The following is a 72,089-nucleotide window of genomic DNA, read 5'->3' as shown; positions in this document are numbered from 1 at the left end:
GATGTTGAGCATCTTTTCATGTGTCTCTTGGCCATCTGTATGTCTTCCTTGGTGAAATGTCTATTTAGGTCTTCTGCCCATTTTTTAACTGGATTGTTTGTTTTTTTGATATTGAGCTCCATGAGCTGTTTGTATATTTTGGAGATTAATCCTATGTCTGTTGTTTCATTTGCAAATATTTTCTCCCATTCTGAGGGTTGTCTTTTTGTCTTGTTTATGGTTTCCTTTGCTGTGCAAAAGCTTTTAAGTTTAATTAAGTCCCATTGGCTTACTTTTGTTTTCATTTCTGTTACTTTAGGAGGTGGGTCAAAAAAGATCTTGCTGTGGTTTATGTCAAGGAGTGTTTTTCCTATGTTTTCCTCTAAAAGTTTTATAGTGTCTGGTCTTACATTTGAGTCTTTAATACATTTGGAGTTTATTTTTGTGTATGGTATTAGGCAGTGTTCTAATTTCATTCTTTTACATGTAGCTCTCCAGTTTTCCCAGCACCACTTATTGAAGAGGCTGTCTTTTCTCCATTGTATATTCTTGCCTCCTTTATCAAAAATAAGTTGACCATATGTGCGTGGGTTTATCTCTGGGCTTTCTATCCTGTTCCATTGATCTATATTTCTGTTTTTGTGCCAGTACCATACTGTCTTGATTACTGGAGCTTTGTGGTATAGTTTGAAGTTGGGGAGCATGATTCCTCCAACTCCGTTTTTCTTTCTCAAGATTGCTTTGGCTATTCGGGGTCTTTTGTTTTTCCATACGAATTGTAAGATTTTTTGTTCTAATTCTGTGAAGAATACCATTGGTAGTTTGATAGGGATTGCATTGAATCTGTAGATTGCTTTGGGTAGTATAGTTATTTTCACAATATTGATTCTTCCAATCCAAGAACATGGCATATTTCTCCAACTGTTTATGTCATCTTTGATTTCTTTCATCAGTGTATTACAGTTTTCTGAGTACAAGTCTTTCGCCTCCTTAGGCAGGTTTATTCCTAGGTATTTTATTCTTTTTGTTGCAGTGGTAAATGGGAGTGTCTCCTTAATTTCTCTTTCTGATTTTTCGTTGCTGGTGTATAGGAATGCCAGAGATTTCTGTGCAGTAATTTTGTATCCTACAGCCTTACCAAATTCATTGATTAGCTCTAGTAGTTTTCTGGTGGCATCTTTAGGATTTTCTATGTATAGCATCATGTCATCTACAAACAGTGACAGTTTTACTTCCTCTTTTCCAATTTGTATTTCTTTTTCTTCTCTGATTGCTGTGGCTAGGACTTCCAAAACTATGTTGAATAATAGTGGCAAGAGTGGACATCCTTGTCTTTTTCCTGATCCTAGTGGAAACGCTTTCAATTTTTCACCATTGAGTATGATGCTTGCTGTGGCTTTGTCATATATGGCCTTTATTATGTTGAGGTAGGTTCCCTCTATGCCCATTTTCTGGAGAGTTTTTGTCATAAATGGATGTTGAATTTTGTCAAAACTTTTTCTGCATCTATTAAGATGATCATATGGTTTTTATTCCTTAATTTGTTAATGTGGTGTATCACATTGATTGATTTGTGTATATTGAAGAATCCTTGTATTCCTGGGATAAATCCCATTTGAACATGACATATGATTCTTTTAACGTGCTGTTGGATTCTGTTTGCTAGTATTTTGTTCAGGAGTTTTGCATCTATGTTCATCAGTGATATTGGTCTATAATTTTCTTTTTTTGTGATTTTTTTTTCTGGTTTTGGTATCAGGGTGATGGTGGCCTCATAGAATGAATTTGGGAGTGTTTCTCCCTCTGCAATTTTTTGGAAGAGTTTGAGAAGGATCATTGTTAGCTGTTCTCTAAATGTTTGATAGAATTCGCCTGTGAAGCCATCTGGTCCTGGACTTTTGTTTGTTGGAAGATTTTTAATTACAGTTTCAATTTCATTACTTGTGGTAAGTCTGTTTATATTTTCTAATTCTTTCTGGTTCAGTCTTGGAAAATTGTACATTTCCAAGAATTTGTCCATTTCCTCGTGGTTGTCCATTTTATTGGCATATAGTTGTTTGTAGTAGTATCTTATAATCCTTCATATTTCTGCAGTGTCAGTTGTGATTTCTCCTTTTTCATTTCTAATTTTATTGATTTGCATCCTCTCCCTTTTTTTCTTGATGAGTCTGGCTAAGGGTTTATCAATTTTGTTTATCTTCTCAAAGAACCAGCTTTTAGTTTTATTGATCTTTGCTATTGTTTTCTTCATTTCTATTTCATTTACTTCTGCTCTGATCTCTATTTCTTTCCTTCTACTGACTTTGGATTTTCTTTGTTCTTCTTTCTCTAGTTGTTTTAAGTTTAGGGTTAGGTTGTTTATTTGAGATTTTTCTTGTTTCTTGAGGTGAGACTGAATTGCTATAAACTTCCCTCTTAGAACTGCTTCTGCTGTGTTCCATAGGTTTTGGGTCATTGTGTTTCCGTTGTCATTTGTTTCTATGTATTTTTTTATTTCTTCTTTGATTTCTTCAGTGATCTCTTGGTTATTTAGTAGCACACTGTTTAGCCTCCATGTATTTGTGTTTTTTACAGTTTTTTTCCTGTAATTGATTTCCAATCTCATAGCATTGTGGTCAGAAAAGATGCTTGATACAATTTCAATTTTTCTGAGGCTTGATTTGTGATCCACGATGTGATCTATCCTGGAGAATATTCCATGTGCACTTGAGAAGAAAATGTACTCTGCCACTTTTGGGTGGAATGTTCTATAAATATCAATTAGATCTATCTGGTCTATTTTGTCATTTAAAGCTTGTGTTTCCTTACTTATTTTCTGTTTGGATGACCTGTCCATTGGTGTAAGTGGGGTGTTAAAGTCCCCTACTATTATTGTGTTACTGTCGATTTCTCCTTTCATGGTTGTTAACATTTGCCTTATGTATTGAGGTGCTCCTATCTTGGGTGCATAAACATTTATAATTGTTATACCTTCTTCTTGGATTGATCCTTTGATCCTTATGTAGTGTCCCTCCTTATCTATTGTAACAGTCTTTATTTTAAAGTCTATTTTATCTGATATGACTATTGCTACTCCAGCTTTCTTTTGATTTCCATTTGCATGGAATATCTTTTTCCATCCCTTCACTTTCAGTCTGTATGTGTCCCTAGGTCTGAAGTGAGTCTCTTGTAGACAGTATATATATGGGTCTTGCTTTTGTATCCATTCAGCCAGTCTGTGTCTTTTGGTTGGGGCATTTAATCCATTTACATTCAAGGTTAATATCGATATGTATGTTCCTATTACTATTTTCTTAATTGTTTTGGGTTTGTTTTTGTAGGTCTTTTTCTTCTCTTGTATTTCCCGCCTAGAGAAGTTTATTTAGCATTTGTTGTAGAGCTGGTTTGGTAGTGCTGAATTCTCTTAGCTCTTGCTTGTCCGAAAAGCTTTTGACTTCTCCATCGAATCTGAATGAGATCCTTGCTGGGTAGAGTAATCTTGGTTGTAGGTTTTTCTCTTTCATCACTTTAAGTATATCCTGCCACTCCCTTCTGGCCTGCAGAGTTACTGCTGAAGAATCAGCTGATAACCTTATGGGGATTCCTTTGTATGTTATTTTTTATTTTTCCCTTGCTGCTTTTAATATTTTTTCTTTGAATTTAATTTTTGTGAGTTTGATTAATATGTGTCTTAGCGTGTTTTTCCTAGGGTTTATCCTGTATGGGACTCTCTGTGCTTCCTGGACTTGGGTGACTATTTCCTTTCTGATGTTAGGGAAGTTTTCAACTATAATCTCTTCAAACTTTTTCTCAGACCCTTTCTTTTTCTCTTCTTCTTCTGGGACCCCTGTAATTCAAATGTTGGTGCGTTTAGTGTTGTCCCATAGGTCTCCAAGATTGTCTTCAATTCTTTTCATTCTTTTTTCTTTATTCTGCTCCTTGGCAATTATTTCCACCATTTTGTCTTCCAGCACACTTATTCGTTCCTCTGCCTCAGTTATTCTGTTATTGATTCTGTGTAGTGTATTTTTCATTTCATTTATTGTGTTGTTCATCTCTGTTGGTTTGTTCTTTAGTTCTTGTAGATCTTTGTTAAACATTTCTTGTATTTTCTCAATATGTGCTTCCATTCTATTTCCGAGATTCTGGATCACCTTTACTATCATTACTCTGAATTGTTTTTCAGGTAGATTGCCTATTTCCTCTGCATTTATTTGGTCTTGTAGGTTTTTACTGTGCTCCTTCATCTGTGACATTTTTTTGCCATCTCATTTTTTTTTTTTTTTTAATGAGTGGCACTGTGTTCCTGTTTTACTGGTTGTTTGGCCTGAGGCTTCCAACACTGGAGTTTGTAGGCTATTGGGTGGAGCTGGGTCTTGGTGCTGAGATGAAGACCTCTGTGAGACCTCACTCTGATGAATATTCTCTGGGGTCTAAGGTTCTCTGTTAGTCCAGTGGTTTGGACTCGGAACTCCCACTGCAGGAGCTTCAGCCAGACCCCTGGGTCATGAACCAAGATCCCACAAGCTGTGTGGGGTGGCAAAAAAAAAAAAAAAAAGAACAATAACAAAGTAAAAACTAAAATTAGACTAGGAAACTAACAGATATGTTAGTAAGAATATAAAAATAAAAATATAGATGAATCAACAACCAGAAGGTACATCAGTACCACAATAGTAAAAAAGAGAAGGAGGGAAAAGAAAAAAAAAAGGGGGGGGGGGAGAAGGTCTTGGCTGTGGAGGGTGGGGCCTAAGCAAGGGCGAGGTTTATGGGGTGGGCGGGGCCAATGCTCAGGACCCACAGGGCTGGAAAAGGCCCTGGGGGCTGTGGGCAGTGGGGCTTAGGCCCAAGAAGCAGAAGGGGCTCAGGGTGCCCCCCACCCTGGTCTCAGAGGGCGGGGGACTCACCTGGGAGCCCAGCAGGCTTCCTGGGCTCGAGTGCTCAGGGCAGATACCCTCCTCTCCTCTCCTGCTCTTCCGGTCTGGGAGGGCCCCTCCCACCTGCCTCTCCTGATCTCTCCCGCCTCAGGGACGCCGATCTTGTCTGGTCTCCACTCCTCCTACCCCCTCAGTCCCCCTACATCCTACTGGTTCACTTTGGGGTTTCTCCCGACTCCTTGGGGGTCAGAGTCTCCCCCCAGCGGCCGGCGGGCACTGTAGTTGTGGGGAGAAGCTAAGTCCGCACCTTCCCACACCGTCATCTTGACTCCACCCCTCTTTAACTTTTAAACAAATCAAATTTAAAGATAAAAAAACAAAAGGATGAAACTACATGACTCAGAAAGCGTATGATCTATTTATACCAGAGCTAAAATAAATCCATCAGTAATTGTGTATTAAATCCATGCTTGGCACACAGAGAGAAGAAAAAAAGAAAACGAATGTTTTGAAACTCAGATTGAACTAGTAAATTATTGAATGATTCATGGTAAGTTGACATCTCTAGCTGTTGCCTGGACACACACTCTGAATTAATAGTGACCATCCCCTCGTGACTCAGAAAACTTAAATGCAAACAGAATCAAACAAATTTAGTCAATTTGAGGTTACACCTTCTCCTAAAAGATTGGTTACTTGTTTATTTAAGACATTAATTCTCTGGCTATCCTTTCCCCTTCCAGGGAAATTAATCCCTGCAGCAAACCCTGCCACGGACCACTCACCAGTTGTTGACGCCCACAGTGCTCACCCTTTCCTCACTCTCCTTTCTGGAAATTCTGTCCATCTCAAATCTTCCTCTCTATGAAAATTTCTGAACCCCATGTCAGTCTGTGATTTCCTCAGATGTATGGGCTTCTGCCTACTCTTCTTGTCATCAAGCACCAGGAGATGCTTCACACCAGGTGCCCAGGGCATGTTTCTTGAGGGAATCTCTCTGTTATCTAGTACAGGGAGGCTGTGTTTCTCTGACTGCTCTCTGCATTTTTATGGGGACACGCACATATTTCTCATCTTCTCTCACGGATTATGAGGTCTTGCAGAGCAGCTCTATTTGTTCTTATATTCACATGTGCAGAAAGAAGCACAGTCGGGGGAGGAGACAGGTGTGAAGCAGGTGGGGTCGGGGAGCCTGGTTGGTCAGAAGTCTCTTCTAGAAGGTGATGCCCAACAATGAATAAAACCCATGATTTGTGGTGAGGAGCTGGGATTTCCAGAGGCATCCAATAGACTGTAACCTTGTGTAGACATTCAGTTCACCATTACATTTCCAGACTTGCAGAGAGCAGCTACCTTAATAAATATTTCTTATATGAACAAATAAATGAGACAAAAAGCAGCATGATTTGTACAGAAAACTACAAGCCTTTCTGTGGTGCAGGCTGGAAGTAGTAAAATGATGTGACTTATGGGTCGGGTTCCCATCAAGGAGGTGTTACCTGCCGGGAAACTGCCCTGCACCGAGAAAGGGCGCCGAGGACAGTGGCAGGGGCAGAGGTGGGGTTGTACTGATGACCTGGGACTTGTGCTAAGGCCAGAATCCAGCAGGTCTAGTCTGACAGGACCAAGAAGGATCATAAAGCTGTTGCAAGAGACCCAGCCTGAGAGTGGGTAGTTGGTTGGAGAGAAGGCAAGACATTTGAGAAAATCAGCACATTTTGATAATTGATTAGATATAGACAGAGAGGGGGAGTGAAGTAAACAAGAATCATTTTTTAAAAATTTATTTTATTGAAGTATACTTTGATTGACAATGTTGTGTTAATTTCTGCTGTACGGCAACGTGATTCAGTTATGCATATATATATATATATATATATATATATATATATATATATATATATATATATTCTTTTTCATAATGGTTTATTACAGGATATTGAATATAGTTCCCTGCGCTATACAGTAAGGACATTGTTGTTTATCCATTCTTTTAAATTTTTATTTTATATTGGAGTATACTTGATTAACAATGTTGTGTTAGTTTCAGGTGTACTGCAAAGTGATTCAGTTATACATATACATGTATCTATTCTTTTTCAAGTTCTCTTCTCATTTAGGTTATTACAGTATATTGAGCAGAGTTCCCTGTGCTATATATATAGTAGGACCTTGTTGTTTATCCAACCTACATATAGTAATTTGCATCTGCTAATCCCAAACTCCCAATCCATTCCTCCTCCACTCCATCCCCCTTGGCAACCACAAGTCTGTTCTCCACGCCTGTGGGTCTAAATGATGATCCTTTAAATGGTGGTTCCATTAAGTTAAATGGATAGAAAGAGCAGTACTTTGATGCGGGAGGTTGGTGAGAGGCAAGAAGGAGCCGGAGAAAGAGACCTACGTGGGCTGGACGCTGCAACACGTAGAGGCTCTCTCCACGTAGAGACCTACGTGGGCTGAGCGCTGAATAAATGATCGCTGACTCGAATTAAATTATAAAGAAGCCAGATGTCCTTTATCTTTTCTCCATCTGTGAGTCTGAAACAGGGAAGTGCTGGATGCTAAGGCCAATGTGTGCCATTAAAATAAACCCTTTAGAGCAGGTTTTGATCAAATGAGTGATAGGATGTTGTGGGTAACACCTTTAAAGTAAATGTCAAGATATGTGCTTAATGGTAGCCACCTGATGGATCAGAGATGAACGCTCTGCTTGATATAGGCTCCCTGATTGCTTCAGAGCTCCTTGGAAGGGCAGCAGGTAACCACTCAAAACCTGTCTGATGAGGGGAGCACATGATTTTTATTGTCCTTGTACAGGGCAGCTAGACCGTCGTTAAACTACAGACAGTCTCAATTTCCTTTTGGAGCCCCAGAAGACAGACTCATTAACTTTTTAAGAACTTTTTTCCTTTGTAACCTTCAGAGAAATGCCAGCAATTATCGAAAAGGTGAACCCACAGACCAAACGATCTGAAGACAAACGCAACACCAAGAGCTTTTGGAAGCATATAATTTACTGAAATTTAATATAAGAATTTAAATATATTTCCTTTTTACATTGAAGTATAGTTGATTCACAATATTCACAATACAAAAGCTCCTTGCTTTTGCCTAAGGACCACCACCCCGCATCACTGCATGAAAGCGCTTCATCTCTGGCCTCTCTCCCACTGGTATTCCCACTCTCCAGCCAAGCCAAATCCCTCCACTTCCCTGTGTGTCCATGCCCTCTCTTGCTTTGACCCATTCTTCTCCCTACATGGAGAGTGCCGCCCCCCATCTTGCTGTGCCAGTTCAAGGAGCGGCTCCACATAGAATTTCTAGCCCTTCCGCTGGGTCGCTGCCTGGGGCTCTAACCACGCCCATGTCTTATTCCAGCGCTCATCACCATGCCTATTTGTCCGGGTCCCTGACAAGATTGTCAGCTCCTCCAGGATGCAGCAGGGGAGTATGAATGAATGAATGAATCAACGAGCTCCTGTAACACTGTGCCTTTCTCTCATCCAGTTCCCTAATCATGTGGTTGTAGGTGCATGAATGATTGGGCATAACCATCTCTGTGAGAAAAAAATTCCCACCACAGCCAGCTGTGCCCTGTCCTCGTGGACCTGACTGCAGGAGCTGATCACAGTGAGAATTTCCACCGTCTCGTCTAACCTGCACAGCTGTCCAGGGAGGCTGGCATTCTGATGGTGCCCATGTTCAGGATGAGGGAACGGAGGCTCAGAAATGTCCAGCGACTTGCCCAGGGTCACGGCCCGTGAGGTCAGCGCTGGGACAGCTCCTGAGCCAGAAGCCGCGTCACTGTGCTTCTGCTTCTGGCTCACTCTGAACACCGGGTTGCTGTCTTCTTTCCACCTTGACTGGAATGTATGAAGCAGTGACAGACAGCGAGGGGGAAGCAGCTGTTTTCGAGGCCAAAAAGTAGATTACAGATCATAAAAGTCAAATTGTAGGAGAGAGGCAGTGACTCATTACATTCTTCTTGTACACAAAGTGTGCATGTCGATCACCACCAGTCATTCCCACCAGCGACATCTGAGGCACAGCCAAGCATTGCCTCATCGTCTGTCGTGATTTGTAAGGTCAGTACGTGCTGCATTGTGGACCTGTACCAGAGAGCAATGAAATATTCTGAGGGTCCAATGATCTGCTCGCTTGGCTTTAGCCATAATTTATCTGAGTACTTTTCCAGCCCCACCTCTTTCTTCTCTCCTTTCTGAGACTAGGTGATGGGAATGTAAGAGCTGTAGTTCTTTTTAACTTTTTTTTTTAAAACATCTTTATTGGAGGATAATTGCTTTACAATGGTGTGTCAGTTTCTGCTGTATAACAAAGTGAGTCAGCTATACATATACATATATCCCCGTATCCCCTCCCTCTTGCATCTCCCTCCCACCCTCCCTATCCCACCCCTCTAGGTGGTCACAAAGCACCGAGCTGATCTCCCTGTGCTATGCAGAACTGTAGTTCTTATCCCACAGGGAGAAGGGCCCTGAGGCTCTGTTCATTTATTTATTATTACTTTAAAAAATTTTTTTATTTTAATTTTTAATTTTTTAAATTTTATTGGAGTATAGTTGATTTGCAATGTTGTGTTAGTTTCAGGTGTACTGCAAAGTGATTCAGTTATACATATACATATATTCATTCTTTTTTAGATTCTTTTCTTTTAGATATACATTATCATAGAATATTGAGTAGAGTTCCCTGTGCTATACAGTAGGTCCTTGTTGTTTATCTATCTTATATATAGTAGTGTGTGTGTGTGTGTGTGTGTGTGTGTGTGTTCATCCCAAGTTTCTGATTTACCTCTCCCCTGCTTGTTTATTTTTCAACCTATTTTCTGTCTTTTGTTCAGATTTGAAATTTTCTAATTTTCCATTTTTCTGTGTACTGATTCTTTCCTTTGTCCCCTCCTGTCTGTTGCTGAGCCCATCAACTGAGCTTTTTATTTCCATTATTGTATTTATTTCAGTTTTAAAATTCCCATTGGGCTGCTTTTCTTTGCCGAGGCTTTCTGTTTTTCACTTATTTCAAGTGTTTTGTGATTGCTCATGGAATTATTTTTATCTCAGCTGCTTGTATCTTGGTAGGATGATTCTAATATCTCTGTCATTGTGGTGCTGGCTTCCATTTATTGGCTTTTGTTCTTTCAGCTTGAGATCTTGTTCTTGGTGTGATGAGTTATTTTCTATTGAAAGCTGGACATTTTTGTATTATATTATGAAACTCTGGATCTTATTTAAGCTTTGTGTTTTAGCTGTTTTTTTCTGACACTTCTCTGGCAAGAAAAAGGGGAGGGGGCATCTCCTTGACACTGCCAGCAGCAGTGGAAGTCCAAACTCCCCATTTGGTCTCCTGAGGGGTTTGGGTCTCCTGGTTACTGCTGGGTCGGGTTGAAAGCCAAGTCTCCCCTTGTGGGGTCCAGGCACACTGTGTTGGGGTCTCATGACCTGCACGCAGTCATGAAAGTCCCTGGTTCTCCCACTGTGGGGATGAGGGGTGCCCTGTCACAGGCTGGTGGGGACTGGGAAGCTGGGCTCCTCACTTTCCTTTTCCTGTGGTGTTTGGCTAGAGTAGAATGATTATTGTCTAGAAGTTTCTGTCCTCAGAGATTACAGTTTTCCTTGTCCTTTGACTAGAGAGAGCAGATCTTTTATTTGGTGGGGCGGGGGGACTTTTTGGATCTGCACCTGTTGGTGTTTCCAGGTTGCCTGTTTCTTTGGCTCCACATGTGAGGCAAGAAGAAAAGCCAGGGAACTGCCCTGTGTTCCTCAGGTCACAAGGTCCCTAGCTGGTCTGCTTGCTCTCTACATTCTTGAGTTTTCTTATGTATGCTTTATGTAACGTCCAAGGTTTTTAGTTATACTTAGTGGGAACAGTAGGGAAACGTACATCTACTCTATCTCGGAACTGGAATTTCCCCTCCCTGTGGCCTTGAGCTCATTTCCTGCCCATGTAGGCTGGGATTCAAGGGTCATTTTATGGCTCAACCAGTCACAGGTTCTTTTAGTCTAGACTGTGGTTTCCTGGTAAAGTGGACCCTGGCAGGCACTGCCCGGACCTCCATCTAGAACTGAAGGACTGATTTTCCTGGTAACTGGGAATGATGCAACAGTTAGCCCTCAGCATCAGTTAGCCCTGAGCTGCAGGGAGCTGCCTTGCCAAGGTTACGCCCCTTCCTGGTGTAGCCATGTCCCTACGGTCAGTGCAAGGGTACCAAGTCCTCCACCTCTGCCCCAGCTGGGGACAACTCGGCCACATCACGCCAGCTTCAGAGCCCCCATGGGCTGGCTGAAGCCACCACTGAGGCTACGTTGGAGCCGGGCTTGTCCTCTGTGAGTCCTGTTTCCTCCCTTCCCTTCCCCTGGGGTGGGGGAAGGCACGGGCTTCCTGTAAACTCAGAGTGTGCCTCTCAACGACCACCTGCGGCTGGGAGCTGTGCAGCCGTCTTTGAAACCTCAGAGACTTTGTATCTGTTTGATTCCAGTGACTTCTGTGTGTGGTTGACCACACCCACGGTTCTTGCAGAGTTGTAGCCAGACTGGTTGTAACCCATTGCTTTCTTTCTCTTCACCCCCATGCCTCTCATGCCCAACTTCAAGGGGGACCTGAGTGGGTCCTAGTGGCGGACCTGCACTCTGAGTCATTCCTTACAATTTAGAGAACTCAGCGGGTCCTGAGCAAGCCACGGCCCCCGATGCCCGGGGAACAGGCTGCGTGGGCACAGCCCAGGGAGCTCCAGCTTGTGTGTGTCCAACAGGACTTCACCCAAAATCCCCTCCAAACTTTGATTTGAGTCTTTCTTATTGGAGTTCAAATCTGTGAGGCCTTAAATTGACAAGACTTTTTTCAGAGTTTCAGATTTTTCTCTCCCCAGCCTGCTGAGAAACACTTTAATTACACCTATTAGTCACGGCCCTGAAATTGTCTATCAGACACTAGGTGTTCCTTCAGTTTTCAAATAAAAGGTTACTTTTCCTGGGCAAGATCCTCCCTTGGACAGTTTTGTAATTATAAGTTGCACATTTTCAGAAGCTGCTGCTATAATATACTAAAACACTTATGGTAAAAGTAAAGAATAAATGTTCCTGTTTTTTTTTAAAAAAAGAATGTTTTATTTCAAAATGACATTTCAAAAGTCATTTCTCTACTCTCCTATCAGATATTGATATTTATCAGAACTTATGTACTTATTTTTTGTCCTCTTTCTTTATTCTTAGAGTGCCCCCCCCCCTTATCCACGGTTTCAGTCACCTGCGGTCAACCAGGGTCGGAAAATATTAAATGGAAAATTCCAGAAATAAACAATCCTTAAGTTTTGAATGGTGTGTCATTCTGGGTACGTGATGAAATCTCACACCATCAGCTCCATCCCACCTGAGACGTGAATCATCTCTTTGTCCAGAGTGTCCTGCAGGTTACTCACTTAGTAGCTGCTGGGTGATCAGGTCGACTGTCCTGTGCTTGTGATCAACTGACCCTTCTTTTACCTAATAATGGCCCCAAAGCACAAGAGGAATCATGCTGGCAATTCGAATATGCCAAATAGAAGCGTAAAGTGCTTCCTTTAAGTGAAAAGGTGAAGGTTCATAAGGAAAGAAAAGAATTATATGCTGAAGTGGCTAAGATCTACAATAAGAACGACTATTCTATCTGTGAAATTGTGAAGAAGGAAAAGGAAATTTGTCCTAGTCTTGCTGTAGCATCTCAAACTGTAAAATTTACAGCTGTGGTACCTGACAAGGGCTTAGTTAAGATGGAAAAGGTGGGGCTTCCCTGGTGGCACAGTGGTTGAGAATCTGCCTGCCAATGCAGGGGACACGGGTTTGAGCCCTGGTCTGGGAAGATCCCACATGCCGCGGAGCAACTGGGCCCGTGAGCCACAGTTACTGAGCCTGCGCATCTGGAGCCTGTGCTCCGCAACAAGAGAGGCCGCGACAGTGAAAGGCCCGCGCACCGCGATGAAGAGTGGCCCCCGCTTGCCACAACTAGAGAAAGCCCTCGCACAGAAACGAAGACCCAACACAGCCAAAAATAAGTAAATAAGTAAATTTATTTAAAAAAATAAAAGATGGAAAAGGCATTAAATTTGTGCAGTAAGATACTTCAAAAGGGAGAGACCACATTCACCTAACTTTTAATACAGGATATTGTTATAGTTGTTCTATTTTATTATTAGTTATAGTTGTTAATCACTTACTGTTTCTAATTTATAAATTAAACTTTATCACAGGTATGTATGTATAGGAAAAGATACAGTATCAATATATAGAGGGTTCAGTACCATCCACTGTGGCTTGGAACAGATCCCATGCAGATAAAGGGGAGCTACTGTACATTGTTCTTATTTTTACAGTTGCAACTCTGTAATTTCATACTTATTTATATTTTCTCTTGCTTTTGTATTAACGATTTCCTAGCAACTATGAAAATAGAGCCACTTTGCTCTCTTAGCCGATTATAAAAATCACTTGCTGAGCTTATAAAAATGCAGACTCCCGGGATCCCTGCAGGTCCAATGAAACAGACTTTTTATGGAGGAGCCTGGGAAGATATTTTAAATAAGCCTGTAGGTGAATCATATCACCAAAGCGTGGAAAACTGATCTGAGTCAAAGTTAGTTTTATGTACTAATCGGTTAAACATCCCCAGAGGTTCCTCTCTTTCCCCAACCCTGATCAGACTTGGTGTGTGGACCGTGGTATGACTTTATTATAACATAATATTTATCAATTGACCTATCTATCATCTATTTATCTGAGATTCATTTGAGTTGGAAACACTCTATAAACATCCACATTTACCTTTATTTGCTTTATTACTTGAATGTTTGCTTTCTAGAGAATTACGACGAAACAGCCTTTTATGAAAGATCTGTGCTATAGATTGAATGTTTGTGCCCCTTGAAAATTTATATGTTGAAACCTAGCCCCTAATGTGATGGTATGTGGAGGTGGGACCTTTGGGAGGTGATGGGATTAGTGCCCTTACAAAGGAAGCTCTTGAGAGATCCCTCGCCCTTCTGCCATGCGAGGTTATAGCGGACACTCAGCTTCTATAAACCAGGAACTGGGCTCTCATTGGACCCCGAAACTGCTGGCACTTTGACCTTGGACTTCCCAGCCTCCAGAACAGTGAAAAACACATTTCTGTTGTTTATAAGCCACCTGGTATGTGGTGTTCTTATTTAAGCAGCCAAAACAGACAGAGACAATCTGCTTTGGTTGATCCATTCATTCAAAAAGTATAATTGGACAATTACTAGGGCTGTTCTAAAGCCTATGGTTGGTTACACCAGTGGATGAAAGAGAGAAATCCCTGCTTTCAGAAAGCCTACCATCAGCCACTCCATTTCTTATCTACTAACCTGAGTCACTCAAAGGGAAGAATGAGTGCATTTTGAATCGGAAGTACATTTGGTCAGTTTGCCTTAGAATAATTTCATATTTTCTTAGGTGATGAGAGTAAGTATGATCTAATAAATAATTTTAGTGAAGATAAATCAGGAGAAACTCCGCTTACCTTTCATGAAAGAAGTTAAGCAGATTTAAATTATTTTCCTGAGAGTAAGGGTTGTTAAACACCAAAGGGGTAATTAAAAAGTAAGGTAAAACCTCCACTTACAAATGCATTCAGAAATTTTGATAAGATATTTCAGGTAAAAGCCTGAATTTTTTCCTTCTATAACAGAGTACGTGAAATCAAATATTTTCATCAAAATTTTATTAAGGCAAATCTCATTTTACCGTTAAATTAGTAGCTCTATTCAAAAGTACCAACCTACTTCTGCTCTAATTTTTGGCTCACTGTCTACTGTATAAACATAAAAATAATGCTGACTAAAAATTAAAGTGAGAAAACTTAGACGTTGAAGTTATAGAAACTATTCTCCAAATTGATAGCAGACAGGATAAAAGTTGTATTTGCCACAGGGTTTTTTGTTTCTATGTGTTTTTAATTTCAGCAAACAAGCGAATGAAACCACAATCCACTGACTTTTGTCGACACAAATAATCCATAAATAATCTATTATAAGAATAGAAATGGGGCTTCCCTGGTGGCGCAGTGGTTGAGAATCTGCCTGCCAATGAAGGGGACACGGGTTCGAGCCCTGGCCTGGGAAGATCCCACATGCCGCAGAGCAACTAGGCCCGTGAGCCACAACTACTGAGCCTGGGCGTCTGGAGCCTGTGCTCTGCAACAAGAGAGGCCGCGATAATGAGAGGCCCGTGCACCGTGATGAAGAGTGGCCCCCGCTTGCCACAACTAGAGAAAGCCCTCACACAGAAACAAAGACCCAACACAGCCATAAATAAATAATAAATAAATAAAAATTAAAAAAAAAAAAAGAATAGAAATGAGTTTTATCTGAGTCACACTGAGAACTATAGCCCGGTAGACACAGATTCAAGAAGCACTTGAACTGTGTTCTGCCCGACTGCAAAACGGGGGGAGCTTACAAAGGCAGAACCCACAAAGTTACGTAAGTTGTTTGTCAAGAATTAGGATGGGAGCTGGCAAGCAGCAAGGGTGCTTGTTAAGCAAGGATCGGGTGGGGTCTGAAATGGTTGCACACTCAAGGGGAGACCTTGAGACCATGAGGTGGCAGCTGGCAGCTGCTGGCAGGTACTGTTTTGAGAGCAGCTGGTGGTGTCCCGAGTTTGATACAGTTCAAAATTCAAGTTCTCAGTGATGCAGGAATGTGTCTGAAACCAATATTCACAGTGACAGCTGGGCTCCGTTTCCAATGCCTGAACCACGGTTACTCCATTTTGTGTTTTTTGTTTGTTTATTTCATTTGACAAAAACGTGTATTATCATATTCAGTTGAAAAGTAAATACAAAGTCGTGCACGTGCTTCGTTTATAACAGCGTCAGCATATAGGAGACTCAGTAAATGCTTGTTGAATGTATTAATGAATCACGTAGAAAATATGCATGCCCATGGGCAGAGATCAAAAGATCAATATGTAAAATGATTAGTTGTAATAGGATTCTGGCCTTTTCCTCTGTCAAAGTCATCTTTAGTTTGTATATTTTCAGCTCTTCCAGGTTTGAGTACAGCCAGCTGCCTATTTCCTTTTTGTTTTTTTTTTAAATTTGTATTGGCGTGTAGTTGATTTACAGTGTTGTGTTAGTTTCTGCTGTATAGCATCCATTTTGATTTATCAATGCATTCTTTTCTTTAATGGTTAAAGCGGATGTACAGTACATGTCTGACGGGCCAGAAGACAGGCTGTCCATCAGCATAAAGTTCAAGACAAATCACGTACAAGCTAGAACGACTCCCCCATACCTCAATGTGTGAACATTTCTTCCATCACTTTAGATACTTTCATCTTCAACATACTTTTCAAAAGTTAATAAATATGTTCAATATAAAAAGCTTTAAAAAGTTATATTTGCCATTAAAAATGCAAGTATTAAGAAAGCATTTTCCTTTTGAACTATGAAGGTAAAGTTTTTTGTAAGCTTCTGCAGCCACTACACAGATGCATAATTAAGCAGAAGAAATGAAGACGCCTTGCTTGAAAAACCTTTGTCCTTGCCTGGTCAGGCTTAAAGAATCATGGAATCGGGATTGTGTCCTCAGAGAGTAATCTACCTATGCTAAATGGCTCCCATTTCTAGAACTTCACTAAGATTTCCATAATAAGCATTATGGGAATTCTAATATTTATAAATATATAATATAAATACATTTAACATTGTTATGGGTGCCCTGTATTGTAATGCAAGCATTTGTACAACTTGGAAATGGAAGAAAGCATCAGTTAAAAAAAAAAAAAAGAAACACTATTTGCTACTAGTAAGATAAAAATAATTTAATGAGAGAATAAAGAAGGTAGGGAATGAAGGCTTTTTTCCCCTCCCTCAATTCTTTTTGGCATTGGAACATGTGAAAATTCTATGAGTTTTGGGCCTCTTAAATTTAGTTGATTTCACGTATTTGTAAGATTTACTATTAAACTATTGCTGTAATTCCTGCTTTGTTGACTATTTAAACAACATGAATTGAGTTCCTACCTCCTGAGAGGATATGGCACCTGCTTTCAAGGAATTTACAGTTTCGTCAGAAAGGCAGACTCGTAAACAAGTTAAGTAGGGTGAAGAGAGGATGGGGGGAGTCAGAGAAGAAACATGACAGGAGAGGGAGTAGGACCTGCTCCTGGTAGAGCAGTGACATCCCTGGCCTCACACGTTTATGTGTTGTGTTTCCTACCCAATCCCTTCATTCATTCATATTCATTTATTCGGCGCATGGTTTTCAGGAAATGCCATGGGACACTTACATCACAGAAACAAGAGGCATTTTTCTCGTTTCACACATACCCCTTATCTTCTTCAAAACTGTATTTCCAATGTGGCCTGTGCTACTTTAAACTATTTTGGTATTTTTCGCTCATAATTTGGGAAGAGGAGAGAATTAGAGTAATTATTTAGGTAGATCAAAAAAATATTTTGATTATCTGTTTCCCAAATATTTCAGCATAGAATTTGTAGGAGAATTATCTTAATTTGAGAGCAAAAGGAAGTAAGAAGAGAAAAAGAAAACCCAAATGATTGGCCAGAGGAAACCCAGAAGAAATGCCCCATGTAAGTGATTCAAACTACCACAAAGGCATGACTCTCTCTCGAGTCCATCTGTGTGTGTCTATTCACCCATACTATTTTTCCTCCAAATAAACATTTTACTCATTTCGCTAAAAAAAAAAAAAAAAAAGGAAAAGAAAGAAAGAAAAGAAAAGAAAAAGAAAACCCAAGAGGTTAGTATTATACTGATGAGGCTCTTGCAACGCCTGCAGCACACAGTGACAGAGGAGTACCGTGTGGTGTTTTCTGCTCATTCCTCTCAGACCCCCCTCCCACCTTCTCCCCATGCTCTAGAGTGTGTGGGTCCAGGGACACTGACCTCTGTGGGCTGCATCCACAGCCCCCCTTGCCCTCTGGCTCCCCACTGAGTTTGGCCAGTGGGCTGCTGTGCAGAGGTCAGAGGACAGGAAGGGAGTGAGGGGTGTTTTCTGAGGTCTCCTCCCTGTGGAGCCAGGAGGTCCAGCTGCGTCTTCCTCCCTTAGGGTGGTCCAGCTGCACGGCCCTGACCCCGAGACTGCTCTCTCTGTGCCCAGGGTACCCGGCCCTTGTTCATCCTTTCAGGCCCGTAGGAGGCGATGCCTCCTTCTCTTCCTCCACTGAGGCCAGCTGCAGGATACATTTCTTCTTACTTCTTACCAATTTTCCTAAACATTACCTACACCTTTCATGGTCCTCTTGTTAAGACTCCTCAAAGGACTTCTCAAACTGAGTGTGCCATTTGATTATGGCTGGGCCTGGAACATACTCTAAAGTGTATCTCAACAAAAATCCCCGAGTGGCTGTCTGGAGTGTGCCTTGAGCAAACTTGAAGTGTAGACAGCTCCATTTCTTAGTTTTAAAGGGTTTCAAGTTAAAAGAATAGACGAATTACAATGGAGACATTCTATTTCCTAAGAATTACAGACTCATTACAAATTCATGTACCGGAGTTTATGTTTTAACTTCATTTTAATTTGAAATAAACTTTAATTATTTAAAAGCTTTGCGAGGAAGATCATAAAATATGAATGTAAAAAGTTATTTCACACTATGCTAGCCGTGGTGACTAAAACTGACCCATATGAGAATGTCTGGCACGCAATAAACGCTTATTACATGAAGGATTCATTTGTAATACAGAAGTACAAATTCTAACTTAAATTAAGTGAACGTGTCTACAAAAGAAAAAAATCTTCAGAAAATTAAATTTCATCAGAGAATTGAAAATGTGATGTTTTAGAGAGGCTGCCTTATACCTGTACCGTATCAGCAGCTGTGTCCCTGGCCTGATAAATGAAAACAAAACGGACATCTCAGCAGGAAGAGGAGGGGACACAGAGCAGCCCCTGGGTTTCTATGACGTCATCCCCTTGGTTTATCACACACTGGCTTGAAGCAATCGGGATGCAAGACGGTTAGCATGTCACTAGCATACTATCAGGAGCTATCGAGTACTATCAAGAACTGAAATTTTAAGTAAAGTGTTAGCTGGTAAACAGAAGTGTCCGCAGTTTGGAAAAATATTTGGCAAGTCGGACAGCTTTATTGAATGTAACTTCAATGCTTTCTTGCATGATCTATAATTTTTTAGTTCTAAGAATTTCCGCATGTGTGACCTATTTATAAGGGTCCCTGGATATCAGATTTTGCTTCCTGGCCTTCTACAGCAATAACCGAAGGGGGAAAGGCAGTCTGGAGGAGTAATTTGGAGCGAGGGCTGGTGTGGTCCGAACTCTCCCACATCCGCTCACCACGTTGTGACCTTCAGCGCACGCGCTCTACACCTCAGTGTGTCCTCACGGGGAGGGTGGGAGGTAATCACAGCACCAAGCTGAGAATCGGACGAGCTGACACAGGCAAACCCGGCATTTCACAAACATCCAATAAACCTAAGTGTCTTACCAGAAGGAGTTTTCTGCCGCTGTCCCTCCAAGCACGCCCACTTTCCTTCCAGCTATCACAGGCAGTGACATGAAAATATCCATCTTGGTTTCAGTTGCCAAAAATGTAAGACTTCTTGTCAGACAGAGAAAGACAGATATCGTATGATATCGCTTACATGCGGAATCTAAAAAAAAAAAATGATACAAATGAACTTATTTACAAAACAGAAACAGACTCACAGACTTAGAGAACGAACTTCTGGTCACCAGCAGGGAAGGGTCGGGGGGAGGGATAGTTAGGGAGTTTGGGATTGACATGTCCACGCTGCTGTATTTAAAACGGATAACCAACAAGGACCTGCTGTATAGCACAGGGATCTCTGCTCAATATTATGTAACAACCCAAATGGGAAAAGAATAGATACATGTATACGTATAACTGAGTCACTTTGCTGCACACCTGAAACTAACACCACATTGTTAATCAACTATACTCCAATATAAAATAAAAAGTTAAAAAAATGTAAGACTTCTTGACCATTTTTTTAACATGAGCTAGTCTTGAAACAAGTCGAACTTTAGAAAAAACATTTTACAGGATTTCTTGATTGTTTCCCTCGGGCACCTACAATGAGGGTGGGAAATGGGGCGGGGGGGTCCTCCACGCGCATGATGTTTCCCCAATGAAGCCGTTGCAAAGAGCGCTGGCTTCTCAGAACTTCTCGTGCAGGGTGGTCTCAGGGCATCACGCCGCGGTGCCCAGAGCTTTTCCGGGGGCAGCTGAGGTGTGTGCCTGGCACCGCCTTTGATTCTTCAGACCTGTGCATGCAGTGCTGGGCGGGTGCAGGTCATCTGCGGAGAGCCTACCTATAGGGAGCACGGCAGCAGAACTCTTTCAAATCACAGCAAAGAGGGAAAAAACACCCACGTTGCTTAGAGATGGTAAGTTCTGAGTAGTAGGTTACCATCCATATACAAGGCTTATCATGCCATCGTACACCTTTTCCAGCTCTCAGCATTATATTCTCAGTAGCTAAATAAGGACCTCCGTGAATTATCAATACTACCTCTGTGTTTCTCACACAGGGCCATAAAAGAAAGCAGATGAATGATAACAGCCTTTGGTCTTTTATTAAAGTTCCGTGACCTTTAAGTTACAGAAACTCCAGCCACGCATAAATTGCCTGCAAGCCGAGCTGACAGGGAAGCTGTAAAAATGGCCAATCCTACAGGCAGCCTTGCATGTTACTAGGCTGGCTAAGAGTAACCATGGAGAAACATGGATAATGATGAACAGCCAGAAACACAGATAATGATGAACACCTCGGAGTGTGTGCCGTACAGGCAGCACATAAATGGTTTGATTTGAGGCCATCCTTGCTTCAGAGTCTTCTCCACTACCCAGCTCAGTAACTGGAAACCTGAAGACTTCCCCCGTGTTGAAACATCTTCTTTGAAACTTTTGAAATGACAAGCATCACCTGAGAAGGTTCATGATTAACTCAGTAGCATCCTTTGATACAGCAATTTGAGTTTATTGATTCATCCATTAAACATTTATTGAGCACCTCCTGGGTGCTTGACAGTCAAAGTACAGAAATGAAGTCTACAGTCACCTCTCTGAATCGGCCCCAAACAGTCCCAAAGGTAACTGTACCTGTCACAGACCATATGAACAACTCCTTACATTCAGTCATCTTCCGCCGAAAATTCTGCTCCCTAAAGACTGATTTGTAAAGTCAACATCCAGTGAGGATGAGCCTCTCCTCCTCCGTGATGGAACAGGACCAGTGACCAACCTGCCACCAGGTAGCTGCTTGTTCCTCCTGGAGAACTGTTCCCTGTTTGGGGCTAAACTATTTCTCTCTGCTGTTGGCAGATAAGGCCGCAGAGAGAGGGGTCAGCCTTGGTGAGGAGGAGCGTGGGTTGCTGAGCCCATGAATGGCATCCTTATCACCATGGATACTTTTCTCTCGTCCATGAAAAGGTCCTGTGGGGCTGGGGAAGGATGCTGACTGAAGCCACGGAGCACATCATCGTGTGCCTGAGTACTGAGCGCCTCCTCGGCAGTGGATATCCTAGGATGAGTGGTGGGCAGCCTCCTAGGATGGTTCCTGGGGGTCCTGCCCCTGGGCGTGTACGTCCTTGTGTGATGCCCTCCCCTTGAGTGGGGACTAGACCCAGTGACGTGCTTCGAGGGAATGAAATGTGGGAAAGTGGTGACATGCCACCGACACGACGAGGAACTCCGCCTGCACATGTGCCCCGACGGAGAGGACGACCTGTCACGTGGCGAAGGGTGGGCCCCAGCCAGCAGTCCATGAGGGACTGAGGCTTCCAGATTCAGAGACTGAGTCTTGCCCACAACCATGTTCCTTGGAGGTGGATCCTGTCCCAGAAAAGCTGTCACTTGAGCCAGCAGCTCTGACCCCTGATTGCAACCTTGCCCGACCGTGAAGCAGGGGACCCGCTAAGCCATTACTGGATTGTTGTTCTGAGCCTCTAAGTTTTGGAGAGTAATTTGTTAGATAGCAACACATAACTAATACAGACACAAACCCCATTTGAGAGATCTATCTATAGAGGTATGTGGATACCCCAAACTTCCTTGTCACTAGTCCTCCAATCCTGTCCTTTCTGTATCCCTTACCATCCATTCAGCCAATCCATTAGCTACTGCCCATGAATTGATGTAGATGAATATTTCCCAGCATCTGTCAGACCAGAGAAGGCAGACCAGTTTTCTTTCAAATAACATGAAAGGTGACTGAGATGTCAGAGTTAGGATTAAATTTTGCTATAATTTTGCTGAAACCCTACCGTTTGTGCTGCAAATTGAGATACAAACAAGGTCATTACATCTTTAAGAGGCTGACATATAACGACCTTAAAGATGAAAGGTCATTTCATCTTTAAGAGGCTGATCAGAACTCATTCTCTGCCACTGTAAAGATGGACGTGATTTTGATATCTTCATCAAGTAATTTGTTTTCTGAGATACACGGATTAATGTCACCAAGGGTTAATCTCTAAGAGGCTACTTTAGCTAGTCCCATATTTCTGGATGTTGGATAGGAGAAGGTCCCTCAAATCTTTATTGCCTCCTTCGGGCTCTGTCCTAATCTCCAGGAACTATCTCTTGAAAACTTCACCAAGAGCCTCTTCATCACAAATTTAACAAGTTCAAAATAATCCCTGACCTTCATCTCTCGCATGCCACTTCCTTCATCTTCTAGTTCTTTCTGGTCAAAAGTTTTATTTTTCTTTTCCCCTATCATTGGTAAATGGTGCACCATCCTCCTGGTCTTCTGGACTAGGAACGTCAAAATTCTCTCTCCTCAAGGAACACCACGCACTTTCACGCCTCATTCTTTTGTTCGTGCTCTTTGACCAGGACTGTCCGTATCCACATCTTATCCTCATTATATCCTTTGGAAACCAGCTACATTGCCACCTCCTCAGTGGAGCCTCCCCTGATTTCCCCTGGTCGGCAAGAACAATTCTTCTCATGGACTTCCACCAGACTTTGCCTCAGCACTACTTCGTCTTTATTTTGGTACTTAATTCTTCACTGCATTTTCTTAGGTGTGTTCTGTAGAATGCTTGTCTCTTGGAAGCATCCACATAAAGAAGTGTTCTCAGGTAACGAAAGTCTATAGAATTCTGCCTACTGCTGTTTGAATTGGAGTTCCTGATTTACGTTAGCATACTAAGGATTCCGAGAGGACCTGCAATAAGAAACTTATTCGGCCTTCACTTCCTTGTTCTACCATTTTTCACTTACGATCTACGACAAACTTGCAGAACTCTTTTGCCTTGTACAATAGCTGCTTTCTCGCTGTCTTATTTCTCAGTATTCTATACATCGTCTTATGCATTATGGTTCCTCAGTGATTGTTGTATATGCTGTGCATTCCTCCACACTCTGAGGCAGACAAATCTCAGACAACATTTTGGTGGTATTTTCTTCCAGCAAACTCTGCTAGAACTGGAACCAGGCCATCAGGAAGTAAAGGAAATAAATTATTCAGCTACAACCAGAGGGAGCTGACTGAGAAATTAGGACTGCTTGGGGCCACTATTAGTGAGAGAAGAGAGGAAGATGAATAAACAACACCACAGGATTTTAAATGGAACAATTATAAACGCTTGGATGAAAGAAGACATAAAAACTTTAAGATTCACTATTCGAACTAAGCATTAGAGCACTCGTTTTGTTGGATAAAGTGCCGATGAGTCAGCCAGGTCAGAGAAGCACCCAGCCTCCTGTGGCTGGTGGATTCACACGCCAACCTGGGATAATGCCTAATTGGCCATGAGTTGGCGGGTAAGTGCCTTGTCCACGTAGGTACCGTATTCCAAGACTTTAACTCTATTGTTATGTGAGTCTGTGTGCTACTGACCTGCCTTCCAATATGATTATGAGGAATCATCCTCTTATTGACATATTGAATTCGTGTGGTACATTTGTTACAAATGATGAACCAGTATCGATAAATCATTATTAAAGTCCATAGTTTACATTAGGGTTCACTCTTTGTCTGTTTTTCTCCCCGAGATTTGATTAATAAACTCGCTGACCACTTTGCTCTGATCATTGTTTCCTTTCGTGAATCTCTCAGCAGTATGACATACAGAAATCAGAAAGCGCTGTCACATGTTTAGTATAATCAAAAGCATTTCATTTTAAAACAGTAATAACCAAGCAGCTCTAAGAAGATTTATTCCAAAAAAATGAACACAGAAAAACGTTGCAACTTATTTTATTATGGGAAATATCTTCCAAAGAACATCTGTGTAAACAAACCAGCATTATGCATACACTTTTGCCCTCAGACTTGAGGCTGTCAGGATCTTCATCACCCATCACTCAGTCTTAATGATGCTCTTGGCACACAGGGTTCCAATACGAAGACAAATTTTGACCAATTTGTGTTTATTATCTTATCTTCCTAAGCTATAAAAGCAAACTGATACCAAGAGTGGTATTTGAGAAGAAAAGCATTTCCCTCCACCCTTTCTAGGTTGTTCTGGCTGGTCTAAGAATTAAATTGACGTGAGACAGATGAACAGGAGAAAACCAGATTTAATTACGTATGTACAGAGGCCCCGTAATATGAGGCCGCAGATGTGGCGCCTGAGAGAAGGAGAAGGGGGTGCGGGGGGGGGACTTCAGCGGGGAGAAGGCAGTTCACACGGAGGTGGGAAAGCAGATGTTTGGTGACAGATGTTTGCTGGGCCCGCAGGGACAGTGGGACACACAGAGGACTCTGGTCTCCCGGCCCTATGCAGCTCCGCCCAGGCCCGAACCGTGTTCTTTGTAGATCTCCGGTGACAGTGCCCTTCCTGGACCAGGGCCTTTGTCTGAGTTCTTTAGGCAGTTAAGGGGCAGATAAAAAGACAGACTTCCTATTGTATTACCTAGGATTTCCAGTACAATATTGAAAAAGAGTGGTGAGAGGGGACATCCTTGCTTTGTTCCCAGTCTTAGGGGGAAAGCACATAGCTTCTCATCATTAAATATGATGTTACCTGGAGGGGTTTTTTTTGGATAAATGTTCCTTATCAAGTTGATGTTCTCCACTATTCCTGTTGAGAGTTTTATCAGCATGAATGGGTGTTGGATTTGGTCAAATATTTTTGATGTTTCTATAGATAAGATATGTGATTTTTCTTCATTAGTCTGTTGATGTGATAGAGTACATTAACTGATTTTCAAATGTTGAACCAAGCTTGTATACCTGGGATAAATCTGACGTGGTCATGTTGTACAATACTTTTTATACGTTGTTGGATTCAATTTGCTAATATTTTGTTGAGAATTTTCATCTATGTTTGTGAGACACATTGATCTGTTGTTTTCCTTCCTTATAATGTCTTTTCCTGGTTTTGGTATTAGGGTAATGCTATTCTCACAGGATGAGTTCTGAAGCATTTTCTTTGTTTTTATTTTCTGGAAGAGGTGGTAGAGAATTGGTATCATTTCTTTCTATTGTTTTTGTGTTTTCAGTTTCATTGATTTCGACTCTTTTATTGTTTCTTTTGTTCTGCTTACTTTGGATTTAATATGTTCCTTTTTAATTTTTTTTTTTGTACTTTCCTACAGTGGAAGTTTATTGATTTCAGATCTTTTTTCTTTTCTAATATATGCATTCCATGCTATAAATTTCCCTCTCAGCACCGCTTTCGCTGCATACTACAAATTTTGATAAGCTGTAATTTCATTTAGCTTAAAATATTTTAAAATTTCTCTTGAGACATCTTCTTTGCCCCATGTGTTATTTAAAAGTGTGTTGTTTAATCTCCAAATATTTTGGGATTTTCCAGCAATCTTTATTGATTTCTAGTATAATTCCATTCTGGTCCAAGAGAAAACTTTATACTGTTTCTGTTCTTTTAAATTAGTTAAGGTATGTCTTATGGCCCCAAATGTTTTCTATTTGGGGAATATACCATGAGCTTGGGAAGAATATGTATTCTCCTGTCATTGGAGTAAGTACTCGGTAAGTGCTGATTAGATCTAGGTTCAGTTCAACTATGTCTTTACTGATTTTCTGCTTGTTGGTTCTTCTGTCAATTACTGACACAGGGGTGTTGAAGTCTCCAAGTTCAGTAGTGGGTTAGCCTATTTTTCAATGTGGTTCTCTTTGTCTTTGCTTCATGTATTTTGACTCTATTGTTAAATGCTACACATCCAGGATGGGTCTGTCTCCTTGGAGCGCTGCCTCCTCTATCTTTATGTAATGCCGTTTCTTATTCCTGACAATCTAGCTGGGTCTGAAATCTGCCATGCCTGAAATTACCACTGCTATTCCAGATTTCTTTTGGTATATCTTTCCCCATTCCTTTACTTAAATTTTTTTTTATTGTGGTAAAATATGTATTATATAAATATGACATTTTCTTTCTTTCTTTCTTTCTTTTTTGGCTGCGCTGTGCGGTTTGTGGGATCTTAGTTCCCCCACCAGGGATCGAAGCCACACCCTCGGCAGTGAAAACACAGAGCCCTAACCGCTTGACCACCAGGGAATTCCCTAAATATGACATTTTAACCATTTTAAGTAACCAAGTCAGAGACATTAATTATATTCACAACATAGTGCAACCATCATCATTATCTATTTCAAAACCTTTTTTTTTTTTGTAGCCATGGTTTTTAATTTTTTCCAGTGTTAATGAGGTATAATTGACATATCACATTCTGTAACTTAAAGGTATGCAACATGTTGATTCGTTACACATATATTGCAATATGATTACCGGCATAATGTTAGCTAACACCTCCATTATGTCATACAATTACTGTATCTTTTTTTGTGTTGAGAGCACTGACATTTATTCTCTTAGCAACTTTTAAGTATATAGAACAGAATCTATGATCAGTTGATAACAATACTATCTATCCCCAGAACTTATTATCTTCTAACTGGAAGTTTGTACTTTTTGACCAACATCTCCCCATTTCCCCCTTTGCACAGCTCCTGGTAACCACCATCCTACTCTCTGCTTCTATGACTTCAGCTTTTTTAGATTCCCCTTATAAGTGAGAACACACAGTGTTTAATTTTCTCCATCTAATTTCACTTAGCCCAGTACACTCAAGGTCCATCATGTGTTCACAAATCATGGGATTTTGGTCTTTCTCATGCTGAATAATACTTCATTATATAATGTGTTCGTGCTTTAGGTGTCATATCCAAAAACATCATTGCTAAGACCCATGTCAAGGAGCCTTTTCTTATGTTTTTTCCTAGGATTTTTACAGCTTCACATCTTACATTTAAGTGTTTAATCCATTTTGAGTTAATTTTTGTTTGTTGTGTAAAATAGGGACCTAGTTTTATTCTTTTACATGTGAATATTCAATTTTCTCAGCACTATTTATTGAAGAAACTTTCTTTTTTCCACTGAGTGTCTGTGTTCCCTTGTCCAATATTAGTTGACCATATATGTGAGAGAGCCCAAGTTCTCAATTCTGTTCTATTGGCCTATGTGTCTGTTTTTATGCCAGTACCATTCTGTTTTGATTATACAGCTTTGTAACATAGCTTGAAATCCAGAAGTATAGTACCTCCTGCTTTGCTCTTCTTTCCCAGGACTGCTTTGGCTATTTGAGGTCTTTTGTGATTCCATCTGAACTTTAGGATTGTTGTTTCCACTTGTGTAAAAAATGCCATTGGAATCTTGATAGAGATTGCATTGAATCTATTGATGGCTTTGGGTAGTATGGACATTTTAATAAAATTAATTCTTCTAGAATATGAACACGAGACATTCATTTATTTGTGTCTTCTTCAAATTCGTTCATCAATGTCTTGTAGTTTTCAAGATCTTCCACCTCCTTGGTTAAAGTCTTTGTCTTTGAATTTCAACAGTTTTATTATAATGTGTCTTGAGGAAAGTCTCTTTGGATTAAAATAATGGGGTGGTCTATTAGCTTTGTGGACTGCAATGTCCAAATCTCTCCCCAGGTTTGGGAAGTTCTCTGCCATTCTTTCTGTAAATAACCTTTCTGCTCCCTTCATTCTCTTTTCTTCTGGAACTTCAATAATTCAGATACTGGTTTTTCTGATGGTGTCCCATAGATCATGTTGGCTTTCTTTACTCTCTTTCATTCTTATTTTTCTCCTCAGACTGGGTTATTTCAAAGTTCCTATCCTGTATCTCACTGATTCTTCTATTTAGTGTCCTCTATTCCATTTTTCATTCCATTCATGAATTTTTCAGCTCCAGAATTTCTATTGATTTTTTATGGTTTTTATCTCTTTGTTAAATTTCAATCTTTTTGTTCACTTTTGATTGCATATTGTTTACTTGATTTCATTTGTCTTTCTCTGTTGTCTTGTAGGGCACTGAGTTTACTTAAAACAGCTATTTTGAGTTCTTTATCAGGTAAATCACAGATCTCCATGTCTTTGGGTTCAGTTACTAGAAGATTATCATGATTTTTTTGTGACTTCATGTTTCTTTGATTTTTCATGTTCTTTGGAGTTTTGCATTGTTGGATTCAAATTTGAAGTAGCAGTCACCTCCTCCAGTTTTTACTAACTGGCCTTCAGGGCAGCAATTCCTTTCATCAGACCTGCTATAGATTCTGAGGCTTTCTCTGACCTTGAATGGATACACCTGCTTCTCATTTCTTGATCCCTCTTATGGCAGAAGTCTTAAGCTTCTGTGTCTTCTCTCAATCCTACCAAGCACCAGACAGGCTGCTGGTAGCCTCTGCTGTTTCCCTGGAGGTGGCACACAGCCCACGTTTGTGATTTCTCCTTCGCCTACAGACCCTGGCCTGCCTTCTGCCTGTGCCCCCACCTGCCAGAGCTTGCTCAGCCCACTGTATGCACAGGGAGCCCACTGCAGAGTGCTAGGAGCTGTGGGGCTGCCTGAGGGTCACTTGGGGAGTGGGGATCTGTGGGTGGTATTTCCCCTGCGTCTCGTGGGCAGGCTTCCTGACTGAGTCCAGAATGCAGTCAGCAGGGAATCTCGTATACCACTCTCTATCTGCTCCTTCCTCCATCGTGGCTCTCCCTCTTTAGTGTTCTGGATGCTGCAAGAGAGAAATGAGTCTCTCTGGCAGCATCCTGCACAGCTCAGGAAGCCAGGAGTTCACTCACTGGCTCTCCCTTTCCCTCATGGGAGAAACCACAGGCCATCTAGTTTAGCCCTCAGCTGTGCGGCCTTGGGTGTGGGGTGATGCCAGCAAAGGTAAGCTGTTACTTTTACCCTCTAATGCGTCCAAGCTTGTATTTTTTTTCCTTCCAATTTAGTGCTGGAGCTTCTCTGGAAACCTTGACTTCCGCAAGAGCTCTCTTGCCTGAAGGTGACCACCCACGTCAGTGTTCTGCAGAAGCTCCCAGGCAGCGGCCAAGAGGGGCTGGAACCAGCTCACAGTGTCTTGTAGGTTCCACAGCTGGTGCCACAGTCTGTCTGCCTATCACCTGATGCACCAGTGGGTGAGATTCCTTCTGGGTCCCTTGGTGTATGGTGCTTGGTTCCACAAATCCCACAGAGGCACTTCTGCTTATGGATGGATGCCAAATTTTTGTTGTTGAAGGGGAGAACAAACTAAACTAAAAGTACCATTAGCTCTAAAAAGACCCAACAACAAAAAATTCTTAATCTTTTCAATTATTTAGAGAGTACTTAAGTTTTACACATTGCGATAACCTTATATATCCTTTAAGTGTCTTTTGGCCTGCAAGTTCCTCTTTCTATATCTTTTACTTGCATCTAGTATAATTTATGACACATAGATGATGCCCAGTATATGACAGCTATATAAAACTGACTTTAGAAAAAATCAAGACCATTAATGAAAGGGTAATCCATAAAGAACATACAATTAATTCCAACTCCAAAATCTGTATTATAAACCGTCACCATCAACTCACTGATGGATGGACAGTAGTTCAGATCCCAAACGTATTCCATGATAATACTAAGGGAGACACAACTGGTGTAGCTGTAATACTATCAAACAAAGGAGGCTACATACAAGAAGTAGTCGTAGCGCAGTTAAAGAAGAATACTTTACAACGGTGAAAGAGTCCACTTCATGGAAAAATATGACAATCTTAAATCTGTGTGCATCGAATAAAACAGCATCAAATTATGTAGTAAAAATTGACAAACTTAGAAGCATAGAGAAATCCACAATCATTGATCGGTATTTTTTAACACATCTATGTCAAAAATTGACAAAACAGGGCTTCCCTGGTGGCGCAGTGGTTGAGAGTCTGCCTGCCAATGCAGGGGACACGGGTTCGAGCCCTGGTCTGGGAAGATCCCACATGCCGCGGAGCAACTGGGCCCGTGAGCCACAACTACTGAGCCTGCGCGTCTGGAGCCTGTGCTCCGCAACAAGAGAGACCGCGATAGTGAGAGGCCCGTGCACCGCGATGAAGAGTGGCCTCCCGCTCGCCGCAACTAGAGAAAGCCCTCGCACAGAAACGAAGACCCAACACAGCCAAAAATAAAATTAATTAATTAATTAATTAAAAAGAAATGTACCACAATTTAAAAAAAAAATTCACAAAACAATCAGATACAAAATACTGACAGAGAGAAGATTTAAACAACACAGTAATAAATTTGACTAGCTGACGTTTGTAGGGTGCAATAGTCTACACCCAACAACTGCACCCAACATATGCAGAACACACATTATTTTCAAGTAAACATAAAATAATTAGAGAACTATATATTGGGCAATGTTTCAACAAACACCAATGAATTGAAATCATACTATTTGTACTGTGTCTACATGCAATTAAGCTAGAAATCAATAATTAAAAAGCTAGAAAGTCTCCAAATGTTTGCCAATTAAGCAACTACATACATATATATGTATATACACATTCATACACACAGATATATGCATATGTATATACATGTGTGTATTATATATACATTATATATATTATATATGTATGTATTTTTCTTTTTTGTTTCATTTAACATCGTATGGTGTTTTCTCACATATTTTTGCTCATGGACGTTGACCCTCTTACATGTTCTTCACACAAAGCATGAAACTGCAGGGAAGCCAAAATTATATAGATTCTAGTGAAAGGAGAATTGAGTGGGTAAAGGAAAGCATTTGTACCGTTGCCCCTTCCAGGCTTCTTCCACTGGCTCCTTCGGGTCTCTTTCTCGGTGTCTCAAGCCCTCTCCTTTTCCAAGGCTTCATAAAGGATCAAACGTGCACTTTACCTGGGCTTTTGCGTGCTCTCGTGAAAGGGAAATTTCTTGGAGGGAAGCAGGATAGAACCCCGTGCTTTCATTTGCTGGCTCTCCCAAAGGAAGGTGGAGGACGAAAACAGGAAGTGGAGAGAACCACTACTGAGCTCATTTCACTCGGGCCTCAGAGATGAGGTGCCCAAGGCGAGGTCCTCTTAAATGAGGAAGATTTGGAGGCCCCCGGAGCCCGCGCCGGGGCCCGGGCAGCACTGCTGCGACCGCGGGGCTGTTCTCTTCGGGGGAGAATCGGAAGCACTTTATCTTTATGTATATATTTATAAATATATATATATATATATATTTTTTTTTTTCCAGAAAGCCTTAAGTATCTCAGATTGTCGACCATGACGTGTTCGTAACAACCTTATAACCGTGTGGAGACCAGAGTCATAGAAAACGGGTGATTTGCATTTGAAGACTGCGTGCACGTTCCCTCTGTATAGCCTTGCAATGTGAATGTAACTTAACATTTAAAATTACAGAAGCCCACTGGGGGTACGGTGTTAAAAAAAACTGGAACGGGAGCCTTAACTGCCTTGCGCTCCGTTTCAAATAGACCCGGCAACGCCCTACCTTTGCTTTTCTTTCATTTAGTTCTTAACAGGAGAGCTTTTCATGAATTCAGACGGAGAGAGGTCACACTACCGGAACGAAGAAAGTTATTCCTTAATTTTCGGGTGAGGCTGCTCTCGGTTCCCGGCGGCTCTGCTTGGGGCGGCGGGGCGCGCTGGGGGCGGGACGAGCCGAGGCGCGGGAGGCCGGCTCCGGGCGCGCGCACGGGGCGGGGCCGCGCGGCCCGCGGGCGCCACCGCCTCCCCGCCCCTCCCCCCGGCCGCTGCCGCCCCCCGCCCCTCCCCCCACCCCCGGAGCGCTCCGGGAGCCGCAGGCCCGTCCCCGGACCGGCCGGGGGAGGCGGCGGTTACCGTTGGGCCCGCTCTTACCCGGGGCGCACGGAACCGCGGGGCCCCGAAGCTGGCCGCTGCCGGGCTCGCTGGGGTGACCGGGGCCTCCGGGGGCCGGGCGGGGACCAGAGCTGGGCCAGTGGGTTTGTATTTTCCCCCTAAGGGTAACGTTTGCTGGAGCCAGCGGGTCAGAATAAGAGTTCAACAGGTGGCAGAAAGTGGTTGTTTGAACAAAACCCTGCCCCCTCCAAGCTCTGGACCCTAAATCCCCGCCCTCAACTAGGAAGGTGTTGACCAGGAACTGAGATACCGAGATAGTTACAGGATTAGATGTTGTTCAAGTTGGAAGAGACTGAGAGTTGACTTGGTCTAATCTCTTCATTTCAGACATGGGGAATCTAAAGCCCAAGAAGGAGAGGTGATGGAGGTTGATTCCCATGGAAGATTAATAAAAGAATCTACCACCTCGGAGAAAAACAACAAAAAAAAGAAACAGGTGGCAGAGAGCGATCACGTGGGGCAGGTTGGGCGGCGAGCCGCCCCCTCGCCTCGGAGCCGCCCTTCGGTGCTGCCCGTCGTCGACGAGCCTAACCGGCGCTCTCCGCTCCGCTCTGCGGCCCCGGCGTCCGCGGCGCCCGTGCGCTGAGAGGCCGGCGGGAGCGCGCCGCCCCGGGAAGGCCGGAGACGGGCTCGGAGCGCGGCCGCGGGCGCCCCGGCGCGGGTCGGGCCCCCGGGACCGCGGAGCCCCGCAGGGAGGCGGCCGAGGGACCGAGCCCCTGGCCCCGGCCAGGATGCACAACGCGTCGTCCTGGGGCCCGGAGCGCGCCAACACGTCGTGCCCCGCGCCCGCGCTCGGCTGCCCCAACGCGTCCGGCCCGCTGCCGCCGCTGCCGCCGCCTCTGGCCGTGGCCGTGCCCGTCGTGTACGCGGTGATCTGCGCCGTGGGGCTGGCGGGCAACTCGGCCGTGCTGTTCGTGCTGCTGCGGGCGCCCCGCATGAAGACCGTCACCAACCTGTTTATCCTCAACCTGGCCGTGGCCGACGAGCTCTTCACGCTCGTGCTGCCCATCAACATCGCCGACTTCCTGCTTCGGCGCTGGCCCTTCGGGGAGCTCATGTGCAAGCTCATCGTGGCCATCGACCAGTACAACACCTTCTCCAGCCTGTACTTCCTCACGGTCATGAGCGCCGACCGCTACCTGGTGGTGCTGGCCACGGCCGAGTCGCGCCGGGTGGCCGGCCGCACGTACGGCGCCGCGCGCGCTGTGAGCCTGGCCGTGTGGGGAGTCGTGACGCTGGTCGTGCTGCCCTTCGCCATCTTCGCCCGGCTGGACGACGAGCAGGGCCGGCGCCAGTGCGTGCTGGTCTTCCCGCAGCCCGAGGCCTTCTGGTGGCGCGCGAGCCGCCTCTACACGCTGGTGCTCGGCTTCGCCCTCCCCGTGTCCACCATCTGCGTCCTCTACACCACGCTGCTGTGCCGGCTGCGCGCCATACGCCTCGACAACCACGCCAGGGCCCTGGAGCGCGCCAAGAAGCGGGTGACCGTGCTGGTGGTGGCGATCCTGGCCGTGTGCCTCCTCTGCTGGACGCCCTACCACCTGAGCACCGTGGTGGCGCTCACCACCGACCTCCCGCAGACGCCGGTGGTCATCGCCGTCTCCTACTTCATCACCAGCCTGAGCTACGCCAACAGCTGCCTCAACCCCTTCCTCTACGCCTTCCTGGACGACAGCTTCCGAAGGAGCCTCCGCCAGCTGCTGCCGTGTCGCGCCGCCGCCGCCTGAGCCGGCGCGCCGGGAGCCGGCGGCCCGGCGCTCGGGGTGGTCCCTGAGCCGCAGCTTCGCCCCCCGCCCACCGGCTTCCTAGAGACGCAGGTTCTCGGGCCCCTCCCCAGGCCCCGCGGACTCGGACGCGCTTTGGCCGCGCCCGCCCTTTCAGTGTGCCAAGCCCTCCGGGTGGTGCGGAGGCGCGCAGGACATGGGCACCGGCCGAGGCGGCGGAGAGCGCACAGACCTCTCCCTAAGGCCCAAGGGCGCCGAGGCGACCCCCGAGCTTGACACGGAGGGGAGGAAGGGGAGAAAAGGGGGCAGTACTGCAGGGACCCTCTTCCGGTCCCCCCCGCCTGCCGCCTCCCGCCCCAGCCGTCCGCAGCCCGGCTCTTCGCGGAGCCCTCGGCGCCGTCAGGGGAGAGGCCCTCGGATGCCGCGGGCGCCCCGGCGCCGGCTCCGCGCTCGCCTCCGCGCTCGGCTTCTCCGGTTTCCCTCAGCGACCTTTCGTGCTTTTGCTCAGGCTGCCCGGCGCGCGCCCCCACCGTGTCCGCGCGCTCTCGCCGCCGGGGAAGAGGGTCCGGCGCGCGCGGGCGCTCCCACGCCGCGGAGGTGCGAGGGGAGATGCTAAGGCCGCCCGGGCCTTTGACGGGGGAGACAGACAGCTTGGGTGGCGGGTCAGGAGTGAGTGAGTGTGAGTGTGTGTGAGTGTGTGTGAGTGTGTGTGAGTGCGCGCGCGTCTAGCAGAGGCCGGGGCTTTGGATGCAGGAGGATGGAAATTGGCTGTGATGTCTACTCAGCAGTGATAAGAACGGTGACAGCCCCCTTCCTGTCCCAGCCTCTTCTTTCTTTGCCTTTCCGCTTTCCCACCCGCGCTGTCCCTGCGGGGACCCGGCCGCCGGGCTCGGGAAGGGCCTGGGGCCGGATCCACGGCCGGGTTGTGGCGCCCCCTGGCGGAGCCAACTGCGGGCGCCGAGCATCCAAAAACAGCGCTGTGTGTGCAGGTGAGCGCACCTGCGAAACCGCTCTTTCCGTGGCTCGGTTACTCGTCATCGCTTCTCTCTCCAGAGGGCTCCACTCCCCCCGACACACACCAACGCCCCTCTGCCCCCGTTGACCTAGTACAGCTTGGAGCAGTTCGTTGCAATTCTCAGTGTGCATATTGCTTTTGAAGACGGAGAACTTTATGTGTGTCCTGATCTTACACGTTTCGGGGGAGTTAATGAGATAAGGAGATGCGTATCCATCCCTCCGTTCCCTTTCTCCTCGTATTCCTCATCCTCTTCGCCTCAGGGGACCCAGGGAGCTGAAATGACCGACGCCCTCATGATAACCTCTCCTGGTTCCCTTTCCACAGGGAACTGTGGATTATTTGTACTTCATTTCTTAGTCCCAGACGGCAACTGGGAGATGTCTGGTCTCACAAGGGAGACCAGACAGCACCCTATATTTTATCTCTACTTCTGGGAGACAGAAGTGGATTAAGAGAGAGGACTGACATTGGCTTTGCCCAGCCATCTGCAGTTTACACTTCAGACCTGAGGGCAGAGCTTTAACCAGACTACAGTCATTAATGAGTGTTCTAAAAGACATTTTTTTCCCTTTGGGATGAATTCCAAACGGGAATGAAAATGTCTAAAAGTATTTGTTTCCCAGGGTCAGTGTTATGTGTGATAAAAATTATCAGTGTTGCTGGCAGAATTTGTTTACTTAGTTTGATGGGCATTAACCACTTTCTCAATTACTTAGCTTCAAAATACTTCTAACAAAATAAATGAAAAGGAAAAACTCTCCCTTGGTTTTTTCCCAAGGGAGAAGCTAACTCCCTTGCTGATTTTCATGAATAAGAATTGCTTCCTTAGCTCTCAGAGTAATTAGGAACAATGCGATAATTCATAGCTATCAGTTTAGAAAATGTAAATTTAGAAACCTACCTTGGGTGACAAATAATAGTAAAATTTTCAAAACATGGTTTTCCATCTCCAATGCATTTTGAATGATGTCCATCATGGCATTTGAACAGTCCTCTGCTGGTGGGCTTCAGAGGCCTCTTGGAATTCATTTTAGTATCTTCAAATTTCTTGGAAACATTCTATTGATTTTCTTTATGACTCACAAAATTATTTTGTGAATCCTCAGTGTATTTTCAAAATTAAAAATTTAAGCTTAGAGTAGCTACCACATTCTCTAAGGTAATGGACAGAGAGTAAAGTGGGTATTTGGCCGCAAACACAGACAAGGGTGATGATCTGGGTTTGAAACCTCATCTGCCTTCGTAAACTCAGCGGCTGTACTTTGACATCTTCTGGACACAGATCGGGGGAGAGCGGTGTGATCCGCCTGTCCGCGGCATCATCCCTCCCACAGATCAGCCCGGCTGTCGTGGAATCTACCAAGGAGACTGCTGGAAAAACACAGGAACGACATGGTTGCGTTGTCCACACAGCAAGGCGTGGACTGGCTTCCTAGTGTGTGTATGTGTGCGTGTGTGTGATTAAGTGGGACCCAGTACTTCAGTTTCCTCCCGGCTTTCTAAATGATTGGATAGACTGTTGTATCATTACTTCTAGGTTGTTGCCTTCTTATTAGCATGTAGAAACCCAGATTGTAAGTCTCAGACTTCCTTCTTATGACTTGGGTACTAGGTAGAATAAATATGCCGATAGTCATGCCAAAGTAGAATTTACTTACATCATTGCATTGCAGAGCTTTTAACTCTGTGTTTGATTTTTGCAGTCTTCCTGTAAACTGTGTTGTTTGGTTATACCACTTCTGATATTTTAAATGTCCATTTGGTTTTACTTTACTTAGTACGGTTATGTAATGTATGTGCTTAGGCGTTCTCTTGAGAAATGCAGAAACCCTGTGAGTCCATGCACAGAAGCTCTGTTTAAAATAAAAGCTGAAACATTCTGTGTGAAGAGTGAATATTCTATTTCCTGAGAACATGGGATCCATAATTCAGTCACCTTAGTATTCATGCATCATTAATTTTATTTTATTATAAATTTATTCATTTTATTTATTTATTTTTGGCTGCGTTGGGTCTTCGTTGCTGCATGGGCTTTCTCTAGTTGTGGCGAGCGGGGGCTACTCTTCGTTGCGGTGCGCAGGCTTCTCATTGCGGTGGCTTCTCTTGTCGCAAAGCACGGGCTCTAAGTGCACAGGCCTCAGTAATTGTGGCACGCGGGCTCAGTAGTTGTGGCACATGGGCTTAGTTGCTCCATGGCATGTGGGATCTTCCCGGACCAGGGCTCGAACCCGTGTCCTCTGCATTGGCAGGTGAATTCTTAACCACTGCACCACCAGGGAAGTCCCAATGCATCATTAGTTTTAAAAATACTGCCTTCAGGGAAAACTTATCTAACAGATAAGCAATGCATAAATAGAAGTACTTGATAGGATAAGGTTAAGAATGAAATCCCCCCCCCTTATTTTGGTTGATTGTGAAAATGATGTCAAACTGCTGATTAGGACAAAAACCCTAGTACATACGCTGGACGGAAAAAGGATAATAAGCATTTTATCGTATTCATTTCTTGAAAATTTGAGCAGCCTGTTTGGAGAGCGAGAAGGGAAGAGAAATTGCTTAAGTTGTCAGCACACACATTACTATTTCAGCTAACAGAATGCACAGACGTGGCATACACGTGTGCAAGGTAGAGAATCTCACCAAAAAGACCCTCGACTTCCAGAAAACTCTCCTTTCCGTAGCAACATGCTGGGAAAACAACAGCAAACACTGTTCCTCCTAGATGGCCATGGTCTCCGCTTATCCAACTAAGGAAGACATCAAAGAATGCTTCCCTTAATGCTCTTTTACTAGGATGGCTTCGGGTCTGGCACTTTGGTTCCCATTTTATATACAAAGTGAGATACAGGAAGTGGGTCGTTTTGGCAAGGACCACAAAGACCAATTAAGACCAATCAGAGCCCATCTGGTTCCTATTCTAGGAATTGTCTCATCCCATTCCAGCAGACATGAAATTGTTTGCAATGTATAATTTGAAATTATTAGATCAAAGAAAACATGGATCAAGCAAGATATACCTACTAGTATTCCATCATGTAGTACAAAGGGAAGACAAGTTTTAATCATAAAACTTCAATCCTAACTCAGAGTCTTTAAAGTGTATGGTGTTGTTAAAGTTTATATGAGAATAAAATTTCCTTGACCAGAGCTGACTGCACGTAGTGTTCAACTGCAAATGCACCAGGTACGTTGTAATCCGCCTGCTTCGTGCGTAAGGACCTGTGGCCCAGGTCCGCCATTTAAGTAGAACAGAATGTTAATGGTGCTTCTATTTATACAGAACAGAGTATTGCATTGGATGATACTGTCCTTAAAATTAGGGCAAGGTACATTTATTTGTACCATATCTCACAAGGTTACACAAAGACATCAATTAAATGAAAAAAAAAAAGATGGGGAAAGGGAGGGAAAGTGAAAATGGCATGACTGAGAAACGTCAGAGTGGTTGAGCGGCATGTCTCCCACCAGCCAGAACAGGACTTCTCTTTTGGGAAATCCCTCCTGGCAGGGACAGAGGTTGCCAGGTTTACACCTCAATGGTTTAATTCGTTGCTCTTAGACATTATGATTATGAGATTTGGGGGGAGGGGCGCTGTTGGCACTTCTGGACGCTAGTTGTGTTCAAAGGGTCTCTTCGCTCATTCTGTTTTCAGGCTTCACTCCATCTCCCTATTTTTGTTCCCACACTTGGTTCCTGTCTTCTCCTGCCTGGTTCCCTGGGTCCAGCACACACCTGGGTCCAGTTTCTCCAGAGCAAGGACTTCTGCCCCCCACGGGGTGGGGAGGGGAGTCACCCGGCTGCGGGGGTCAGATGTGGCATCCCATCTCTCCTTACACGCTTCCAGCCCCTGTGTGGGACCCTGCAGCCGCCCCGACTCCCAGGGGCTTGGGGCCTCCCGGGGGCTTTGGAGGCAGATCAGCTGGGACGGAGCCCGCGTCGCCCCCTTTGGCGCTTCTCCCATCTGCTGCCCGGAGCTGCTCTTTCCTGTCCTTTCCAACCTGCTGACGTCTCGTCTCTGCCGCCCTGGATCCAGCTCTCTTTGTGCATTTAAAAATTACTCCGCTACTGTCGTTAGCAGGGGCTTAAGAGAAAATAACAAGAATACGTATGAACGCCATCATCTTAAACTGCACTCTATGTGTGTATACATATGTGTCCTATGGGTGTGTATATACACACACGTGTGTGTGTGTGTGTGTGTGTGTGTGTATAACAGGTTGATGAAATTCTAGTAAACCTGCTGATTGAGAGGAACTCAGTAAGAAATCAGTTCCTTGGAAGAAGCTTAGTGTATAAAGGTAGATATGTCATCCAAATGTCATAGAACGTCTGGAATGAAAAGCAATCGAAAATCTTAGGTTTCTCTGACAACAAGCATTCTGGTATCTGGAGATACCTACATGCAGTCTGTCGAGAAAGCATAACCCACTTGAAACAGAGCTGAATCTCTGTGTAATTCAGCACCACCCACGTGCCCAGCACAGCTGACGTGGCAGGATTATTCAGATACTGCCAGGCTGCCTTTGAGAGCCATGAAATCAGGTTCCCTGAGGGGCTCCTGGCAACAGCATGCCCCTCGGCTGACATGTCCCCGTGGAGAACAAATACTTGTCGTCTTATGTCACTGGGATATGTGACCTTATTGAGGTGAAAGCTGACATACCAGACAAGATTTTATTTTCTCACCTATCATTACATAAATAACTGATTTGGGCCTCCTTTTAATTGATCTCATTCAGAAGCTTTCACTTTTTCTTGCCGGATCATTGTTTAAGTTATATTTTACAATAGTAAACTAGAATCATTTGAGTAACTAATAATAGTTTTGAAATATCAAAGTATTGATTATTTAGGCTTCCCAGGGCAGAGACATCTCTTGACAGTAGAGCTTTTAAAAAAAATCATATAAGAATTATTTCTTTGGCCTGCTGGCATACTTCAAAGTGCTTTTTTTCCCCCCCTGCCATTAGTATATTGAAATATAAACATTCTTCAAAATAAACATTCTCTTTGTGAATAATAGTTTATGAATTTTATTTGTTATTCTCAGTGGGAGGAGCCACATTGATCAAATAAACCTACTTGTTTAAAGCATTTGTAAAGAGAGGACTTGCCTGTCCCCTTAAGGATGATTTATGCAGAACATCAGGCTTTGCAGTGGCAGCTGTACTAGCTTTTTTTTTTTTAAATCACAAAACTTCAAGCAAAAAATATTTATATATATATATTTTTTACTTGCTGGGTTCCTATCTTCCTATAGGTCTCCTAATTATAATTTTTAATGACATAATATTCTATAGAGAGTGAAAATATAATAGTCTTTGCCATTCCTCTCTTGCTGTTCCTTTACTATTCTTATTTTAAATAATTTTTTATTACTATATGGCATTTTCGTGTTTGTGTATGTTTTATCTTTTATCATTTCCTTAGGGTGTGGCTAGGAGTGGATTTACTTTCTGACCTCACATCCAAGCCTCTAAGCCCCTCACCTTCCCTCCTCCGTTCCGTCACGTGAAGCAGTGCGTCCCAGGAAAACATCAGCCGCACTCATGTGTGTCCCTTCCTTCCACCTTCTCAAAGGCTATTCCCTTCACTCCTGAATTCGCTGCATTCACCTTCTACTTACAGTGTTTATGGCATTCAATCATTCCGCAACGATGAAAGAAAGAGCTGCCATAAACTCTTCTTTGCAGAGAATGACAGCTAATAAATGGAGAAGAAATGACAGAATTAGAAAAAAAAATCACCATTTTGCAGTTAGATTATGAACCACTTTGTAATAATTGACTCAAGGCAAGGTTTATCAGTAGATAACAAAATTATCAGGTGGAAGATTTATTGGGAACAAGGATATTTGTGTGATGCCAAAATATCACTCCCAAGATGACTTGCTAATTTCAAGGATAGAAGATATACATGTATAAAGGAGGAATCTGGTGGTATTATCAAGGAATCAAATTTAGCACGACTAATGACAGGACAACCTGACATTAAGTGCTGTGTGATACTGTGCACTGTAGCTTATACATACATGTACACATATACACATACTGTGCACTCTAACATATATATACATGTATGCATACATACATACCGTGTACTATAACATATACACACATATTGCATACACACATAATGTACACTAGAACATATACATACATGTGTGCATACACATATACTGTGCACTCTAACATGTACACATGTATGCATACACACATACTGTACACAGCATCACTGTGGCATGTTTAACTGTAATTTAATCAGACATTTGACTAACTTCTGGTTAACAGAGAAAAACCAAGAAAGGACCCAAGAAAATATTTGAAGAGATTATAGTTGAAAACTTCCCTAACATGGGAAAGAAAATAGCCACCCAATTCCAGGAAGCACAGAGAGTCCCAGGCAGGATAAACCCAAGGAGAAACACACTGAGACACATAGTAATCAAATTGACAGATTAAAGACAAAGAAAAATTATTGAAAGCAACAAGGGAAAAACGACAAATAACATACAAAGGAACTCCCATAAGGTTAACAGCTGATTTCGCAGCAGAAACTCTACAAGCCAGAAGGGAGTGGCATGATATACTTAAAGTGATGAAAGGGAAGAACCTACAACCAAGATTACTCTACCTGGCAAGGATCTCATTCAAATTCAATGGAGAAATCCAAAGCTTTATAGAGAAGCAAAAGCTAAGAGAATTCAGCACTACCAAACCAGCTCTACAACAAATGCTAAAAAACTTCTCTAGGTGGGAAACACAAGAGAAGAAAAGGACCTACAAAAATAAACCCATAACAATTCAGAAAATGGTCATAGGAACATACATATCGATAATTACCTTAAATGTGAATGGACTAAATGCTCCAACCAAAAGACACAGGCTCGCTGAATGGATACAAAAACAAGACCCATATATATGTTGTCTACAAGAGACAATGATCAGATTTCCTGTCCAGGAAACATTTCCTCTGATCTTCAGACTTGTTTGTCTAACTGCTCCTCACCGTCTGTACTCAGATGTCTCAAAGCAGCCTTATGTGAACAAGCCCCAGGAGAACATTTGTGCTTCACCCAAACCTCTGCCCCTCCCCCCCAATCGACACCTCGCCCCTTCTGGAGGTTTGTTCTCAGTTTCTTTCCCTTTTCCTGCATCTGTGTCCAGTTTATCAGCTTTGGTTCTGCCTTTAAAGTAGATCTTGAATAAGGACTCAGGGCTCTGTGCTTGCCCCCTCTCTCTCTCCCTCTCCTTTTCCCTCTTCCTCTCTCCCTCCCCCTCTCTCCCCCTCCTCCCTGAAGTCACCCTAGCACAAGCCACTACCCTTTCCTGAAACACCCTGTAACCAATGTCCTGACTTCACTCTGACTTCTCTCTGATTCACTTTCCATCCACGTAGCAGCGAGACTGGTTCTATGAAAATGTAAATTGTTCTGTTCGCTGCCCTGAATGTCTCTTAAGTAGATTTTCATCACAGTTTGGATGAAATCCAGATTCCTTGCTGTGTTCCGGGGGACCGCATGGTTCCACTGTGCTCACCCAGCCCTGCAGCGCTGCCCTCACCCCCCAGCCCTGCAACGCTGCCCTCACCACCCAGCCCTGCAACGCTGCCCTCACCACCCAGCCCTTCTCTGTGCGGGGCCTTTGCACCTGCTTTTAGCTCGCCAGTGATGTCAGCCAGCTCTCACCTGGCCAATTCTTTCTCGTCCTCAGACTGTGTCCCCTCAGAAGATCTTGCCCTACTACTTACTGCTCTTCTCTATTTCGACTCCCTGTTTGTTTCTGTTACAGTTTCTAGGTATTTTATTTCTTTATTTCCTTGACTTTTGTCTGCCATCCCCACTGGAATGAGAGCACCCTGAGGGCAGGCTTGTGCTTCACAGTTACCTGAGTCTGTGATATACGTAAAACGGAATCTGTCACATAATGGGGTTAAATTAAACAAACGAGGCCATGAGACTGGGATGGCTCTGGTACCTTAACGTCCTAAGGAAGTAAACCCAAACCTAAGCCTGTAAATGCCTCAAGGTTTTGAAATCAAACCCTAAGGACAAACAATCACAGCTAACCTTTCCCAATAAGGTAACCTCTTATACAACCAAACAAGTAACTTCCTTGCTTTGTTTCCGTGTCTTTTCTATGAAAGTCTTTACCCAGCTCCTGTGGGTGGGAGTATTCTAACCACTCCTGGTTTGGTGCTGCCTGATTCTAGTGGATTTTTTCTCAAATAAACTCTTAAATTTGTTAATATGCCTCAGTTTATCCTTAACAGCAGGTACGCAATGCATGTTTTTCAATGGAGGGATAAATGACTGAGTATCTTTAAATCCAGGCACTTAGGGTTCGGGGAGCTTCACTGCATCTTTTATCATTCATACCAATTTTCATATCAATCGTTTACAGTTGTGGTAAATTTTCTTTGAAATTTTGAGTCCTGAAAACTATTTAAATTCAGAGTATATGAAAGTCTATTTTTGAGAATAGCCACCAGAGGGAGCACTGAGATAATTTTTGTAAGAAAAAAATAAGAATTATTCAAGTCCATTGGATCTTTTATATAAGAAATTTCACCACGTTTCTTTCAGAACAGAAAATTTTCTTATGACTATGTAACTATGTCTGATACAGTAAATCAAAAATTACAAAGTTCAACCCCCCAAATTAAAAATGTTGATAGTCATAGAGTTATTCTTAGATGTCCACAATTAAGATAACTCTGGCTTGAAAAATTCAAGTTAATTATGTTAATCCTCTGTATTTTTTGGAGTTTGAGAATATGTTTGGATACAATTACTAGGGAATTTAAATTTTAATTCTGTACTTATGTCTACAGGATTTAAACATCAGGATTTTTATTTAACAATAGCTATACTTGGATGTTATTTTTATGTTATCTCAAACATTTGGATTTTTCCAAATACAATCAATTTAAACATAACCTTCTTAGTTTTGCTATGTGAATGTTGATAAACCTGGTAATTAACCATAAGATAGATTAGCCTATCAGTAATTAATAAGTGATAACTGAGTAACATTTGTCTCCATATAACTCCTTTTATGGACGGCCATTTTTCTGATAAGTCTGGAGTCAGCAGTTCAGAGTCGATGCAATGGTTCCATGATGCTGTGAATGTCCCAGGGTCCTTTAAACCCTTCCCTGCACCATTCCTAGCATATGCTGTTGTCTTACTACTTCATCGTCACAAGATGGCTGCCCCAACGCCATCCTCTTTTCTTTTTTCCTTTCAGGAAGAAAGAAAAGAGAAAGAGGAAGAGGTCACACCTGTACTGAGAAAGCAACAATTTCCCTGGAGATCCCCGAAGGATCTGCACTTACGTACACATCACTGACATTACATATGGTTCACCCTTGGTGGTGTGCATTTTATGGGTTCGGACAGATGTGCAATGACACGTATCCACCACTGTAGAATCCTACTGAATAGCTTCATCCGCACCCCCGCCACGTTCCCCGTGCTCCACCGACTCATCCCGTCTTTCCCCAAACACTGATCTTTCTACTGTCTCCATAGTTTTGCCTTTTTAGAATGTCATATAGGTAAAATCATACAGTGTGTCGCCTTTTTATACCGGCTTCTTTCAGTTAGTAATGTGCGTTTAAGTTTCCTCCATGGCTGTGCCACATGGCTTGCAGGATCTTAATTCCCTGACCAGAGATTGAACCCTGGTTCCAACAGTGAAACTGCCGAGTTCTAAACACTGGACCACCACGATTTCCCCCAAAAGCCGATTTCTTTTCGTGCTGAATGATATTCCAGTGCCTAGATGTACCATAGTTTGTTAATCCATTCACCTGCTGAAGGACATCTTGGTTGCTTCCAGGTTTTAGCAATTATGAATAAAACTGCTGTAAATGGGGCTTCCCTGGTGGCGCAGTGGTTGAGAGTCTGCCTGCCAATGCAGGGGACATGGGTTCAAGCCCTGGTCTGGGAAGATCCCACTTGCCGCGGAGCAACTAGGCCCGTGAGCCACAACTACTGAGCCTGCGCGTCTGGAGCCTGTGCTCCGCAACAGGAGAGGCCGCGATAGTGAGAGGCCCGCGCACCGCGATGAAGAGTGGTCCCCACTTGCCACAACTGGAGAAAGTCCTCGCACAGAAACGAAGACCCGACACAGCCATAAATATAAAAATAAATAAATTTTTTAAAAAAACTGCTATAAATATCTGTGCGCAGGTTTTTGTGTGAGTAAAGGTTTTCAACTCATTTGGGTAAATACTAGGAACGTGAGAAGAATCTAAATGAGAAATTCTTCCGCAGTTAAGCAAAGAACTGAAATTTATTTTATTTGAAATTGCTATGCATTCATGTAAAGGGAATGACAGACAAAAACATGGAGTGTGAATATTAAGAAAACTCTTTAAGAAGAAAAGTAAAAAGTAATGGAAATGCTCTTTCATAAAAGTAAAACCCCTTTGTAATACTTCAACATTATTTTCTGTTTATTTAGGTTTCATAAAACCTTTATTTGCGAGACTATGAATTTTATGGAGAGGGCATATTTATTCAGTAATAGCAAAGATAAATGGTTTTTTAAAAAGATTATATGCCTTAAATATTATTAAATTTCATATCTTCAGCAGAAGCTTCCTGGATTTCGTTCTCTATGAAAACTTTGTAAATGTTCACTAGATGGCACAAAGAGGCCAGCAATACAGAGAGACCAGTAGAAATGCAGAGAGACCAGTACTTTAACAGATGCTGGGACGGCTTAAGTGTTATCATGAAGGTTCCGCGAAAAGAATCTCAAGGAAAACTCTGAATTGAAAGTATTAGGATCTAGAAAGATTAGAAAGTCTTGCTAGGTGTGCCCCTTAGATGCACATTTGGGCTGAATGTGATTTCTGAACTGATATCTCTTTCCTTTTAAAAATCTAAGATATACTGATCCATATTATGAAATTTAAGATGATATCAGTATATAAACAGAATGTCTAATAATCAATTTCCAAATCTTGTTAGGGGTTAAAATTCAAAGTATTACAATGATCAATTTTTATTTGAAAAATAAAAAGGTTTTATATTATAACATGAAAATAATGGTCCTTTACAAGACCGGGGTGCTTATTCACATTTTTTTTTTTTGGTCGAGCCTTGCGGCATGCGGAATCTTAGTTCCCCACCAGGGATGGAACCCATCCCCCCTGCATTGGGAGCGTGGAGTCTTAACCACTGGACCGCCAGAGAAGTCCCTCTTATCTTCTTTTCCGGTTAAGGGATAAATAAAGGAGATAAGCTGGTAATGGGTTGCAATTTGGGGTTTAGTTATGGTGGGCTTGATGAATGTAGAAAACAAACAACAATACAATCAAGTCACAGTACCAAACTAAATGATACTGATAACGACATCCCTTTACAAAGCCTCTCATGGCCCCCAAATTGGGTTCAGTGTCCTTCCAATATACGCTTGCACCCTCGTATCTGTACTCAGCACATCATGGCGCTTGCATCTTCTATTAACAGTTCGTTCACCTCCTGCGCTTGACTTGCAGCTCCTTGAAGGCAGGAGCTGTGTCCTATCAATCACCATCCTTGCACGTAGGAGACACTCTGCGGGATTTAGGGATGTGGATTCTGTTCCCCCCACAGATGTTGGTTTGTGTTTCAGCTCCACCGCTTACCAGGTAAAATTTTGGACAACTTACTTAGGCTTTATAAGTCTGGGGTTAATAATGAATAAAATCAGTGAAGATCACAACAGTAGCTCTTCCATAGAGTTTTGCAGATGAGATAACAGAGGTGAAGCACAGTATCTGGAACACAGGAGGATCTGAATGACTTGGCTGTACAGCTGAAACCCAACACAACATTGTAAATCAACTGTACTCGGGTATAAAATAAAGCTTAAAAAGTTACCTATTACTATTATTGTTATTATTATTAAAGAAACATTTGTTGAATGAATGAATCTCTTTTTTTTTTTGAATGAATGAATCTTAATTAAATTCTCTGAAACCAATACTTATCATTTCGGGTTATTGATATTGCTGTGATGTGGACACGTCTCATCCTTTGATGTACAGGATTAGGAACATGGTAAAATAAGTTAGTTGAATATGTAAAAAAACCCAGACACACAATTTCTATAAATAAGTAGTCAGAAAACTTATCTGAAACTTGGGAATAAACAAAAGATCACTGGCTACTCTTTCAGTGCAGTGCTGGGCTTGATTTTATCGTCTGGACAATTTTCCTCTGCAGAAGCAAAGATTAGCTTGTAGATTTTTCCTGGTAGAGACACAAATTTCTGTTCATTCAGTTAACTCAGAGGTTGTGGTCTATGGTTTCATTGGACTGAAATCAGTTTTATATGTAATGTAGCAATCTTATTCTAACATTTTCTTATCCAGTAGCCTATATACACATAAGTGCTCAAGTGCTTTGGACTTGACTTACCATCTTACTGGCTCCTTCATTGATTACTAAGTTAAAAGAATCTTTCACACATGTTCATTTTATATCTGCACCAGAGTAATGATTTTATATTTTTGAAAATTATACTCTAATGCAGCGCAGTTTAACAATATTTTAGTAAGCTGTGAATCTGAACTCTGACAGTTAAGGAGTCAAGAAATTTCTCCATGAATCTGAGCCGGGTTGTATACCTAGGACTCTAATCTGTAACATCTATATAACCATTTGATTTTCTTTGATGACTTATACTTAACAATTGGAAGTTAAATATGGAGATATGACATGTTAAACATTTATTGACATTTGAACAACCCTGATGACATAAGTGTTTTTTTGTTTAATTCTCATGGAAGGAGCTTTAGGAGAAAAAAACAACAACAGTAACAAACCCACAAGGTTGTTACAACCCCTTTGCCTTAGCAATGAAGCAACCACTGCTTCTTTGCCCCATTTAGCTCACAGTACTGATGTTGGAAACTGTATATTTGGAAACAGTATCTGTAGATGCCTTTGCTTTTGGTCCCAATTATAATCCTCTGTCCAAATATATAAGATAGTAACCAAGCTAAAGTCTAGATTTGGTTTAATGTTGGCAAAGGAAAAGTTCCCTTTTAAAGAGAACAGTTTTGGAACAGCTCCATAAAGCAAGCTCAGAGTCAAAAGGCTCTTATCAAAAATAGTCAGTAACTAAACGCAAAGGAATAAGAGATCTAGGCTCTAGATTTTCCTGAAACATTCCTGATGGGTAAAGAACTTCTTGGCAAGATGAACACAGGATTTTTTTTCACCAGAACCCAAACAGTTTAGCATTTACCACACATAAAAACAATTTTGATTATCTGTATATACTAGTATTATATACTTTATTCATCAGAACGTTCTGGCAGACCAGAAAACAGATTTCTGGCATAAGACAAAAGCATTTTGGTTGGCATTATATACACATACATAGTAGTGTTTACTATAAATCATTTGAAAAACTTGAGACTTTGGCTAAAACAGTGTTTGCTGGAACAATTTTATAATAACATATTTTTCTATGATTCTAAGGTACTTTAAATTTCTTAATGTCTCTAGTCTATTACAGGTTTGAATATCTGTCATTGCTTTATAGTGCTTATATTGACCTGCTGGTTAATAAAATATACCTGCTACAGTATTTAATAAGCAAGTTTTTACTATATGAAAATGTAAAAATGCATGTTTTGATAGCTGAAGAGACTCTACTTTTTCCCAGTTACTTTTGTTATTGTTTCCCAAGGGTGAAAGCATGTTGCTGTTGCAGAGGTACAAAAGGGCATATGAACATTTCTGATCAAAAGTACTTTAAAGGCATGAAACCAGGCCACAGTCACCCATGATGACACAAAGTTCTGAGAGGCGAATTATGAGCTGAAATTTCAGGTCATTTCCCAGAGTAGAAGGATATTTTAGCTAAGAAAGGAAAGCAGAGAAATCATGTGCATTCAGCATGCTGATTTCCCCAGCATAGAAGAGCTCTTATCTAGAAAGGAGCTAGATTAGAAATCCTTTTTTTTTTTTTTTTTTTTTAGTTTTATGTAGAGGAGGACTAACAAATACTGCTCACAAAGGAAAAGATTGTACTTACCCACATCAAGATAGCTAGGGAAGTCTACCATTCAGTCATTCCCATTCATAATTGCAAATATCTACATAGATATATCTACCATGATATATCTGGTTGGCATTATATACACATATACAGTAGTGTTTACTATAAATCATTTGAAAAACTTGACACTTTGGCTAAAACAGTGTTTGCCTGAACAATTTTATAATAACATATTTTTCTATGATTCTAAGGTACTTTAAATTTCTTAATGTCTCTAGTCTATTACAGGTTTGAATATCTGTCATTGCTTTATAGTGCTTATATTGACATATATATATATATATAGATTTATAGCTTTATAGTGCTTATATTGACCTATATATATCTATATAGATAGATAGATAGATAGATCTAGATATATCCACCAGGCAGATGTTTGGCAGTCTGTAGGCAAAATATCCAAGGGACCATCTATTTTGTTAGGTTTCTATTTGAATATTTTAATACTGGCAATAAGCTTAAATGAGTGAAAAAAGCTGAATGTATGCATCTCTTAATTAACATATTCATTCATTCAACAAATACGTATCTGAGGTCTTGCTGTGTGCTAGGTCTGCACTCGTATGGAAGATACAGCAGGCAGCAAGGCAGGAAGGGTCCCTGTCTGCATGAACCGCACGTGGAGTTCACACTCTCTGACTGAGAATCTTCTCTGCCTCTCCGCACCAGGCTGACCAATATAGGAAGAAATATAGGAAAAGTTTCCTACTTCCAGAGAGCTCATGGTCTAATGGTGGAGATGGCCACATCCAGTGAAGATGAAATGCCATGTCACCGAGATAAGCAAGAGGTGCCGTGGAGATGATTAGGAAATAGACCTGTAACCATGTTTTATCTCAGTAGCTGCTAAAACGCTGTGTCACTCAATCACAAAGAAGCCACTTTATAGCATTAAGCTGGGTATTTATTATCGATCTGTTGGTTTACAGCACACATCACCATTTGTCTTGGAGATGAGAGTTTACCACTGAGATCCTATGGGGCTTTATATAAATGAATACGTTAAAGAAAATGATAAGAGAAACAAATACAGAAATAAATGACAATGGATGTGACTTCTGACTCAAAAACAAGAGTTTGAGGTAAAGAAAACAGGTTCCCTACGTTGGAGCCCATCACGTCCCCAGGCCACTGTGGGAGGCTGGGGTTTTACCGTGGTCACCAGCCACCCTCGGGACCTCATCTTGGAATTTTTTTCCTCTTCCTCTGCTCAGTTTGAGGACAAGAACATGAATAATTTGAGGCATAAACTGCACAACTGTAGAGAACTGTATAAACCCAGGAAAACCTAAAAGATTCAGAGCCTACTGTTGGCTGAGTATCCAGAAACCTGCTTTTGTCTTGAGTTATGGCTACGATTGCCTGAGTCTGAAGGAAGCAAGGTCCCTCAGTTGGATGTTCAAGGGGCAGAGCCCCGCCCACTTCCCTGCAGGCTGCAGCTGTCAGGACTTACAGGCTGTCCCCTGGGTCCCTCTGACTCATTTCTCTGATTCCAGCCAGCTCCCCTCTTTGTTCCCACACGTCTCTGTGGACTCACTGGCCTGAGTTTTATGCTTCTCACTAATTGCATCTATTTCTTCACCCTCTCTCCAGGTCATCACAAATTACCATTTCCAAACCCCATTTTTATCTCAGGTGCTCATGAAATGATTCTTTTCTAAAGGTTGAAAGAGCCTCTGTGATCACATATAACTGAATACAGAACTAGCCTCCCTGTTTATCAGTTTCATTAATAGGGGGGAAAAATGAGAGAAAAATCAGTCTTGACAACTGGGGAGCCTCGTTTAGACAGAACAGCAAGCTGATTGAATGCTCTGCTTCTGAACTGGATGTTTTGGTCTTGGATAAACACTACAGACACAAGAAATTAATCATCCTAAAATGTGAACTTTGATTTAAAAAATATTTTAAGAAATGGTCTATATTATTTACGGGATCCAATCTAAAACCTTTATCATGTCATTCAAGATTCACCATAATTTAGTCTCAATTTAATTTATAATTCTTTTTTAAAATTGAGGTGAAATTCTCATAACAAAAATGTAACCTAAAAATGAACAATTTGGTGATATTTAGTACATTCACAAAGTTGTGCAAACACCACTTCCATCCAGTTGCAAACATTTTCATCACCCAAAGTAAACTCTGTCCCCACTAAGCAGTCTCCCTCCATCCCTCCTCCCCAGCTCCTGGCCACCACCAGTCTGTTTTCTGTCTCTAATAAGTTAACTATTCTGGTTATTTCATATAAAGGGAATCATACAATATGTGACTTTTGGGTCACATACAAAGGGAATCATACAATATGTAACGTATTTCACTGAATATAATGTTTTCAAGGTTCACCCACATTGTAATATGTATTAGTACTCTATTCCTTTCTATGGTTGAGAAATATTCCACTGTTCCATGTTGCATTCATCAGTTAATGGACATTTGATTTCTACACTTGCTACATTTGGCTATTATGAATAATGCTACTATGAACATTCAGGTACAAGTTTTTATGTGGACATGCTTTCATTTCTCTTGAGTGAAAATAAATGGAGTTGCTGGATCATATGGTGACTCTACATTTAACCTTTTGAGGAATTGTCAGACTCTTCCAAAGTGGCGGTACCATTTTACATCCTAACGGTAGAGTCTAACAGTTCTAATTTATCCACCTTCTCACCAACACTTGTTATTATCTCTTTTTAAAAAATCATAGCCTCCTAGTGGGGATGAAGTGGTATCACACTGCAGTTTTGATTTGTGTTTCCCTAATGACTAATGACATTGAGCCGGATTTCTTGTGCTTGTTGGCCGTTTGCACATCTTCTTTGGAGAAATGTCTGTTCAAATCCTTTGCCCACTTTTATGTATGTATGTATGTACTATTTACACCTAATGCCACTGTCAGGCTCAATGGTGACGTACATTTTTGAAGTTCTAAAACTTGCATTGAATAATTTACTAAATTTTCGTTTATGTGGGAATTCTGAAGCTGAGTAGCAGATTAATAGAAAGATTTTCCTTGAAAGAAGGTGGTCATGGAAATAGAATGCACCATGGATCTAAAAGTGTGCCCATTTCTAAATTGGATCATTTGTCTTTTTGTTGTTGAGTTGTAAACATTATATATTCTGGATCCTAGACCCTTATCAGGTATATGATTTGCAAAAATGGTTTCCCTTCTGTGGGTTGTCTTTTAATTTTCCTGATAGTGTCCTTTAACGCACAAAAATTTAAAATTTTGATGAAGTACAGTTTATTTCTTTTTTCTTTGTCGCTCATGCTTTTAGTGTTAAGTTTTAAATTTTAAATCAAAGAAAAGATGAAGAGTTAAAAAGCATCTCTCTGGCTCAGTGCTATTTGACTGCCTTCAAAACACTTACAGGGGAGGGAATGATGAGTTGTGGACGGCACTTGCTCTCACTGTTTACGAGCGTGAGGAACAAACAACAGAGGCCTTTTAATGTTTATAAATGATAAATTTTTCTGAGAACTTGTCACTCATCGGAAAGAGCACTTTTATTTCAAGAGGCTGAGATCTATCCTCAAGGATAAAGTGCAAATTGCTTGTTTATGATCAAAAGGCTGTTTTCTGGAAGTCTGCATTTTATATCTTTTCTTAGGAAATACTGCGGATGTTTTCCCATACCAAATGGCAAAATCCTAATTCTAACAGCTACATACTAGAAGAGGGTCTTGTGGAAGATACTAGCATTTACAGGGTACCTCCAGGTTTTAAGTACATGGGAGATCCTTGACGAGGATTGCCCACTTAATTAGAAATAGACTGTCTTATCTACATGATTGCATTGTTATGACTCTAGTTTAAGGCTTAGCGAGAGAGTCTGTAAAATATGCCTTACGTCTTTCAGTTTGTGGTTGGTAAATGTGGCAGGAGCCATACAATTTCAGTGTGAAACGCCTGTTCCCGTGCAGCCCCACTGATGACGCCCTGGCAGGGGAGTCAAGGATGGAGGAGGAGCTCTCTTGGCGGCACAGACAGCACCGTGAAAGGACAGGGTGCTGCCCTCGGCTTCCACGGGCTTCGTGTGGGATGGAAGATCAGCTCCCTGCTCAGCCCTGCAGGAACCACAGCGATGGAGCAGTTTGGAAGGGGTGCAGTTTTCCTGCCGGTGTTTGCCCGAAGTAGGGTGGGTATTGCCAGAAAGGTTTTCCAGCGTTAGACCATCCCAGTCCTTTGGCCAGGGGAGCAGGCTTTTCTCAGAGCCTTTTTAGTCTGTGCTGTTGGCGGTTCTGGATCAAGGGCTCTGGAGCGCCGTGTCTGGGTCATAAGGAACCCAGGGGACCCACTGCTGTGCCGTTCCTCAATCCAAGGTCCCTGGGCTGCCCTCCTTCTTTCTGCCTTCCAGAGTCTTCCTATGCTTGTTTGTTTATTATGTCTGGGTTTTTTAGTTGGAAAAGGGAGGAACTGGTAGGAATAGGATCTTCGCCAGAACTAGAAATCCCCTTTTTCTTTTAATTTTTTCTTTTTTAAAAAAATTTTCTTTATTTTTATTTCATTTTCTTAAATTTTATTTTACTGAAGTATAGTTGATTTACAATGTTGTGTTAATTTCTGCTGCACGGCAAAGTGATTCAGTTATACATATATTTATATATTCTTTTTCATATTCTTTTCCATTATGGTTTATCACAGGATATTGAATAGAGTTCCCTGTGCTCTACAGTAGGACCTGTTGTTTATCCATCTTCTGTATACTAGTTTGCCTCTGCTAATCCCAAACTCCCAATCCATCCCTCCCCAACCCCCTTCCCCCTTGGCAACCTCAAGTCTGTTCTCTATGTCTGTGGGTCTGTTTCTGTTTCGTAGATAAATTCATTTGTGTCATAGTTTAGATTCCGCATATAAGTGATATTCTCTTTCAACCCACACGACCAAGGCTTTTATCCCTCAATCTCCACTAAAAGCACTTTTGCTAAAGTCAATCATGGCTTCCTGAGCTAAAGCCAATGATGGCTTCTCATTCGCATCTCACCTGGGCCGTGCGCAGCGTCTGGCACAGGTGATCACGCCTTTCTGAGACACTCTTGGTTTGGCTGAAGGACACCACTTTCCCTTGATTGTTCTCTTACTGCTCTGACCACTAACTTTTCGAGTCCTTTGCTAAATCCTCCTCATTTCTACGATCTGAAAACAGTGGCACGTCCAGAGCTCTGTTCTCAGATCTCATCTCTTCTCAAGGTTGTGATTTCTCTTAGTGAAGCTCAGTCCGTCTCATGGCTTTACACGCCGCCGACAGCTAAATGCACGCTTACGATTTCTAAACGTATATTTGGACTTTGACTCCCTTTAAAATACCAGACTTAATTATGCAATGCTTAGCTGACATTTCAGACATGAGATATCTAGTCAGCATCTCAACTTTAATGTGGTTTCCTTCACACCTGTTCTTTTCTTGGTAAATGGTGACACTCTGTCTCTCCAGCTGCTCAGGCCAAAAAAACTTGGTGTCATCCTCGACTTCTATTTTTCACTTGTATTCTACATCCAGTTCCTCACAAAGCCTATCACCTCTGTTGATTCTAGCTTCAAAATATACCTACGACCTGTCATTTTCTCGTCCCCTCCACTGCTACCATCCTGAAGACAGCCGCCATCACCTCTTCTTGGACAATGACACTGGCTGTGTCACGGTATCTCTGCCTCATCCTTTTTCCCCATCTGAGTCTCACACTGTCAGTTTCTCAATCTGGAAAACCAAGTGTGCAGCAATTAATAAAACACTCTCGTACCACTTCCTCTGTTTATTAAATATGTTAGGACTTGTGGCATTTGCCATTTTTATGTGCTGTGTTTATTTTCCTACTTAAATGATTTCCTATGGTAATCTAACTCTTTCATAGAACAAGTTCTTAAAGTTCACTTTAAATTTAAGAAAATCATTCATATTCATACTTTAAGGTTCAACAACATTGACCTTCAGTGACAAAGTAAATTTAAAACAATTTTAGCACAAGTACCAGAGGTTGGCTGAGGCGGTGTATGGGTTCCCAGTTTGTGTCAGGATGGGACTGTTTTTATGAATTCTCATCCATGGGAGTTTTGGGAAGGAGATGGCAATTCCCCGCAAGGTCAGCCAGTCTGTTCTCCCTAGCAGGGTGAAAAAGTTTTCTTCCAAATGAGCCTTTCACATCTTCACCCTGCTGAGGCAATATCCTGGGTCGCAGCATAGCGGGGATCCTCTGGGTTGTGGAAGATGTCAGTGCTTAGGATCCAAAGGCAGCTTAGTGGATGGCGTGTGGACCATTAAAACACCTAGAGCTGCCCTAGTTGACAAGGACCATTTGTCTGCTTGACGTCAAAATAGTCTAAGTCACCGAGGTTGCCGTTTCTTGTCTTCATGGAGGGACTTTTTCTTTCTAGTTTATCATTCCGTCCATCCAGGTATCTTGCCAATATATTGATAGATTATCTTAGCATTTTCTACTTTTGATTTCTTTTCCCCTAACTTTCCTAATATTTGAGTGCTTCCGTTCACTCATGCTGCTTCAAGAAGAAAACCCAATCGCCCTCTTTTCTACGGCTATTAAAACTACGTAAAATCACTTGATGCATTTCTTTTTTCACTGCTGTGACTACAGCTTTTTTGTTGGAAAATATTTTGAAATTCTGTAAAGTCTATTTTTTTTTTCTTTTTACTTTGGAAAGTCTATTATTAAAACACCAATTTACTCAACACAGAAAATTAGTGAATATCAACGGTTTTGTCATATTCTTTAGCTTTTTAGAGAAAAAAATGAAAATTCTTAAAAAACCTGAAATTGTCTTGTAATTCCCAAGCCATTCCTTCTCGACTGCATGGAACATTTAAGTGAATTAACACGACTCCTTCAAATCTATCCTCTTTTATCTGCCTATCTATCTATCTCCCTTTATATCTATCTATCTACCTACCTATCTTTCTATCTATCTACAACAATACTTACTCTAAATTTTCCGTTTCAATTTACTGATCTTTTTGTCTATTTCTGTGCCTATACAGTGTTGTTTCATTACTTAGGATTAAATATATACATATAATTCTCAATGTCAAATGCGACAGTTTTTTAATTTTTGTTTTTCTTCTTTTCAGTTATCTTAGATATTCTTCGAACTTAATTTTTCCACGAAATTTTAGAATCTGTCAAGTTATGCAGAATTTTTAAAACTTTATTGTGTGTGGTACACAATAAACTGCATATATTTAAAGTGTTCCACGTGACCGTCTTTGACACATGTGTAAAGTATTTCTCGTTTTCTAGTAATCACCTAAACCTGAAACAATCACCACAATCATGGTCATGAACATATCCATCACCACCAAAAGTCCCAATGCAACTTTTAATGCCTGCTTACCACCCCTCTGCCACCAGGCTCAGTGGGAGTTTGTGGGGAAAAAATAAGCAAGAGCTGAGAAAGCACCCGAGAACAAGATGCGATCCTGAGAGGTGGTGTGCTGTGTCACCTGCATTCATAGTTTGACCACATCCGGGTTATGGTACAGTGCAGCTCTTTCTTCACTGTGTAAGTTTTCCCTTATTCTGAGGTGAGGACCAGGCAACTCCTGACTTGTAACTCTACCTTTGAATGATCCTTCAGTGACAGGTGAATCTGAGGCTGGTATTTTTAACTTCCTCTTTTGGGATTTGGGGTGTGCTCTTTTTCCCCTATTCAGAGGAAGTAGAGAGTGTCTTTATTTTTTTTTCCCAGACAGGTAAAACACAGGCTCTCCAGTGTTGACATAGAAAACGAGAATATTCTCATTCTTAGAAACAGCTACATTTACTACAGCCAGCCTGCATATCCAAGTTCATTTATAACATTGTTTCTATGGGAAAATGCATTTAAAGCTCCATACACTCTCAGTAGAATGGAACTTTGGGAAGAGGAGCTGAGTGTAAATTGGGAACACCTACAGAGACATAGTCTACCCGATCATGGGGCTCTTTCTCATAAATGTCATTTTCAGTTCACTGTGTTTCACGCGTCTTCTCCTGTTTGTCTCTATATTAATAACTAGTTCCATTTTTGGTTATTAGGAGAATATGAAAGTTTAATTCACTGGAAACCTCTCCTTCTTTCTTCCCTCTCTCCTCCCTGCCTTCCTTCCTTCCTTCCTTCTTCCCCTTCTCTCTCCCTTCTTTTTGTAGAGAAGGAAAAAATTTTTTTCTCTACACTCTTCAGTTCAGAAATTGGGGCCTGCAAATTAGTCTGAAAAAAAAAAAAAAAAGGCAGATTACCAGGAGAAAAGGTTTATTTCTCACACACAAGAGCTTCACGAAAAGAAACGCAAACCCAAAGAAGTGTTTGGGCTTGAGAGCTTATATACCATTTTAACGAAGGACGATAAATTGTGAGAAGCGGCAAGACAAAGGAAAGGGGTTTGAGGCTTCTGGGGGTGGTAAATTGTGGGAAGGTAAACATAAGGAAAGAGAAGGATTATTTTAGTAAGGTTTGTTTATGCACATCCAAGTTGGCTCTGACTTTCCATGTCCTGTGATAGGAGCTCTCCTGCTCCAGGTGTGGAAGAGGAGAGGAGACACCTCCCCCTTCACAGTGGAAATTTACCCCCTGATTTTAGGTGTGGGTCGGGGGCAGGAGACTCCTCCTGAGTCTGCTCTTTCTCAGCTGCCTTCAGCCCAAGATAGTCCTTATGCCAAAGTGGCGCGTAGCATGGGAGTAGCATGTTCTGACCCCCTCACGCCCCTCTTTCACACAGCTGTCTGCTTCCCCTGTGGGGCAGGCAGCAGAGAGCAAGGCTGGGGCTCCAGGAGGCCTCGTGCCATCGAGTTCTGATTGCACAGAGTCCTCAGGTCGATGCGCGTGCAAGGCCGGCGGCTTCTGGAGGCGGCGCTCTCAGATGCGTTCTCTCTCTGACGAGACTTGGTCTTTCATCACCAGTGTCTCTTACGTCAAGCTCAGAGGCCTTAGGTATAAAGCTGGCTGATGCAACTTGATTATAACACGCACTTTGAATTTATGCAGCTATATTTGAAATGTTTGAAAATAAGAATGTGATTGGTTTTAGCGATCTAGTCACAAAGGATTGGAGGGGTGTTTGGGTCTAAGCAGCCCAACCCAACTCTAGAGAAGAGTCAGGTACCTGAGATCGAGCCCAGGGGCCGGGCCGAGGCCGCGAGCACACTCGGGCCAGTGCTGGGCTGCTTGGTCTCTGCAGAGCCTGACCTTCTGACAAGGCGGTGGAAGTTTGGAGGCCGAGACTTGCAGGACAGTCACTTCCTCTCCCTGCCACCAGCGCCTGCCTGCTGTAGGATGGTGGGATGGTGAGGATCTGTAACGCTTAACCCCACCAGGAACAGGACAAGAGGTGGTATTAAAGCTTGATAGCATTTAATCACATTTCATGAATTTATGTCTCAATGCAAAGCCTCTCATTCAGAACAAAAATAACTTCTGTCTTGTTCCACCTCTGGACCCAGAAAGTCAGCCCTTAATCAGACTGACAGAGTCTAACACATACTCAACTGACAACATGCGGTATAAATTTGAATCTTCTCCTTTGTCGGTAATTAGTTTCCCACAGTTGGTTATGAAAAAATTAAGCTTAAGGTCACCTTGAAAGAAAAATGTCTCATAGTTTCTCAAAATGTGGATTTGGTTGGCATAGAAATGCATCATTAAAATATCACCATGTATGGACTTCCCTGGTGGCGCAGTGGTTGAGAATCCACCTGTCAATGCAGGGGACAAAGGTTCGAGCCCTGGTCTGGGAAGATCCCACATGCCACAGAGCAACAAAGCCCGTGTGCCACAACTACTGAGCCTGTGCGCCACAGCTACTGAGCCTGTGCTCTAGAGCCCGTGAGCCACAACTACTGAGCCCGCGGGCCACAACTACTGAAGTCCACGCACCTAGAGCCTGTGCTCCACAACAAGAGAAGCCACCGCAATGAGAAGCCCGCACACCACAATGAAGAGTAGCCCCCGCTCGCTGCAACTAGAGAAAGTCCGCGTGCAGCAATGAAGACCCAACGCAGCCAAAAATAAATAAACAAATAAATAAAAATAAATGTATATAAAAAAAAATCACCGTGTAGGTAGGTTATTGCTTTTGCTTTTTTTCTTGTATAGGTAGGAGGTTATTATTGTTCATAGCTAGCATAGTAAGACCTTAGCTTTTATAAGTGTGGAAAATAAGGTCAGCCTTTTTTCTTTAATATACATCTGATTAATGATGTTGAGTTTTACCTGCAAAAGCCAAGGAGGAAAAATAATCTCGAAGAAAGAGGCATGTGAGAAGTGGTAGGAACATGAAGGAGAAGAGGAGCGCCGTGCCGTGACTTGGGTGCCCCCTCACTGCCCTTTGCCGTCTCAGGGAAGAGACAGGGCAGGTAATGAGAAGCCTCGGGAATAAATTCCCCACCTCCACCCCCAGGTGGAATGAGCTCTTTCCCTTGAGAATCTTGTATCACCTGACAGCCTGCATCTTCACACCCAGCAACAAGGCAGACTGAGGTGGGTATAAATTGTTCTTGTCTTGTGCTCAGAGGAGAGTTGTAGGCTGATCATGGGTCTCCCAAATCCACTTTCCCTGGTTTGCCTGCGCTCTTCATGCCTCCTTTTCCTATTACGGACCATTACTCACTTTATTTAAATGAATGTTTACTTAGCACACTGTACGTGAGATGCAGCGTGACAGATGAGAGGAGCGAGAGAGAGGTGGTCTCTGGGCTGAAGGACACAGACGTTGCTGCAGGACAGACACAGGGACCCTCCCCGTGAGGAAGCAGGTGGGATGTGCCATCTTAGAGCTAATGTTCTCCTGATGAGGGATTTGCAGGAGGCTTCCAGGAAGGGCCCTGGTGGGTGGGATGGCAGGGTTTGTAGACAAAGGGAGTGAAGAAAGACAAGAAAGCCAGAGGTGCCTGATTAGCTCTGGGATTGGAACAGCCGGGTCTGGCTGGAGGGCCATCTGGGCGTGCAGTTGAGGCTAAGGCTGGAAAGATGGGTTACATCTGGGCTTTGTGGGGTTTGACTGCGTGGCAGAGCAGAGGTGGGGATCCCAGGAAAGGTGTTTGATCAGGGAAGGGTGGATTGCAGAAGAGAAAGACAAGAAGCAGAAGACCAGTAAGGAGGTCATTACTGTTGATCGTCTGGGTGAGAAGTTGTGTGGGAAAGAACACGGCACTAAGAGTGGATGCAAGCATGGTCTTCAGAAAGGCACTGACGTTGGTAGAAAGAGCTCTGGGCGTGGGACCCGGGAGACCTAGATTCTGCCACTTCCCAGCGGTGCGGTTAAGTGTCTTAAGCTGCCAATATCAGTTTTCTCATTTGTAAAATGGAGGTAACATCTACCTTATTAGAGAAGTTTTATGAGGATGCTGGCTTTTAAAATTAATTTTTATTGGAGTATAGTTGATTTACAATGTTGTGTCAGTTTCAGGTGTACAGCAAAGTGAATCAGTTATACATATACTATAAGGAGGCCTTTATAATAAATTCTAAAGCACTATACACACTGTTCTAGATTCCGGAGGTCCAGCAGTGAATAAAACAAATCAAGTGGCCTGCCATCATAGTTGGGGGAATGGAAAAGAAACACAGTAAGTCAGTACAATATATAGTGTTGATAGTCATGAGTGGTGAGGAGAAAAAAATAAAGGAGACAATGGGGATATAAAATGATGAAAAAGCACGTTGAGATTTTAGATAAGGTGTCAGGACAGGCTGTGGCTGGGCCAGACTGGAAGGGGGTGAAGGAGTGTGTATGCAGGTATCTGGGCACAGGGCTCCAGGAAGAAAAGACAGGAGGTGCAAGAGTCCTGAGGCAAGAGTGGGCTTGAATGATGTGGAATCATGTGGAGACCAGCGTGGCTGGAGCAGAGATGGGAAGCCAGGGCCTGTAGAGCTGGTGGGAAACAGAGTTCTTTGGCTTCTACTAAGAGTGAAAGGGGGCATTATGGGAGGGTTTTGAGCAGAGGAGTGACAAGATGTGCATCTTCTGATATTAAGTTGGACAGAAATTCAGGAGGTAAGGAGACCAGTTTGGCAGGTGTAAAAATGGTCCTGGGCTCAGGTTATGGTGCTGGCACCAGGGTGGGAGCAGGGAGGGGGGCTATGAGAAGTGTCTAAATCCCTGATATGTCCTGAAGGTCAAGCTCACAGCATCTGCTGATAGACTCCAGAGAGAGTCTAAGAAGAAGAGAAGTCAAGATTCATGAAGATGCTTTTGATTGATTTCGGGAAAGTTGCAAAAGGACCTAGGTTCTGTGGGAATCTTAGAAGCTCCATTATCATATGTATACGAATCCTAGGTATATGCTAATGAATAATATACATATTATATTACCATTACATGATAATATGTAATGTATGTAGATTACTGAGACATCTGAGTGAAAGTACAGGGCAGGAGCTTGGCTGTGAGTCTGGAGTGGAGGGAATACAGAATCGGGAGTCGCTAGCGAATAGTTACCTAGAGAAGTGAATTTTGCCAAAGTGGTTTGATCGATCAAGATTACAAAGGTGGTTTTTCAAGTCCCTGAGGGACTGAATAAACAAATGGACAGGGAATTCTCTGGTGGTCCAGCGGTTAAGACTTCGCCTTCCAATGCAGAGAATGTGGGTTCAATCCCTGGTCGGGGAGCTAAGATCCCACAAGCTGCACGGCGTGGCCAAAAAACAACAACAACAAAAATGGACAGTGGCCAGCCCACATATAAAGATAGAGCTCTGACCCACAGTCTGCAGCAAACAGTCGAGGAAGCCAACCTGCCGTCTGTAAGTCAGACTGGCAGGAGATGAGACCACTATCTTTAGTTACAGCCCAGAAAGCCAAACAATAAGTCCCAAGTGGCCAGGACTTGATTAATAACTGGTGGTTTTCCTAATTTTTGCCTCCATGTCCAACTTAGGACCAACCGGAGAAAGTCTAACATACACCCTTATCCAATCACATAGGATCCCGCTTCTAATTAGCGTACCTGCAGCTTCCCCGAAACCAAGAACCTGCAGTCAGGGCACACCTGAAGCCCTCTCTTTCCTCCACCGTAGAGCTTTCCCCGCCTCGAAGTTCAAGTCTCTGCCAAACGTCGGTGGCGGTGGTGTGCTTACAGCAAGCTCTGAATCAATAACCTTTACTCATTCTCACGTGATTGGTCTTTGTTTCTATAGCCCTATCATGTCTGTACATCATGGGAAAACGACCACTCTAGTAAAGAGACTCTATAGGATAAATACGGATAAAGTTGGGACTACTTGGGACATCACGTTCTCTCCATAGGGAATACCCTCTTATCCTCAGAAAACCCTCCTTTTGGCTTCCTTTAAACTTCTCTCAACTGTCGTAGAGAAAAATGTTTAAACTTCAGATTCATTGTCAATGCACTTATACGCATCAGAGAACAATTACAATGTTAAATTGGCTCTTTTCTGCTGTGAAATAGCAAAAAGAAGCTGTTTTCCTTCTCGTGCAGTTATTCTCAGGGTTTCTCTTCCACCGCATTGCTTAAACTTCCTAAGTGGACCCCAGCCCTCTTCCAGAGCTGTTTTGCTCCCAGCTGTTTTGTTGGATAGCTGTTGTAGAGGAGCAGAATTTTCCACCCTAAGGTACACCTCTTTGGCATATTGTTTTAAGCTGGCTGTTTTCTGAGAAACAGCAGGCATGGAAAGGACTCTGAAAACCAAGTAGGAGTCGCCCTTTTGCAAGAAACATCTACATTTGTAAGGCAAATCTCCAGTTGTAAGGGTATCTCTTTCTCTCTTACTAGGAAGCAGAGGACGACCAAATCTCTAGAAATTCTTATCAGTGGAGAAGACAAGGACTTAAATCTGCATCACAATCACCCTTGTTTACTGTGCTTTTCCTGGTAACCTCCCCACCCCCAACTTCCTCTTGTGTTTTTTCCTCAGAAGGTGGTATTTAAGGTGAGGTCTTTGGCTATTGTGGCGGGTTACTCAGTTTACCCGGGCCTCTCCCACGTATATGTGTTATAAAATTTTGTTTGATTTTCTCCTGTTAGTCTGTCTCATGTCAATTTAATTCTTAGCCCACCCAGAGGAAGCCTAAGGATAGAGGAAATTTCTTCCTCCCCAGCTCTGTCCAATTGTTGATCTTTGTGGAGGGATGGGGAGGTTGGATGATTGGTTTCTCCTATGATGGCATTTTTCTGATGACTCTAAAAATTTTTCATTGTCATTTTGGTTATATGGATAACTAAGCATTGTTTCACAGTGACTTGTGATCTTATTTAATCAAGTGTTCAAATCTCTTGACATTTTTGACAACTTCCCCAAATCAAATTCTAAATGAAGTGTCCCTGACCTCAAACTGACTTTGAGATTTCCCAGAAGCCACCTGGAGAGTCTCAAAGGATGTGTTCTCTTACCTTGTCAAGAGAGATGTGTTAAACCTAATTGGCTTTGATATGTTAAATTGCATAAGAAGCATGCTTAAACCTCCCTTAGGTTATATTTGTATGATGTATGTTATTAACACAAGTATTTCAGCAATTGTATAAAGCTCCTAAAAATTTGTCAATGTTTTTGGCTGTCCATGATACATCCTGTTATAATATTATCTGTCATAATTCCAGTTAGTATCTTAAAAAGCTGTATGTCACAGAAACAAAAAAAATCTTCTTGTCAGTTGCATTATAATGAACTCTCATCAAATCTTTAACTGTGGCCATTTTAAGTCTTTCATCATTCACGGACACTTATTGTTTCACTCTGATGATTTCTTGAAAGCTTTTCAATCAAGTACAGGCCAAAGTGCTTCATCTTCAACAAAAAAGGCAGGATTTCCAGGACTCTAGTGGAGAAGCTGCTGGGTTCATGAAACTGCTAACCCAGGATGAAGCAAAGCAGGAAATAATTATACGGGATTGAATTAATGGATAAGGATGACTATCATTGTATGGCTTTTGTTTAAAACTTTGCAGATTCTTTTAATGTTCTATATTCAGGATATAAAGAACCCCTTTTCTCTTTTCCCTTAAGAGAAACGACTCTTCTTACTAGAGACGGCACTGACTTGAGTCTGCATAAATCAACCTTACTAAAATAACCCTCATCTTTCAATAGTTTCTCCCATATAGTTCCGTTCCCACAGTTTGCTGCCCCCAGAGCCTAAACCCTCTTCTTCGCCTTTGTCGACTCAAATCTCCACAGTTGTGTCTCCCTTTGTTAAAACTGTATATAAATTCACATTCTAACCGTCTCTTTGGCTTTTCACTTCTTTTCTGTGAAGCCTCTTTATGCATGCAAACTAAACTTTTCTTCTGTTAATCTGCCTTTTTGTCGTTGTTGTTTAATTTTTATGCCCCAGTCACTGAACTTAAGAGGGTAGAGGAAAAGATTTTTTCTCTCCTACAGTCAGACTTACAGGAAGCAAACTTATTTCTAGTGATAATCCAGGAAGTTAAATAATAACTGTAAAAGTGTGATGTTAGCAAAATGGTAACATAGAAATAAGCTCTGTTAACCTCATTTCAAGAATTTATTTTAGAACATTATTACATTTGTAAAAAATTAAGTAATATTCTCCTCTAACATACTGAGACGATTTACATATAAACTGTGCATTTTGATCAGAGAATACTGGCATCATGCAAAAGTTAAAAACAACAAGATCGTTAGTCACTTTTTTATTTTTATGTAGAGAAAAAATATTCTTTTCTTTTGGTATTATTGGTTTCTTGTTATAACTGAAGAAAAGCAAGACCTAGTTTATCTCTTCCACATCTTTTCCTACCCTCAATATCTTTAATTATTTTCAACACCGAGTCTTTAAAATTCATAAAAGAGATGGGAGAAACCTACCTTAATGCATTACAGGGCTCAGGAGTTTAATACTTCATTGAATCATTTAACCAGTTTTCTTACCTTGTCTCTCTACACTTAAAATCTTCTTTTGAATAACAGCTTTATTCACACATAATTCACATATAATACAATTCAATAAATTTAAGAACACTTTCACCAGCCCCAAAAGAAACCCCATACTCTTTAGCAATCACCTCAGTTCCCTTATTTCCGCCAGCCCTAGGTGACAACCAATCTATGCTCTGGCTCAAAAGATTTGTCTGTTCTGAGTATTTCATATAAATGGAATCATATGATATCTGGTCTTTTGTGACTGGCTCTTTCATTTAGTTTATTGTTTCAAGATTTATCCATATTTCAGTATCAGTACTTTTCTTTTTATTGCAGAATAATAGTTCATTAAATGGATGCACCACATTTTATTCAGCCATTCGTCTGTTTATGGACATATAGGTTGTTTCCATTTTTTGGCAATTATGCATAATGCTGCTATGAATATTTGTGTACTAGTTTGTGTGTGTGTGTGTTTGTGTGTACTAGTTTTTGTGTGGACATGTTTTCATTTCTTTCCAGTATATTCCTAAGAATTGAATTACTGGGTCATATGATAACTTTGCTGAGTTGGGTCTTTGTTGCTGCGTTCGGGCTTTCTCTAGTTGTGGTGAGCAGGGGCTACTCTTCGTTGCGGTGCACAGGCTTCTCATTGCAGTGGCTTCTCTTTGTTGCGGATCATGGGCTCTAGGCGTGCGGGCTTCAGTAGTTGTGGTTCGCAGGCTCTAGAGCACAGGCTCAGTAGTTGTGGCGCATGGGCTTAGCTGCTCCTCGGCATGTGAGATCTTCCCGGACCAGGGATCGAACCTGTGTCCCCTGCATTGGCAGGCAGATTCTTAACCACTGTGCCACCAGGGAAGCCTGATAACTTTATGTTTAACTTTTTGAAGAGCTGCCAGACTTTTTTCCAAAGTGGATGCACCATTTTACATTCCCACCAGTTTCCTATGAGGGTCCCAATTTCTCCACGTCCTTATTATCACTTGTTATCCTCTGCCTTTTTGATAATACCCATCTGAGTAGAGGTGAAATGATATCTCACTGTGATTTTGATTTGTGTTTCCCTGATGACTAATGATATCGAGCATCTTTTCTTGTGATTATTAGCCATTGATTCATCTACTTTGGAGAAATGCCTCTTCAGATCTATTCCTCATTTTAAAATTGGAGGGGCTTGCTTCCCTGGTGGTGCAGTGGTTGAGAATCTGCCTGTCAATGCAGGGGACACGGGTTCGAGCCCTGGTCTGGGAAGATCCCACATGCCGCAGAGCAACTGGGCCCGTGAGCCACAACTACTGAGCCTGCGCGTCTGGAGCCTGTGCCCCGCAACAAGAGAGGCCACGATAGTGAGAGGCCCGCGCACCACGATGAAGAGTGGCCCCCGCTCGCCGCAATTAGAGAAAGCCCTCGCACAGAGACGAAGACCCAACACAGCCAAAAATAAATAAATAAATAAATAAAATAAAGTAAAAAAAGAAAAGAAAGGAAAGTAGTTAGAAATGGACTGCTTACCTTTAAAAAAAATTGGATTATTTGTCTTTTTAAATTGAGTTGTAGGATTTCTTTATATATTCTAGATACAAGTCCCTTATCAGATACGTAATTTGCAAAATGTTCTCCCATTTTATGGGCTATCATCTCATTTTTTTGACAGTGTTATTTGTATGTCAAAGGTTGCAATTTTGATAATATCCAATTTGTGTATATTTTTCTTTTGTTGCTTGTATTTTTAGTGTCATATCCAAGAAATCATTGCTTACTTCAAGGTCACTGAGATTTAAGTCTATGTTTTCTTCTAAGGCTTCTAAGAACTTTGTTCTTCTTTTTCAACATCTTTTTGACTATTTGGGGTCCCTTGAATTCCTGTATGAATTTTATGATCAGTTTGTCAATTTCTGGAAAGAAGCCAGTTGGGATTTTGATAGGAATTGCATTAAATCTACAGATCAATTTGTCATCTTAACAACATGAAGTCTTTTGATCTATTAACTTGGGATATCCCTCCACTGCTCTAATTTCTTTCAACAATGTTTTGCAGTTTTCAGAGTATAACTTTTGCACTTCTTTTAAAAAATTATTCTTAAGTATTTTAGTCTAGATGCTATCTTAAATGATTTTTTCCCGTAATTTTAGTTTGGGTTTGTACTTTGCTACTGTATGGAAAGACAATTGATTTTTGTATATTGACCATGTATCCTACAATCCTGCTGAACTCATTTCCTAGTTCTAATAGTTTTTGAGTAAATATGTTAGGATTTTCTATGTACAAGATTATGTCATCTGCAAATAGAGATAGGTTAACTTCTTCCTTTCCAATCTGGATGCCTTTTATTTCATTTTCTTGCCTAATTGCTCTGGTTACAACTTCCAGTACAATGTTGAATAGAAATGGCTTGAACAAATGTCTGTCTCATCCCTGATAATAAGGGGGAAAGAATATAATCTCCCACCATTAAGGATGATGATAGCTTTGAGTTTTTTACTGATGCCTTTTATCAGGTTGAGGAAGTTCCCTTCTATTTCTCGTTTGCTGAGTGTAGTCTTCAAATGTTAATGGAGAATGAACAATGTCACTGTTTATTTAAGCTTTAGTTCTTAAAATTTATATAAATGGTGAGGGAATGATTCTGGTCCCCCATATTTACAACAGGTTGCTTCTCACCAAAATTCCGCAAGGCTGCTTGAAATAGTGGGGGAGGAGGTTGAAGAATTGTGAAGTCTGTGTATGTAAATAGCAGCAGGTAGGGGCACAGGGGCCACCTACAGACTCAGGTGGTCTCCAGGGCCTCCAGGGCAGGCACGGGGAAGGGGAACCAGAACTGGGCCTGAGGGGCTCAAATGCTGAGAGTACAGTTAGGACGCCCAGACCTGTCCTTGATGCCTGTGGAAGGAAGGTAAATTCACCCTACTCTGCAGAAGCAGCCTGTCATGATCTCCCACCATAACGCAAACCTAATAGTGATTCCTCTTAAGGAATAATTCTGAATGAGGAAATAAACTTTGTAATACATATCGGGTAAACTTTCATTATGCATGGGGGGTTGAATTTGTTTTGGTTTTACTCTGGCTTTTGTTTTTCTTTCCTCTTTTCCTTTTTAGTGTATTAGAGTTTTCTTTTTTTTGCCCAAGCTGCTCGGCTTGTGGCATCTTAGTTCCCTGACCAGGGATTGAACCCGGGCCCCCTGCAGTGGAAGCGTGGACTCTTAACCACTGGACCTCCAGGGAAGTCCCTGTAATAGAGTATTTTAAAAGCCTGTTGATAAGTAAAATTTGTTTAAAGCAAAACCTCTCTTTCAGTTAATTTTAAAGTTAAGCAACTGAAACCAAGAAGTGAAATCAGCAAAATATGACACTGGACTGGTCAGTGTATCGCTGCTTTAGCCGGTTTAAGAAACAAAGCTTTGGCAAGGCCAGGGTCAGATACAGTCAGGGTTAGCACAGGAGAAGATGCCAAATCTGAGTGAGGAACAAAAGATAGTTCAAGAGAAAGTGCAGCATCAGTTCTGACAGGAATTAATGAGACTAGAAGTCACTGGATACCAGGTGAGAACAAAGCAGGTCCAGACAGCTTCCAGCACGAACGCTGGGGTCCAGAGCTTCCCTGGCAGTTCAGGCCTCTCTTCGCAGGCATCCTCCGCCCGTCTTCCAGGCGCAGCTAGACGCTGAGCACCCACTGAGTGGTACCAAGAAGATGTGGTCTCTGAGGCCATCCTGTGTGGGAGCCGATACAGAGCACAACGGTTAGCGGACCCGATAACAGAGCAGAGAATGAGGGTCTTTGTGGGTAAAGTCTTTGGGTAGAAAATAATTAGCAACATATAGTAAAAAAAATCTCAATGGTTACAAACCTCTTACCTAACAAGGAAGAACACAGATTGACAATGAAGAAAAGGTTTTAATGAGTTGTTTTGATGGATAGGTCTGCTTGCCCATGAAGATAATTACCTGCCTCAGGGTAAGTTAGTTTGTACAGTTTGTTAGAAGTTACTTGTAAGTTAGTTCGAATATTCTTCAGAGATTCACCGCCCCCTGCCCACAAAAAAGTAGGTATTAGGTTTTTGGTTTTTTTTTTTTTAATGTTTTGTAGCCTGCCTTTACAAGGTATCTCAATTTAAAAGTGTAACTGTTTTGAGAATTATCTCTTTTTCAGAGAATAATTGGTTTAGCCCGTGACAGTGACTGTTTTGAATGGGAAGTAGTCTCAGCTACTCCCCTACAGAACTGAAATATCTGTCAGATCAATGTTGCTGAAGCCTAAGAGTCTTCCATCTCTTGACAAATTATTTTCTGAAACTGGTAGGTAATTGTAAAATCACAGTGACAGAGATGGAAGAAACCTGCTATTCTTCTTATTTGAATTTCTTTGCCAGTTCAGAAATAAAATGCTGTAATTCTGACAATTTCCCATTATAATAAGAAACAGATAGGATACACAAAAATTGTTCACGTTCCCAAATTGGACTGAGAAATTATTGATTGTCTTTCACTGAAGATCTTAGAATTTTCATCTAACTTTCACAGAAACAAAAGCTCTTCTTATTTTTAAATGACTGTCGTAAGATAGCTATGTTTGCGTGAATCTGATGGATGTGTGTACAGCAAGAAGGTAATCTTTCATTTCTCACCCATAGTTATGCTGATATGTGGAGCGAGTGGATGTTGAAACTTCAAAGACAGCCCCACCCACTGATACCTGATGAAACACTTATTTTCCTATATGCCTGTGATGCTTCTTTGTGCATTAAATTACTGGGAGTTGGAGAGTATTAGGATGTTAGCTTGGAAGAATGCGTCAGATTCACCCAAGGCATTTGTCAAAAATATCTACTCTAGGTGCCCCCCTTCCTCCTGCTCTACTCCCTCCTTAAATCTATCAAGTCAGAATCTACATGTCACTCAGGGTATGTGTGGCTTGAATAAACACCCTCGGATGATCTGAAGGGTAAATCAGTTTTGAACTACTAATCTTGTCTCTATTTTACAGGTGAGAAAGCGAGACCGCCAAGACTAGACAGTGCATGCTGTTAAGTCCTAGACTGTCAGGAAACAGAGCAGGGGTTATCAGTCAGGTGCTAGGACCTCAGTTAAGAGCTTCACCGCCGTCTCCACTGCCCAGGGGTGGCTGAAGCCTCTGTTGCAGCTGCATCACGCTTCAACTTCTCCCTCTGCCCAGTCATACTTTCCTCACCCCCAGAGGTGCTGATCACCCGGCGAATCCCCAGTAAACCTCTTCTGCACGAAGCTCCTTCTCAGGATCATTTTCCCAGGAGACTCAATCTAAGTCAGAGGCCAGCTTGCAAACGCATAAAATTCTGCTCTGCTCAAGCATCGATCTGTGTATTTCTCTAGCCTGCAACCAATGAAGTTGACCCCCGTTTTCTTAAGTTTTAAGACAAAACTCGGGGTGGGGGGGGAGGAAACGAAGAGAAGATGGGGAAGCCACCTTGAGGGCAGCCTGATTTTTACATCTCTCTTTCCAGTAATGAGTGGTCACCTTATCCAGCCTTACTCCACTTCTCTGCCCAATCTGAGAGCCAAGAACAGTAATGGCAAAAATAGTTTAACAGAAATTCCCATTTTTGCACTGATTATTAATTACAGTAATATTACACATTCTTAGGTAAAGGATTTATTTATGAATCTGGTTCATGTCTAGCCATTTTGGGAAAATGACTCAACTATCAGTACAAAAATTAAATTCTTCCACAGATAAGCAATAAATACTCGGAGAATTATGTAAGCAAGTAATTTTGTTAGGTAAAGTTTCTAGAAAAATATTTCTGTAAATACTGGAAATTTTCTTATCTATTGAATATCTATCTAATGTAAATGAGCACCTTTAGGAAAAAAGGTAAGGCTATCAATGTATTATGGAAAAAACTTCATTCTGTCAGCCCACTGTCAGAGGTGAGTTTTATAAACCACAAATTTTGGGTTTTTCTTGGGAAGAGCAATTGTATTTTGCATTTATGCAAATGAATGAAAAACAACCTTAAGGAAAGAAAATTTTACATGTATTCACCATCCAGCTGCTTTAGATGGGATAGCTCATTTAACTTGAAAGATCATGTAGCTGTTAATATAAATATAAATATATTTGTGTATGCTTACACTGCATTAGAATTTTCAATTTTTCCTTTGCTGTGCAAAAGCTTTTAAGTTTCATTAGGTCCTATTTCTTCATTTTTGTTTTTATTTCCATTAGTCTAGGAGGTGTGTCAAAAAAGATCTTGCTGTGATTTATGCCAAAGAGTGTTCTTCCTATGTTTTCCTCTAAGAGTTTTTTAGTGTCTGGCTTTACATTTAGGTCTTTAATCCACTTTGAGTTTATTTTTGTGTATGGTGTTAGGGAGTGTTCTAATTTCATTCTTTTACATGTAGCTGTCCAGTTTTCCCAGCACCACTTATTGAAGAGACTGTCTTTTCTCCATTGTATAGTCTTGCCTCCTTTATCAAAAATAAGGTGACCATATGTGCATGGGTTATCTTTGGGCTTTCTACTCTGTTCCATTGGTCTATATTTCTGTTTTTGTGCCAGCGCCATACTGTCTTGATTACTGGAGTCTGATGTCAAGGAGTCTGATTCCTCCAGCTCCATTTTTTTCCCTCAAGATTGCTTTGGCGATTCAAGGTCTTTTGTGTCTCCATACAAATTTTAAGATTTTTTTGCTCTAGTTCTGTAAAAAATTCCACTGGTAATTTGATAGGTACTGCATTGAATCTGTAGATTGCTTTTGGTAGCATAGTCATTGGAAACTATAAACAAGATGAAAAGACAGCCCTCAGAATGGGAGAAAATATTTGCAAACGAATCAACGGACAAAGGATTAATCTCCAAAATATATAAACAGCTCATGTAATCAATATTAAAAAAACAAACAACCCAATAAAAAGTGAGCAGAAGGCCTAAATAGACATTTCTCCAAAGAAGACATACAGATGGCCAAGGGGCACATGAAAAGCTGCTCAACATCACTAATTATTAGAGAAATGCAAATCAAAACTACAGTGAGGTATCACCTCACACCAGTTAGAATGGGCATCATCAGAAAATCTACAAACAACAAATACTGGAGAGGGTGTGGAGAAAAGGGAACCCTCTTGCACTGTTGGTGGGAATGTAAATTGATACAGCCACTATGCAGAACAGTATGGAGGTTCCTCAAAACACTAAAAATAGAACTACCATATGACCCAGCAATCCCACTACTGGGCATATACCCTGAGAAAACCATAATTCAGAAAGAGTCATGTACCACAATGTTCATTTCAGCACTATTTACAATAGGCAGGACGTGGAAGCAACCTCAGTGTCCATGGACTGATGAATGGATAAAGAAGATGTGGCACATATATACAATGGAATATTACTCAGCCATAAAAAGAAATGAAATTAAGTTATTTGTAGTGAGGTGGCTGGACCTAGAGTCTGTCATACAGAGAGAAGTAA

At 42.1% G+C, this 72,089-nt stretch overlaps 1 protein-coding gene and 1 long non-coding RNA gene across 2 annotated transcripts; one reads left to right on the top strand and one right to left on the bottom strand.

The window, feature by feature from the left end:
- Positions 1-32,659: 32,659 nt before the first annotated feature.
- On the top strand, positions 32,660-44,900 carry NPBWR1 (neuropeptides B and W receptor 1). The gene has a single exon (XM_082363020.1). The coding sequence runs from the start codon at positions 32,733-32,735 to the stop codon at positions 33,723-33,725; it is 993 nt and encodes a 330-aa protein (XP_082219146.1). The 5' UTR covers positions 32,660-32,732; the 3' UTR covers positions 33,726-44,900.
- A 20,300-nt stretch (positions 44,901-65,200) lies between these two features.
- LOC309614528 lies at positions 65,201-71,483 on the bottom strand. Its single transcript, XR_014236241.1, has 2 exons — positions 66,152-71,483; positions 65,201-65,791 (listed from the first exon to the last, which is right to left on the bottom strand). It is a non-coding gene; the product is annotated as an uncharacterized lncRNA (long non-coding RNA).
- Between the last annotated feature and the right edge of the window lie 606 nt (positions 71,484-72,089).

The sequence above is a fragment of the Balaenoptera borealis genome, assembly GCF_965194805.1.
Source record: "Balaenoptera borealis genome assembly, chromosome: 17".
Taxonomy (NCBI): Eukaryota; Metazoa; Chordata; class Mammalia; order Artiodactyla; family Balaenopteridae; genus Balaenoptera; species Balaenoptera borealis.
This window is presented reverse-complemented; position numbering and strand designations above follow the sequence as displayed.

Bases quoted from the DNA above. Each gene is read 5' to 3' on its own strand.
- NPBWR1 (XM_082363020.1), top strand. From the start codon at position 32,733: ATGCACAACGCGTCGTCCTGGGGCCCGGAGCGCGCCAACACGTCGTGC.